Source organism: Saimiri boliviensis, chromosome 19, assembly GCF_048565385.1.
Source record: "Saimiri boliviensis isolate mSaiBol1 chromosome 19, mSaiBol1.pri, whole genome shotgun sequence".
In the NCBI taxonomy this organism is placed as follows: domain Eukaryota; kingdom Metazoa; phylum Chordata; class Mammalia; order Primates; family Cebidae; genus Saimiri; species Saimiri boliviensis.
Window position 1 is genome coordinate 37723457 of NC_133467.1, and position 70780 is coordinate 37794236.

The following is a 70780-nucleotide window of genomic DNA, read 5'->3' on the forward strand; positions in this document are numbered from 1 at the left end:
CTCCATGTAGCTCCCTGATTTGTCTCCCTGGGGACTAAAACTCCATATATTTCAGAAAAATGTTCCCCACCAAATGCTGGAATATTATTTTAGCCACAGTACAAGAAAAAGCCTTACCATGCTTTTTGATTTATCTCCCCTTATTTGATAGATTCGCTAACACAAATGTTTCCTCTACTGTATCTTCCCAGCCCTTTTGATCTTGTCGATAGCTCCTGGCACCGTCTTTTTTCCACTCCCGAAAGAGTAAGTGTGGAGATAATGCTTTATTGAACTATTGCTTCCACAAAGTTAAAAGCGTGACTCATATAAATATATAGCAGGCATATATCAAAGTTTGTTTCACTCATTAAGAAGGGAACCTCAGTGTAAACACTGAGGACAAGGGAAAACTTTTTAACCAACTCAAGAAACCCTGAAGCTATAAAAGCAAAGGAAGTCATATTTGAGTATATAAAAACTAAAAATATTTATATAGCAAAAGTTATTATAAACAGATTCAATTAAATCAGATGTATTAAATATTTTCATAAAGGCAGATCAAAGTATCAAGGATATATCAAGAGCTCTTGAAAATTGAAAAGAAAATTTAAAATCTTTTTACACATTTTGTAGAAATTGCCAATGTACATATTTTTAGAAGCTCGAAGTTACTACTGGTCAGGACTTGAAAATTCAGTTAGTAATGAGACTAGAAAAATAATGAAGAGCATTAAGATAAAGTGTCTCAGTGCAGAGGGTGATTTAAAATGCAGAGAGTACAGAATCTCAGGCTGGTTAAACAGTCTGGGTTTTGTCTTTGCAGCAGTAAGGGTCGGGAGGGAGCTGAACATCTATTGTTTATTTATTTATTTATTTATTTTATTTATTTCAGAGATAGAGTCATGCTCTGTCGCCCAGGCTGGAGTGTATGGCACAATCTTGGCTCACTGCAACCTCTGCCTCTCCGGTTCAAGTAATTCTCCTGCCACAGCCTTCTGACTAGCTGGCATTACAGGCATGTGCAACCATGTCCAGCTAACTTTTGTAATTTTAGTAGCGATGGGGTTTCACCATCCTGGCCAGGCTGGTCTTCAGCTCCTGACCTCATGATGAGCCACCTCAGCCTCCCAAAGTGCTAGGATTGAAGGTGTGAGCCCCTGCACCTGGCTAAGCTGAGTATCTTAATAAGAGACTCTTTCTCTGTCAGAATCTCTCTTCGCTGATCCGTCATCTTCATGTAGAAACTTGTCAGCCTGGACCTAAAAAGACCTAGTGCTTATTTCTCCTGCTGTGTTCCAGCTTTTCTCTCCTTCTCCTATTAATATTAAAGATCATCCAATCATCATGGTGCTTCTCCCACCTCACACCTGAGTGTGGCTGGGCAAGGAAGATAAGTATTGAAGAAGGAAAGGTCTATTCTTTCCTACAGCATCTTGTACCTTATGATATTTGTATTTTCTAAGTGTGACTACCATTTTTTCTGAATAAATATCTCCATCTCTCATCACTCACCTGCCCAGCATCTGGGCCAAGTGTCAGGACAGCATCCTGGGACTCAGATCTAACACTGAGAAGAAGAGAAGCCAGGAGATCAAGGCAGCAAGTCAAAAGGCTGATCTGAACCAGAGTTATGCTGCCTGGAAGAGAGTTCAGTGACCATGGGCTGTACTGTGAAGAAGAAAGAGTCTCAACATTCATTTTAAGCAATTTGTTCAACTATGACTTGTAACAACAGAGAAGTTTTGCTTCATAGAGATGTGTTCTTCTCAGGGAAGAATAAGTCTATAGAGGTTCCCAATCTTGCCAGCGTCTACACAAGCAGTTGGAACATGTGTCTGGGTTAGTGGGGTGAAAGGCAAAGCTACTATAGCTGGAGCTGACCCTCTAGAGCTCCATACACCCTGCAGTTAGGGAAATCAGCTCCTCGGAGCAGCTTTTCACGTATCACCTACTCATGTCCTGTCCTTGCCTCATGAGAATTTCTCTTAGGCCCTGAACTTTGGAAAACCTTAGAAATCTCAGAAGAGAAGAGAACAACCAAGACAATTTGTGAATCAGAAATCAGAGCTTTATTATCACACGAGGTAAAGGAGGAAAGGAAGCCATGCATTTGGGCTGCTCCACCGAGCACGAAGTTCTTCCAGGGAAGCCCCGTGAGTCTTTGTGGTCCCAGTCGACCCAGGAATGGAATGAGAGCCAGTGGAAAGAGTTAAGCATCAGGCTGTAGCAGGATCTTCACCATTCAGTCCCAAGAGCTCCTCTGTAGCCCAGGTCAGCAGCAGCCCCCAGAGCTGTGGCAGCAGCCAGAGCCCCCGGAGGGTTCACTCTCACAGCAGTCAGAGCTCTGGTGCCGGCGCCGGTGGAAGAGATGGGGCCTGTGGTGGCTCAGGCAGCAGCCACCACCCCCAGAGCTGCAGCAGCCCCCAGAGCTGGAGCCACAGCAGCCCCCAGAGCTGGGACCACAGCAGGAGGAGACTGGAGGTGGGCATGGGGCTGGGCACTGGGGTGGGCATTTGGGGGGACACTTAGGTGGACATTTTGGGGTGCACTTGGGAGGACACTTGGGAGGGGGCTGGCACTGCTGCTGGTTTTGCTGGCAAGACATGCTGGCAGGAGTCACGTCAACCTAAAAAGTCATAATGAGACTCTTTAAATATTTAAAGCCAGAGATCATATTATACCTCTTCTAAAATCAATGCAAGAAGAATGATATTTAGATCATGCAGTCACTCAGTAACCTGAAAAAAACAGCTTGAATCTTTCCTCCAGATTAAAGTACACAGATTAAAAAAAAATCAACAGAATGAGCTTCTTATTCTTCCTTTCAGGCGGAAGCTGAAATTGCTGTATCCTCACAAACCTGAATAGAGTATTCACTGCTCCCTGAAATACCTATTCCCTTAATAAAAGCCCTAAGGACAAGCTGGGTGTTGCAGGGCACACCCGGGGGTTCTCTGGAAAACATTTCGCAATGAAAACTCCAGATAAAAGGGCTGGGCTTGAAGTATTTGCAAATTTCCATGGTGTGAATATGCTCAACATGACAATTTTCAAGTTACCAGTGTGAAGTCACTGAACTCAAAATTGGAAAAGTTGAACACAGTTATCTATCCCCACCTACGTGAGCTCCAGTAAGCCTTAGAATCTCAGTAGATTCAAGGCAGACTGAATGCTATTCTTGCTCCCTATGGCAGAACACAAGCACACAAATCTCTTTCTCCAGACTATCTCCCTCTCCCTCCCTCTGTCTTGCTAATATCCCTCTTGTCTCCCATGTTCCCACTCACCCTGGTCGCACACAGGAGCACAGACACGTCCTGGGGAGTCAGAGCAGATGAGGTGCTGGAGCTGGATGTGTCTTTTATAGGACCCAGGCTTGGCTCTGGGAAGAGGATGAGGTGGCTCTTGCTCAACCAGACAAGTGCTGGGTCATTCCTGACATTCCCCTGCCTCCTAGATCCCGCAATCAAAGAGGCCTCAGGAGCTTCCAGGACTCCTCTCTGGGGCTGGGATCTAGAGAGGCTTTAGCCAGTCACAGCCTTTGCAAGGTGGGAGCCCTAAAGAGTTAACTTAGGGTACCCAAGAGACCCACACCTGGACAAGATTCTGTTTCCTGGGTCTTTTTTATGCATGTTCCCTGAGGAAACATCAGTTCTGAGCCACCGCTTTCCCAGACTCAGTGGAAATGTTCCGGTCTGATTCCCCATACCCTGAGCAGTTTCTGTTCCATGTCCTGCTGTGGATCCAGCCATCCCAGGGGCTTCCACAGCCTTGCCTCTTTCTAGGCGTCCCTCCCTTGCCTGGGCTCTCAGTCCTTCCTCGTGACCTCTCAGTTTCTGCGTTTCCTCAGACTCACTGTGACAAGCAGTTTCAGTGGATTAAATCTGAGTTCACTCTGTGGTCTAGAGCAAGGAGAGTGATTGAAAATAAAATCCCCTCTAAAATCTAAGTATTTCCTTTAATCGGAGAAATTGTACAGAATCTGCTACTGGAGTCATAAAACGTGCATATGCTAACTGCGTAATATCTAGAAGTTGCTGGAAGAATTTTCAACAACTGCTAGAGTATCACTATGATACTCACTACGAGTATCAATTCTCATATGTAATGGCCATTATAAACCAGATATAGCTATCTCACTGAGCTAAGTATATCTAATATAAAGTGAGAAGTAAGAAAGAGCTTAGTACGACGTTTTATGCCTGGTAGATCCTTAATAAATATGTGTTTAAAAGAAAAACTAATGCCATGTGTTGGGTACTTTCCCAGGTTTTACATAAAATTAATTAACGTATAGAGATTAAATAATTAATTAATGGAGGTTAATTAATTATCTATATGGAGAATTAATTTTACCCTCAGAGAGCTTAACTCAACCAGACAGGTGGATTATTTGGAAACTCTCTTTGGAAGTAGACATCATTTCTTGTAGCTCTTATGAAGAGTGATCTCCTCTCCTACCAGGAAATAGAGGGTCAGCCAGGGGTCTAGTTATTCAGACTTCTGATTTTGGGTTTTACTAGACAAGAGTTTTTCATTCATTTATTCATTTATTTTGAACAGTTATATTGAGGGTGATCCTTGAAAGCATTACACTAAGTGAAAGAACTTACTCACAAAAGACTGCATGTGGCATGACTCTATTTATGAGAAATGTGTAGAGTGGGCAAATCCGTGGAAATAGAAAGGGGATGAGGCTTTAGCCAGTTACAGCCTCTCCCAGGCTGGACCCTGAAGGGCTGACTCAGGGCATCTGAGGAACCAGAACCTGGACAAGATTCTGTTCCCTGCGTCTCCTTTTACGTTTATGCCCGTCCTCCGAGAAATATCAGCGGCTTCCTGTTACTTTATCGGGCTGGGAGAAATTGGGATATTACTGTCAATGGATACAGGTTTTCTTTCTGGAGTAATGAAAATGTTCTAAAATTGTAGTGGTGACTGCCCAACTCTGTGAATATACTAAAAACCTTTGAATTTTTAAAGTTTGTTTGAACTTTAAACAAATGAGCTACATAATATGTAAATTATGTCTCAATAAAGATGTCAAAATTAGAATTGAACAAGACAGATATTCACCCTTCTGATTAAAACAGAAACACAGACTGTGCCTTCACATTGCCTGATGCCCACTTGGTGGGGGAGGGAAGATGAAGAGAAAGCGTAGTTCTACATTGTCTGCTTCTAACTGTGAGATTCTATTCTCCTATTTATCCAGTCCTATTTTCAGACCTGATTCCTGCTCTCAGACAGCTTTTACCTCAAGGATAAAGTAAGTCAACAGTGTGACCAGAGCAGTGTATTCAAAAGGTGTTCCTTGAAAGCCTACAACATTCTTGGAGGATGTATGTCCAAACGTAGGGATATAGAGGTGAATAATAAGTAGCCCATGACCTCAAGGACTACAGAATTTAGTGATCTTTTAAAGAGGACTGCAGAAAAGCATGGGTACCAAAGAAGATGACGTTTGGGACCAGAACCTCCTGAGTCACGATTTCCCAATGTGCTTAGAACACATTAGTTCATTCCACTGTCTTCATGGTGATGTCACCCTCGGCTTCCTCATACTCTTTGACAAAGATATTTGTAAGTATTTGGTAAATGGGGAAGTAGGTGAGGCATACCTGTATGTGTGCTTGTGCGTGCGTGTGTGTGCACTGTGTGTGTGCATGTTGTATTTATATAAAAGTGCAGGTGAAATGAACATGCACATACGTGAGCATCTGGATTGAGTGGTTGAATAAGCAATGGAAGAACTAATGGGATTCGATCCCCTGGGAAACCAGAATTGGGAGATAAGCAGCTCTTTAACATGTCCCCTTTGTCTCTTTATATCTCCGAAAGCACTGGGAATTGGTTCACAAGTCAGTGAAGAAACAGCTGCCTACAGGGATTCTTGCTTCTCTCTCCACAGTCCTCACAGCAGCATGTGTGATCCCTCTGAGCCCGGAGACCCCGGGTCACATTGCCCATGTTCCCTCAGGGACCAGCCAAACACTCAATTGCCTCGTGAATGTTGGCAGGGTCACTGCATGATTGCAAGACCACATGAACGAGGACATAGGTGTCGAGAGAAGAATGGGCGGGGTGATTTCAGACACCCCGTCTGAAGTTCACTCATCTGCAAAGTCAGTCTCCCGCAGGCTGGCCTCTCCATGTAGCTCCCTGATTTGTCTCCCTGGGGACTAAAACTTCATATATTTCAGAAAAATGTTCCCCACCAAATGCTGAACTTTATTTTAGCCACAGCCCAAGAAAAAGCCTTACCATGTCCCTTGATTTATCTCTCCTTATTTAATAGATTCACTAATCCAAATTTCCCTGTGTTATATCTTTATAGCTCTTTCGATCTTGTAGATACTGCCCAGCACTGTCTGGTTTGTGCTTCGGTTTCACTCCCAAAAGAGTAAGTGTGGATAAGGATTTGTTGAACTATTATTTCCAAAAAGTTAAAAGTATATTTATGCCCTTTTAAATCTATTCTTGGTGTGCCGGCAGGCAGTTTATTAAATACATTAGTATTCAATTAGTACCTATGAAAAAGCCTTACCATGTCCCTTGATTCATCTCTCCTTACTTAATAGTTCAATATATAGCAGGCATATATCAAAGGTTTATTTCACTCTGGTTCAAAGAATTGGAGATACTAAAGTGTATACAGTCAGAGGAAAAAATTATGGAACAAGATTGCAAATTTACATACAAAACTGATTAAAGTCTTAAAAGGAAATAAAACCATTAGGTTACATTTTCTACAGAACACAAATAATTTGCAACTTATAAATCTTCTGTAAGTTAAATCTAGCTTTACGGAGTCTGGGCATTAATCAACATTAAAATACTAAGTGAAATCACTCCACCAATTTTTTTTTAAAAACCTAGAGAGTCTTATAAACTTGGGATTCCCTGGAGCAAGGAACTATTTCCAAAGGTTCTTTGCTGAGCAAATTAGGTAATCATTAAGCAGGTCTTATAAGTGTAAATGAGAGAAGGATATAATCAGGTGAATTAAAAGAACAGAACATCTCTAAAAAGAAAAAAAAAATTGAGGATTTCCTGGACTGTCCTCCCTTAGTAAACTGAAAAATCAGAGTTCATTAATTCACTTTCATAAACACTCAGCAAGTATTGTTGACTATGTGGCCAACTCTGGAAATACAACATGATTTGAAAGAAATGTAATCCCTGCCCACTGTGACTATGTTTCAGCATAGAGACAGATGCTTGACAAATAAAAATATATATATAATTAATGGCTGGGTATGGTGGCTCATGCCTATAATCCCAGCACTTTGGGAGGCCAAGTCGGGTGAATCACGAGGTCAAAAGATCGAGACCATCCTGGCCAACATGGTGAAACCCCGTCTCTACTGAAAATACAAAAATTATCTGGGCGTGGTGGAGGATGCCTGTAATCCCAGCTGCTCAGGAGGCTAAGACAGGAGAATCGCTTGAACCCTAAAGGCAGAGGTTGCTGTGAGCCAAAATCATGCCACTGTACTCCATCCTGGTGACAGAGCGAGATTATCTCAAAAAAAAAAAAAAAAAAAAAAAAAGAAAGAAAGAAAAGAAAAAAGAAAAAGAAGAAAATATGTAATTACTAGCTATATACGGTCCTCAACTTATGATGGTTCGACTTAGGATTTTTTAACTTTATTAATTCGGTGGAGACTATACTTGGAATTTTGAATTTTGTTATTTTTCAAGACTAGCAATACACCCTATGAATGATAGTCTGTCTTGATGCCTGGCACGCTGCTGCAGCTCCCAGTCAGCCATGGGGTTGGGATGGTAAACAGTCAATACTCTACGTTGTACACTGTTGCCAGATGATCTTGCTCAGCTGTTGGCTAATGTAAGCGTTCTGAGCATGTTTAAGGAAGGCTAGGCTAAGCTATGATGTTTGGTAGGTTAGTTGTACTAAGCGTGTTTTTGGATTACGATATTTTCAACTCACCATAGGTTTATCTGGACATAAACCTGTCAGAAGTCGAGGAGCATCTGTAGAAGCCATTCAGGTGGGTGGAACTATCCCATTGCAGGTTTTCAAATGTTGCTGGGAATTCCTATTGAGACCCAACCTTATTCTTCAAGGCCTTTCCTGACTGAGTATTCTGGAGGTCCAACAGAGGTGGGTACTAAGATCGCTTGATAGCTCTCCACCACATCCATCAGAAGAGTCTGTAAGCTGGAGAAACTGTAAGCGGGCTGTCTTTGAGACATTCCCACCCCAAGGCTGTAGGAGTAAAAAGGACGAGGAAGAACTACATAGGTATCCTCTCCAGATCACTGCACATTTGGAAACGGGCTTCTGTTTTGATGTGTGGATGTCAGGAGGGCTTAAAGAACTAAGAATCAGAGCAGGGGGTAATATGCTCTTCATCTGAACCCAGGGAAACCATGGCATTCCTTTGCATAAATCCTCTTTTACATAACAGCTAACTCAGCCACAGAGACTGAGCACACGATGATAGATTTATCTCATATTTTATTATAAGAACATTTGTGAAACAATGTCCAAATGCCTGTATTTTTTATATGCAAGGACATTTTTTTCATAGTCACCTAAAAGACAACTATTTAAAGAAATATTTTGAACGTATTAGAATATTTCCCTGATACACCATTATACCATTAATTTATTTATTTCAACAGTGTGTTCACATTTTAGTTTATTTATTTTCTCTTTATTTATTAAAACAAAGCATGTATGTATTTTTAAAAGTTAATCTCTTTATGTTGGGGGGGTTGATTTTTATTCTATTCATTCAAAGTAAGGAAACTCAGCAATGTATTCAGGAAAAGGAAGTGGAAATTGGTAAGTAGATGGAAATATAAATAAAATACTTAAAAACAGAAGCAAGGAAACTTGAAAATATTTATTGTGGCAAAGTAGCTTGTTCAGAGCAATCACATTCAAACCTCAGGAAACCAAGTTTTGAGCCCAGCCCCAAGTCACTCTGCCCGTTACTGCTTCTGAGCCACAGCTCATGTGTAGTAATGTTCCGAGGCAAGCGTTCTTGAAGGGATGAAAACGCGCTGATGAACGAGACTCATGAGACCGGCACACGTGCTTGGTGTTTCGGTTACTCAGGTGATGCTTAAAGTCCTGGAAGCAGCAGCCCCAAAGCAACAGCTGGAGCCCTGATGCCATCGTCAGCTGAGACCACAGCAGCTCCAGAGCTAGGGCCACAGCAGGAAGACATTTGAACAGGGCACCTTAGGAGGTCCCTTAGGGGGACACTTTGGGGGGCACTTGGTAGTGGGCACTTTAAGAGGAGGCTGGCACAGCTGCTGGGTTTGCTTGCAGGACATCTTGGTGGGAGTTCAGTCAACCTGAAAGCCAATACAGGTGTTTTAGACACTTGTTAAATCTTAGATCATTGTTTCCTCCTTTGGAATCTACCCTGGGGCTGCTGATACCTTGAACAAATCTAACCACAGACATACACACACACACACACACACACACACACACACACACACACACTCAAGCCAAAGCCTCCATCTTGTTAATTTCTCTGTCTCTAAGACATGGCACTGTTCTTGGTTACATAGATGATATCCAATAAATGTAGATTTCCCACTGAAATGGGAAAAAACAGGGATTATCCTTCCCTCTTGTGTACTTCTATGTTCCGCTGTCTAGAATAGCACCAGGTAATTAGTAAGTGCTTAATAAAAATCTGGTGATACAGGAATAACACGTGAATAAATAAATGAATGAGAAAAGAAAGGTAGCCAAGAAAGGAGGGAGGAAGAGAGTAAGGAAGGGAAGGAGGGAGGGAATTATATCTGAGGTAGAGGAAAGGATATCAGCTGGCATTTCAGGGTAATAGTGGGTATTGCCATTTTCTCTGTGTGCCCCTTTCATCGTCTCTAAGCATCTACAAATGGGTCTGTGAGATGTGAATAGCCTGGAATAATCCCTCCCCAACCAGCTGACTCAGTTGCCAGGAGCCAGACATTGGCAAGAATTCAGATTGGCTGATCACTCTAATTCCCATGGACTCTCATTCCCTGGCTGGATCTTCCTAGGCCGACATCTCTACTTCTATTCCCCTCCTCTCCCCCGTTCCCTTTTCCCCTGTGATTTCCAACAGCTACTTACCCTTTGAGTTGTGCTCTAAGTTCCAAAAGACCCGCTCACTCTGGTCAGACCCAGGTGCGGAGCAGGCAGTCCCGGGGGTGTCAAGGCAGATGAGAGCAAGGTCCTGACACATTTTATAGGCAGGCACTGGCCTGACTGGGCCCTAGCAAGCCACAGCTCACTAGGAGCAGCCAGTGGCTCCTCCCATACTGGGGCGCCTGCAGGATAATTCCTGACATTTTCCTCCCTGCCTCTTCAATCCATCCTTCCCAGGGAGATCCCGAGTTACTCTTCGGAAGCTGGAGAATGAAATCTCACCAAAGTATACTCTTTCCTAGGCTGGGACCCCATGAGGCAGCATGAGGATTCGACCCTTGAGACAAGAATCTGGTTTCTCAAGACTATGGTCCTGTTCCTTCTTGGAAATAAGAAATGTTTCCTCTCTTCCTAATTCAGTCTGTGATCCAGCTTCTTGTTCTCTCTCTTTCTCTTTTCAAAACATATATATACTTTTTAAAGAGAACTCTATTATTTTTCAAAATAAGGAATCTATTGCACTCACTGAATGTTGGTGTTCTCTGTGTTTATCAAAAGTCTTCTGTAAGAACTGGATATTTCCACTCTTTTCCTTCACAAAGTCATCCCAATTTTAATAAACTATGTTTTACTCTTACATTGTACTTAAACATTTGACATTTCAATGCCTCTCTGCTAGCAAGAAAGAGTATAAATATCTAAGATTTCTTAAAATATCAGGTACAATTGCTCTTGTAATATATAGACCTTTTTTCACTTTATAAGTCACATTTTCCTGCTAGTAAAATTGTTAGTAGTTCACAAAGTGAAATAAGTATATTATTATTTCAGAATATTCTTTTTGTCTATCAGTTCCTCGGCATTAACCTGTTAGAGATTTGTATCAGTTTGTGTCCATTCAGGAAAACAGAAACACTTCTTATTTTGACAGAAACAGTAAGGATTGGATTGAACAGGTATTAGAGGATTGAAAAGGCAAATGGAGAATTCTAGCATCACACAGAGCAGCTATTGCTACAGAAGGCTAGGGAATAAGGGGAAAGGGTGGGACTTCTTGAAACCTAGGAATTTAGAGGAGACACCTGCAAAGTGGGAACCCGGACTTCTAGGTAGGACACTGGCCAGTGGGGCCGGTGCTTCTGGGGGAAGGAGAAGAAGATAGGTCTGGAATTGTGGAAAAAACTGGGAACAGGAACCAACTGCTACTATGGATTAAAAAAAAAAAAAAAAAAAAAAAAAAAAAAAAAAATCTTCAGGGTGACGCTTACAGTCCGCTGTCTCTCCTGACTTTTGCGTTCCTCTTACGCCCCCTGGTGACAAAAGCTAATAGCGGCCTACCATCTAAGTAGAACCACAGTTGCAAAGCCCAGGCCAGCATCACAAAGTAGAGCCTCGAAAGAGACTGGAGGCAGACATGGGGCTGAGCACTGGGACAGACATTCGGGGCAACATTTAGAGGTAGGGCATTTTGGGAGACATTTGGGGATGGGTTGGCACTGCTGCTGGTTCTGCTCTCAGGACATCTCAACTGGAGTTAAAGCAACCTTAAAGTAAAATTAGAACCAAATACAATGCACCAAGCATAGAATAAGAATATTTTCTATTAAAACCATTGTCACTGTGTTAGTAATATGTAAAGCATACTTTCATTCCAGAGAAAAGCCCACCTACCCAATTAACTGCAACTGTATTGCAGTTAACATTTTTGTTCGTAAAATATATGCTAAGTACAAAGGTCTGTTTGTCAGCATTTTATCCAGATTCTTCTATCTATAAAATGAATTCACAACCAGAGAATTCAGTTCCGTCCTCTTTAGAAGCATGCAAGTGTATCTGTGGACTCTGGATGACTAGGGATAATCAGCAGTTTACTGGAGGTTTTCCCTTGCCTCTGACCACAAGGACCATGAATCCTAAGGTGATTCTTGCTCTGCCTAGAGGTTTCTTCTGTTATTCAACCCTGACCTTCTCATTTTCACTCTGTTCTTGTTTCTGCATCTCACTGTCACACTATTTTTCAGGTGTATCTTTTCTAGATAGAAACCTTTGTGGCCAGTGGCACCTGTGCCCGAGTTTTGCTCAGGCCCACTGGGCCTATTCTGCCAACTCTGCCTGGCAGGTTGCACTCAGCTCATGCTACCAGCCCAGATCCCATGCCTGCCAAGGGTGAGCCAGGTATGGGGCAGTGAGGAGTGCATGAGCTAGTGAGTGTGGGGGTACAGCCGCTGTGCACAGCCAGGCATGCTGGCTGTGGCAAGGTGGGCAGCTCCAGGTGCTGGCTCCCTGCTGCAGCTGGACCAGGTGTACTACAAGCAGCTTCCACTGCAGGCACCAAAGAATGTGATGGTACCTAGAATCTTGGAGATTCCAGGAAGTACAGAGCCCCAAAGAGAGTGTCACAGCCCTAGCGCAGGGAGCTCCTAAATCTGGGCTCCCCAAAAGGCTGCAGCTCTTCTGTCCTTCTTTGTTCTCTTTACCTCATTGCCCACAATATGATGAGCCGGGGGCATTGATGGGGAGATCCTGGTGTCCCAGGCCTGTTTGTGTTACAGCTCTTTCAGTCCCAGCATTTGGTGGGTCCTGAGTTCTTGTCCCATGTCAAGGAAGAATGAAGTATATGGACAACTGGTGGGTGAGCAAGGCAAAGAGGTACTTTGCTGAGGGTCAAATAGCTCTCAAGAGACTCTAAGGGGGTAGCTCCTTTCGGCAGGCAGGTCATCCTGATGAGTGTACAGTTCTCAACAGAGGGGAAAACCACACTGAGTAGCTCCTCTCCACAGGCAGGTCATCCTCTCCTCTGCCCAAGTCTGGCTGATTCTGGAGTTTTTATTATGGGCTTCAGAGGGGAGAAAGTGCATGCTGACTGCACGTTCATTGTCCATGGGAGGCTGTGGGTGGGCTTAAGAAAAGCACCATAAGTTCTCACTCCAGTCTGCAGAACTGGCAGCCTGGTCCCCAGTCTTCAGGCCATCCATGGCTTGGAGGTGGGGCTTCACCAGGGACCACCCCTTCTGCCCAGAAGCCTGTCTGCCTCATGCTGCCATTTACAGCACCCAGGCTGTCCTGCCGAGGGGCAACTTCAGGCCCACTCTGAGTCACCCTCAGCCCTTCATCAGCCTCCCTCCAGTGCTCATCAGCGCCCAAAGTCTGGAGGGTACCAAGACAGCAGGGGACGGGCATGTCAGCACTACCCTAAGCATGCACACCAGCTGAGTCATCACAGTGCCCGGGCTCAGCTACAACTTTGCTCCAAAAGCAGAGAAAGTGCCAAGAGCAGGGAGAGGCCAGGCAGTGGGAACGGGCACTTCCAAGCCTGTGGGGCAGGGGGGCTTCCCAGGTCCCAGAGAACAGAGGGATGCCTGGGTCGGCGGCCATGGTTGGGCAGCTGCAGCTGTGTCTGGGAGGGTGGGGGTCCTGCCCCTTTAACTCAGAAGGGGGTGTGGCTCCTGCCTGTTCCTGGCTCCTACCAGCTCTATGAAGCACACAGCCCTGGCCATTCTCCCCAACTGCAGCTAGGGTATTTGCAGAGGCTGCTTCAGACAGGCTGCTACTGCTGTCACCAACACATTTTGACAAAGATGCCAAAAGCAATCACAACAAAAGAAAAAATTGACAAATGGGGTCTAATTAAATTGAAGAGTTTCTGAACATAAAAGAAACTCCCAACAGAGTAAACAGCCAGCCTACAAAATGGGAAAACTTTTTGCTCCTCCCTCCACATTAGTCCTCCCGGCTCCACCAGTGCCCTATGCCACATGCCAGATGCCCTGATATTCCCTGAAGGCATTACCTGTCAAGCCATGGCCCCAGCTCCATTCTTTCACCCCTTCCTCAACCACATCTCATTCCCAAGGTCTCGTGAGCCAACACCCGAGGACAGGGGCTGAGTCCATCACCCGTCTAAAGTCATCACAAAGCAATGGGGATTGACACCCCGAGGCAGTGACCCCCGGCTTGCTGTGTTTGTGCACGCTTGTGCTGCGTCGCTTAGCGCATCAGGTCTGATTTAATTATCCAGTTGTCCATCTGGCCTTCTGAGAAGCTGTGAGCTAGTCAAGGGCAGAAATGTGTTCTGTTTGTCCCCATATTACCAGGGCCCACACAGGACGTACCCTGGCTTCAGAGCATGTGAACTGAATGAAGAAAAAAAAGTGGAACAGCAGCCAGAGGGGCCTGATCGGTGATCACTGGGCCGTCATCGAGATTGGCTGCTTCCCTTTTGCCATTTCGCAAAGTATGCGCCTAGGATATGCTGAAAGCCTGGTCCTTGGGAGTGTGTGGTGTTTCCCTCCCTTTGGGGAGCGAAGGAGGACACACATTTGGGCCGTACATCCCGGGAAGGTGCCCATTAACCCCACACTCTTCCTGCTGCCTCCATCCTAGACCCTCTCCTTCTTTCTCTCTTGATGGAAGCCTGGGTTTGTCTTCCCAGGTCTTCTAGCTCAGGTCCTGTCTCCAGCTAGACATCTATCTGACTTCATGGTAGCAAGAGAAAGCTGATTCACAAGAAGTCCATGGTCTGGTGAGCCCAGGACAGGAGCTCCTAGATTGTGAGGAGCAGCGTGAGTGGGTTGCTGGAGCAGGTGACAGCAATCAAACACCCCAGCCCAGGTCTCGGCTGTCACCATCTTTACAGGAACAGGATGGCATGTTTGACACAGGAAGCCCTGGTCCTCACTTGTGCACCCTCCACCCAGGCCTACATGTGTACTTAAAATACGTCATGCTCCATGCTTTGTGGTGGAAGGTGGAGTTCAATATGACTCGTCACCTGACCTCTAGAAATTAACTGTCCAACAGCACAGGCAGACAAGTAAATAGGGAGCCTCCTTCCATGAGATAAACGCAGCAGTGTAAGTGACTGCCCACAAAGTCCGTGGTTCTTTGCTTATCTACTTTTTTTCTGTCATGTTCCCTTAGGAAAATCAAGCACCAGATGTTATCAGCACTTGCCTATGGGGTGGTGACTGAGCTAAAGATGCTGGACATTCAGAATGGGTTTTGTGTAAAACAGATAGAAGCATAAAGTCAGGGGAGGTGAGAGCCCCTAAAAGAGCCCCACTGGGACCCAGGAGGCAACACAGGCTGCTGGGCAGGAGAGGAGGGGAGGCAAATGAGTACCAGATTGAGGGGCAAATATGGAGGAGGAAAGTACAACAGTTGGAGTGCCAAGAAGCACAATGAGCGCATTCCAAAAAGCATGACCTTCCACCAGAATCCAGGGAATGTGTGCTCTTTATCTGAAGACCATGAGAACACTGAGTGAGGAGTCATCCATCTGTTGGACTCAAAATGGAGTTCGGCAAACACACATGATAATGGACGGGCTTGAAAGCGATGACTTTGCTGTATGTGTTGCTGCTTATGAGGTTGATGGTAGCACTAGGTGGACCTCATATTATGCAGCTGACCTAATAGTGTCTGTATTTTGGGTACGGAGAATTGATGCAAACTAAATACTATTTTCCTTGTTAATTTCATTTGAATTTTAGATAAGTTTCTCATGCAATTAATCTTTAATATTAAAATAAATACCTTTTCTAGATATTTTTCCAAGATAAATCAGTCAGGTTCTAACCAAAGTTTATTCATATTTAAATTAAATTATAATTGTCAAAGAAGATTAAATTGAGTTCACTATCGGGTTTATAATTTTTGTCTTCTCATTCTGCCTGACAGTTCACCCTAGTGGACTGACATAGTGATATGGGAGCATCAAATAGTGATGCCCGTGGGAACATAAATGCCATAGGAAAGAGGGTGGTTCTGACTGTGGATTGGGGAGAGGGTAGGTTCAGGTGTTGATATCCTCAGCAGATTTTCCTGCCTCCAGCACATGACCCCTGTCTCTGGCTTGGAAATGATTTCAGAATCATCCCCTGAAGTATTTTACTCATGATGTTAAGGGTCCCTTCAGTAGCCTATGTCCTGAAAAGAGGCATTTAAAAGAGATGGACCGAGCACTTTCTCATGGTAGCCAGACTGTGGGGCTGAACACAGCTGAGTGGCTACTTTTGCTTCTTAGGAGTAGAATCTGTAGTCACTGGGATACAACAATAGATGTGTAAGTTCTGAAGTTTCAGAATACCCCAGAACTTTAGTGGGGGCCCATCCTGTTCCTATGGAATGCAGCAGATGCCAGCACGTGGGTTTCTCCACAGCCCCACCCTGATGCCTGCCTTGGAAGGCTCCGTACTCATCCTGGTTATGGTGCCCATCAACCTTTCCTCCCCTCCGTGAGGGGCTCCCAATTCCTGGCCCCTTTGTTCTTCATCGGGGCAGAAGCTACACAGGACTGAGGCTGAGCAGGTGTCCTGTGGTGACAGAGGGTTGGCTGGGAGACCAAAGCCCAGCTGCTTTCCCAGAGCATGAGGTCAGCTCACTGGGGTCACCCCTACCAGGGGTAACGCACTTAAATCTCTGGCTAAGTTCCTGCAAGGTCAGGTGACAGGAGAGCCTGGCCTGGATGGATAAATTCTGGATAATTTCATAACAAGTGAGACACCAGTGGCAATGGGAATGAGAAGCTGTATTTTCTGGCAGGGTTAGGTACAGGAACTGCCAATCCTTGGCAGGGGCAGGGATGAAGGAACTGAAATGTCTGAAATCCCGGACATTAGAAAGGAAGCACCTTCTGGGGACAGCTTGGATACACGACAGGAGCATCCCCAGCTCAGCTCGTGGAGGCCAGAGCAAGTTATCTGGGAAAGCACTCATCAGGATGGGGCTTTTCCTGGGCCCTTGGGATTCTTGTTTCTTCCGAAGATCACTTATCTTATCATCAGGATCCACATCAGCAGCAGCCTCCAGAGCCATGGCCACAGGAGGAGCCCCCACCTTGCTGACCACTGCCCCTGCCACAGGAGTTGGATCGCTGGCGCCGGCATCGATGGGACCTGTGGCACCTGTGGTGGCTCAGGCAGCAGCCGCCCTCAGAGCTGGGGCCACCGCAGCCCCCAGGGCTTGGAGCACAGCAGGAGGAGACTGGAGGCAGACACTGTGCTGGGCTCTTTGGGGGGCACTTGGGTGAGGGGCACTTGGGTGGGGGCTGGCTCTGCTGCTGGTTCTGCTGGCAGGACATCTTGGCAGGAATTTTACCTGGAATGAAATAATAGAAACATTTGAGCACAGAATCCTCAGACCATCTCCTTATTTTGGGGTTTGTCACACACTGACCCCCCCTTGATGAAGCCACTTTCTAAGCCAAGATCTGTGGGAGAGAAATAGGAATGTGGTAGAGGGAACCCTACACATGCATTTGGATAAAGCATCCTCAAGAATGTAAAATAGATCTATGTGCATTCCTGACAACACGTTCCAAACAAGAATACGAAGGAATCCTAAGGTCCTGTGGCTTTTGCAGCTCACAGGCCCCTGACAGATGCCTTAGAGGCTCCTTATTCACCATCACCTCCACCTCTGCTGCCCACTGTAGGCCTCTGTTTGATGGTTTCATTTGAGGTCTGGGATTGTCTTCCCCAAACACTCCCAGCTGAGGGTCTGCCCCCTGCTGGCCACTCACCAGATACGGAGGAAGTAAGAGAAAAAGGCTGCTCGCGAGGATGCTGTGGAGAAGTCCGGGGTAGGAGCCCTTTTATCCTATGTGGTGTTCATGATGAAGAACCTGAGTATGCTGCTGCTTTTGCAACCGAGGTGACAGCACCAGACACTTCCCAGTTGCTACTTCCTCAGCATGTGCCTAAAAGTGTAATAAGATGATCTTCTTTGCCTTCCTGGGCACATGCCTGAAAGTTTAATAAGATGGAACCAGGATGTCTTGGTGATGGCAGAAGTACTTCCCACTCTGGTCTACCCAGAACCTCCTGCTTGCCTCTGCTCAGCGATTCACAGGCATCTTTCGTTTTACTTCTTCCAACAGCAGTAGTATGGAGATGTATAGGGCATGTTTCTTCCACTGAGTACCTTGCAGTCTAAATGGACGGACTATCACTCAGAAAAGTAAGTACATTTGATCTGACAAAACAAGCACCATCACCGAAGTGTTTAAAAAGACTTCAAGCCTAAGACCACAGCCTTTGTAAGTCAGTCCTCCATTGCACTGATGGTCCCAAAGGGTGACGGGGTTCAGGTGTTCTCCCAGAATGACAGCTGGGCACGCTAATCATTTTTTGTAGTAAGAGCCCTCCAAGTCTACTCTTTTAGAAATGTTCAAGGATGCCATACGTTGTTATAGTCATCATGCTGCACAGTAGATCTCCTGAACTTATTACTCCTGTCTCATTACAATTTTGTATCCTTTGTCCAACATATCCCTGGTTCTTCCCCATTCCCCAACCCAATCCCTGATAATGATCATTTCTACTTCTATGCACTTGACTTTTTAAGATTCCACATGTAAGTGAAATCATGGAACATTTGTCTTTATATATCGGGCCTATTTTACTTAGCATTATGTCTTTCAGGTTTATCCATGTTGTCACAAATCAGAAACTTCCCTTTTTATATAAGACTGAATTATCGTAAGGGGTCTTGACAGTTGCTCTACATTCTGGCCAGCAGAGGCACACTACCAGAGAGGCTTGCAATGCTCAGCCAGAAGCACAGTTGTTGAGTCTCCCAGGCTTGAATCTCTGGTCAGCTTCCACACTCAGCCCCAGTGCTCTCCTTGAAACTTCTCCAGGCCAGGAGATCTGGGTAGAATGGGAATTACCTGCAAAGAGAACATCTAGCCCCACTCATTCCCAGCTGCCAACCTTTCACCCAGTCAAGCCCTACCCATTGGGCTTCTCTACCCTTCCCAAGGCCAGAAAACAGTGGCATGGTGGCAATTAACCGCAGAAGGAGCATCTGTTCCACCCAGGCCCAGCATCCAAGTGGCTAATATATCAAGCCATGGTGCTCTGCTTTAGGTCATCCTAAGACTAGAGGCAAACCCATGCCCAGGAGTATCTATGGAGCATAGACTCTGGTTCTGTCACCCTGCATGGTTATGTAGCAATCTCAGACACCTTGGTCCACCTTGACACCCAGAACATGGCCTCACCCAGCTACAGATTCAAAACTGTAGTCCTGGCCAGCCACGGAAGATAAGCAACAATACTGCTCAATCAAAGGCAAGTTCAGCCAGCAGCTCTTACTATAGAGTCCAGCCAATGCTCTCACCAGACCATGGAACACAGCCAGAAATTCTACTCAACTCCAGAGCACAGTTGATCGTTCAGCCCAGCTAGACAGTATGACCGCAAGGTCTTCCTGCTCAAGGTCACCACAAACTAGCTTAATTAGAAGCCCAGGTTTGATCAGACAGAGAAGGTATACCATTGCCAAAGAACACAGACAAAGGTGGAAGAGATGCCAATTTCCTCAAATGCTTGGGCATCAATGCAAGGACACAAAAATTATGAAAAATCTGAAAAAAATACACCACCATCATAAAGAAATTAGTGAAGCTCCAGTAATGGACCCTGAAGAAGTAAAGGTTTATAAAATGACTGCTGAAGAATTCAGAATAATTATCTTAAACTCAGTGAAACCCCATCTCTACTAAAATACAAAAAATTAGCTCGACATGGCGGCCTGTGCCTGTAGTCCCAGCTACCTGGGAAGCAGAGGAAGGAGAATTGCTTGAACCCGGGAGGTAGAGGTTACAGTGAGCCAAGATTATGTCACTGCACTCCAGCCTGGCGCCTGATGACAGAGCAAGACTCTCTCTCAAAATAAATAAATAAATAAATAAATAAATGGTTTGGGGGAAAACTAGATATTCACATGCATATTCATATGGACTCTTATCTCACCCCATATACAAAAATCCTCTTGGTCTTCAATATAAGATCCCATTCCCTTCTGGGTTTCTGGGTTTATTTGCATTTTCAGCTTAACTGCTGCACTGAGGGCAGCCACTAGCTCATCTAGTGATTGTCCCATTACAGGAGCAATGTGCTTTTCTATGTCAAACTGGATAGTGAGGCTGAAAAGGAACCAAGAGAGTAAAAAAAATACAGTTTTGCCAGTGGTGTCAGACTTAAAGACTGGAGAACAGGGATGGGGCAGTCTGAGTGACAGGGTGCTCCCAGGGAGTCCCAGACACCTTGTTGGATCTACCTTGACCTCTGATCTGCAAGCCTCACTGGAGTAATCACTCCATGACTTTTCTCCTCGAGCCCAAAGTTTGATATGAGCCTCTCTCCTTCTGACATGCCATCATCAGTCTTACATGCTGGAATTGACTCTCACCATCCTTTATTTGAGAAACACAAGCCGAATATCCGCTAGGGCCAGTGAGTGGCTTGCTCAGTTTGGGTTTCAGCAGTCAATAAGGGACACATTCAGTTTCTTCAGGGGTCTTACAATCCAGCAGAGAAGGTAGACAGTATACAAATATGGTATTTATATGTGTGATCACTGGGCCCAAAGGCAAAATGCAGGCATTGTAGTGTGGGTGAGAGAAACTGTCTTAGCCTTGGAGTTCAAACCTAGCTGCAGAAGTGAATAACTACTTTTCCATGTACAGCCATTGTCCAGAAGTAAGTATAGAGTCCATATTTAATTCCAAAGATGTACAACTCTGAATTGCTGAAAGACTTTGAGTATAACACATGCTCCCCTGTCAGTGTGACTCAAACATTTCAGAACTTGTCTGCAGGAGGGTCACCCTTTTCTCATGAATTGAAAGCTGACTTGTATCTGGCTTTTTCCTAGCCCCAACACTGAGTCCCCGTCTGAGTTCCTGTCTCCATACCCTGATTTGGAGACATGCTCTTTCTCCTTGGGCTAGAACACCTTAATCTCACACCTCCCTTATGAAATCTCCACCCACTTGTTCTTCTCAGAAACAGTCCACAGCCCAGTTACTTCTCTCAGAGCATGGAGCAGCTCCAGATGTTCTTTCTGCACTGTGAGAATTTCTTAGTATCCCTGACATCCTGAGGACCTGGGATAATAAAGAAGAATTTTACGTGACTGGCTCGAGAGAAGGATGTTATAACAAGTATGTTAACTCTGGGCCAGGAAGTGCTTTATCTGAGGTCTAGTTCCAAGGTGAATCTTCTGAGGAGGCGTACTAGTAGTAAATGAGTAAACAAACAACCGACCAAGGAGCAACTCTTCTCCTCTGCAATATATGACTGATGCTGTGAAAAGCAACTGAGTCATTCTTGGGGAGGATGAGATGAGCAAGCCAAAAATGGCAACTTGGGAAGATGTCCAAGTTGTCGTGACGTTTATGTCATTTAATTTTCTTACTATGGGATTTCAGAAGCACAAAATTGGATTAACAAATATCCTCTGTTCATATTATATGCTTATAATTCATCCATGCTTGGCCTTCTTAATTAATTTGTCTATCTGCTAGTCTATCTATTATTTAAATAATAAACACAGAAAAAATTCATCATCCAAGAGAAAATGGTAACTTTCATCGTAAGTTACATGCATCTGTGTAATTCACCCTTCACCCATGTCCCCGCCTGTCTCATCTAATATAACCATGATACTAAATCTTGTATTCATCATTCTTTGCTTCTCTTTTTGTATATTTCATTACTTTTTATTTCTAAAAAGTGTTATTTTAATTTTTTTTCTATTTTAAGTTTCATTTCTTGAGGTATTATATACCAAAAAATCATCCATTTAATTATCCAATTCTATGAGCTTTGACTAACATATATGGTCCTGTAAACCCCACTACAACTAAGATATACAACAGTTCTATCACCCCAAAATATTCCCTCATGTGCTTATTAAATCAACCCCTTTCCCATACCAACCCTTGGCAACCACTGACCTATTTTCAGTTCTGATAATTTTGCCAATTCCAGAATGTCATATAATTTCAATCATATAATATGTAGTATGTAAAGTCTGAGTTCTTTTGCACAGAATAATGCATTTGAGATTCATTCCTGTTGTTTTATGAATCAGTAATTAATTCCTTTTTTATTGCTAAGTAGCCTTCCATTGCATAGACATACCATTTTTAAAACTCTATTCATCAGTTGAAGAGCATTTGGGGTTCTTCAATTTCAGGCCAGTTATGAATAAAGCTATAAATATTCCTATAGGTTTTTCTGTGAACATACAACTTTATTTCTCTTGACTACATATCTAAAGATAGGATTTCTGGGGCAAATAGTAAGTTGTACGTTTAGTTTTTGGGGGAGACTGCCAATCCATGTAATTCTGCATTTCTCTCCGCAATGACTTGCACTTCTCATTGTTCTATATCCCCCCTATTAATTGATATTGTCATTTATTTTTCATTTGAGCCATTCCGATGTATATACAGTGGTATCTCCCTTCGCTTTTACACTGCATTTCTCTAATGACTGATTATGTTGAGTATCTTTTCATGTGCTTACCTGCCACTCATGTATCTTCTTTGTTGAAATGTCTTTTCAAGTATTTCGGCCATATTGTCCATTTTATTACTTATTTTAGAGAATTTAAAAAATATTCTTGACACAAGTCTTAGTCAGATATGTGTTTTACAATATTGTCTCCAAGTGAGTGAATTTTCTTTGCATTTTCTTAGCAGTGCCTTTTGAAAAGCAGAAGCTTCTAATTTTGATGAAGTCCAATATTTATTTTGAATTGTAAATTTAAAATAAAAAGACATGCCTTTTTGGCATATCTGAAAAATTTTGTATAACTCAAAGTCACAGAGTTTTTTTAATGTTTTATTGTAGACATTTTATACTTTAATTTTTTAAATCACCATCTATTAATTTTTATATCTAGTATTAGGTATGATTTATTTTACATATGAACGTCCAATTGTTTCAGCATCATTTGTTGAAATGACTATTACTTACCCATTCATGACTCAAGAAAGGAATATGTCATACTCATTCCCAGGAAATTGTAAGGGACAGACTGTGCTCCACAGCATGTGAGTTGAAAGGAAGAAGAAGGGAGGAGGAAGGAAGCAGTGGCAGGCTCCCAGCTGAGAGGTATGTGGACACCAATCCTGCTTCCAGGTTCAATGGCATTGGTTGAATGTTATGGAAGAACCCAAGCTAGAAACCTAGTCTTGGGCGTGTGCCTAACTGTCACCTCCCCTAGTTGTGAAAGCCGCAGCATGCCCAGGCTGTGCATCACACACCCTGCACAGGATAAAAGCACTCCTGCCCTGGGTTCCACATCTGCAGTCTCCTCGGGAACAGCCTTCTCCTGCCTTCTCTGCACCCGGTAAGTGTCCAGCAGGGGACAGGGCTGGATCTGGGATGTTAGAACAGAAAGCTAAGGCCATAACAGAAGAGATGGAAACAGAGAGGTTTGAAACAAAGACCCAGAGACAGGGCTGGGAGAGGGCAGCTCGGGGGGCCAGGGGCCAGGAGGAAGACTCTGTAGGACCTGACAGCAATTCCATGACTTGCAAAGGCCATAGAGCTCACGATTCCCTCCCATCCTCTTTCTACTCAGACTGGCACATTTCTTGTAACATCCATTCTCCAGAAGTCTTCTTCCCAAAAGGGTGCATCTCCTAGGGGTTCTTTGGAGAAATAGAAACATGGATGCCCACTTAGACTGACAGCAATCTGTCCCACGTGGAGAGCAGAGTGAGAGGCATCTGGCCTGTCCCGGGAACCCACATCAGCCTCCCTCACACGCCTGCAGCTCTGGCCTCAGCGGGAGCTGATCTTAGAGACCTTGGTCCGTAGATTCTGAACTAACACGTGGCTTTGTTTTGTCCAGGAAGACTCAACTCCTGCCAAGATGTCCTGCCAGCAGAACCAGCAGCAGTGCCAGCCCCCACCCAAGTGCCCCTCACCCAAGTGCCCCCCAAAGAGCCCAGCACAGTGTCTGCCTCCAGCTTCCTCTGGCTGTGCCCCAATCTCCGGGGGCTGTGGCTCCAGCTCCGAGGGCGGCTGCTGCTTGAGCCACCACAGGCGCCACCACCGATGCCGGCGCCAGCGCTCCAACTCCTGTGACAGGGGCAGTGGTCAGCAAGGCGGGGGCTCCGGCTGTGGCCACAGTTCTGGGGGCTGCTGCTGATCCAGATCCTGAGGCCGAGACAAGCGATTTTGGAGGAAACAAGAATCCCAGGGGACGAGGAACAGCCCCATGCTGATGCACGCTTTACGGGCTGAGCTGGGGGTTTCCTGTGGAGGATCCGAGCTCTCCCCAGAAAGCACTTCCTGTTTTATGTCCAAAATGTCACCTATTCCCTTACCGCTGTACCTGTGGAGGACCGGCAGTGCTTGTGCCTGACATTGTCAAAAAATAAAGCTTTTTGTCCTCATTACCACCAGCGTCTCCCTTGGCATTTCACCCTGCCTCTCCGTAGGTGGGTCTGAAAGTGTGCCCTCCCACCTGCCCCTGAGATCCCACACCTCCACAGAGAAGGGGCAGAATTCTAGCTCTAGGCCTGGAAAATTCAGGAGTCTGTCGAGTCTTTTTATGCTGGAATTCTGAGGCAGTTGAGGAGGCGGGATGGGATGAGGGGATTGTACTGAGGCCTCTAACTCTCAGAAAAGAATGTGCCTCTCACAGTGGACACCCCAGGCTCCTCGGAGGAGCTACTAGCTGTTTCTGACAGCCCGATTACAAAGCAGTGAATATGTAGCGGGCAATTGACAAAAAAAAAAAAAAAATAGGCAGAATTAGTATTTCTTCTGAAGGGGTAAATTTGACTCTTTAATGGACATTTTTGGTTGCCAAAACATAGAGGTAGGAAGAGAATTTCCGGCATCTAGCAGGTAAAGGCCAGGGGTGCAGCTGAGCCTCCTACCAAGAATAGGACAGCCCCGCAATGGAGAATTATCTGGCCCCAAAAGCCAATAATGCCAAGGGTGAAAAGCTTTGGACTAAAATTAAAAGATGGTTAAAGAAGCCAGGTGCAGTGGCTCACACCTATAATCCCAGCACTTTAGGAGGCCAATGCGGGTGGATCATGAGGTCAGGAGTTCAAGACCAGCCTGACCAACATGGTGAAACCCCATCTCTACCAAAAATACAAAAATTAGCTGGGTGTGGTGGCAGGTGCCTTTAATCCTAGCTACTTGGGAGGCTGAGGCAGAGAACTGTTTGAATCACGGAGGCAGAGGTTGCAGTGAGCTGAGATTGAAACACTGCACTCCAGCCTGGGTGACAGTGCAAAACTCCATCAAAAAAAAAAGAGTAAAGAAAAAGATGGTCTTGGCCGAACATGGTGGCTCACACCTGTAATCCCAGTACTTCGGGAGCCCAAGGCTGCTGGATTACCTGAGGTCATGGTGAAACCCCATCTCTCCTACAAATACAAAAAAAAATAGCTGGGTGTAGGGGTGGATACCTGTAATCCCAGCTACTCGGGAGGCTAAGGCAGAAGAATCTCTTGAATCTGGAAGGTGAAGGTTGCAGGAAGCCATGGTTGTGCCACTGAACTCCAGCCTGGGCAACAAGAATAAAACCCTGTCTCAAAAAAAAAACTCCATCTCAAAAGAGGAAGAAGAAAAAGGAGGAGGAGGAAGAAGAAAAGGAGGAGGAGGGGGGAGGAGGAAGGGGAGGAGGCTGAGGAGGAGGAGGAAAAAGATGGTCTCAGGAAGAACAGATAACTTCACATACACAAGTAAATTCCCAGACAGAGAAGGTAGAGTGGGTAGAATTAAGTAAAGCTAAAGAAGTTCTGGGTCAGGGGAGAAATGGAGCTGAGAGCTTAGGGAAAGCAGTAATGTGGAGGATGTGGATTGACACCATTAAGAAAAAGAAAGAGAGAAAATGAGAAGTATTGCTAGGCTTATAAATTAGTATAATTGTAAGATCAAAAACGTATTTGCTTATTAGGTGTTAGAAAACCCTTAAGTGACTACTATGAACTCATTTAATTTTCTCACTCCATAAACCAGTGCTCTTAATAACCGTATTTTGCAAACAGGAAAATTGTTAGTCCAACAGTTCTGCACAAGACCCAGGTCACACAGCCAGTAAGTCCATGATCCTGGCTGATGCCACTTGTCCCTTCCTGGAGACTTCTCAAGAGATCTTTAGAAGCAATTAGTCTTTTTCTACTTTACTTTTTTTTTGCCTGTTTAACTTCATTTTTTTGTTTTGATATTTTAAAATCTGCAGAGCTAAGAGCCCAACTATGTGAATCATAACTTTAATAAAACTTTTGTAAAAATTTTTCTCTGTCAGGTTTTGGATGTGTGATACTTGACTACCCTCTAGGTTGAATTAGCTCTTTAGAGATAAAGCTCACTCTGTCTGCCAGATTGTTGAAATATTAATGTAGAGAAAAAGTTCATTAAAGCCATTCAGGTGGTTCTTAGAATAAGCCAAAGGAACATCATAGGACATGAATTAAATGACAAATTGAAAATGTGGGAGAAATCAGTGTGGAGCTGGGCACAACCAACCAAAAACAAATAATATACAGAGTACATTCGGAGTCTATTGAATCAAAAATATTCTTTTGAAAATATTCTTTGAAAATTACTTTGAAAATATCAATCTGGCTATTTATTTTACTCTAAAATCTAAGAACTCAGGATTTCTAAAATCTCTGGAATTTAAAAAAGAAAAGGGCTCTTAAAGGGGTTTGATGTAAGAAATTCTCTAACCAGTTCTGATCCCTCTCCAGCTCATCAGAGTTGCTGAAGGTAGGAACCACAGCTCTCCTGTTTGACTTATCACCACGAGCTGCTTGTTACTCAAAACTGGAGACAGTCTTGGGTAGTGCTCCACCATGGGACAGAAACAGTGTCAAGTCATGATTCAAATATGTCCCAAAAACTATTGAGAATGCATAAGGTCAGCTGGGAGGTTGGAGTTGCTACCGTGTGTGTGAGGCCTTGCCCAATGGACCCCACAACAAGGAACCCACAAATCTAGCCAGAATCACTCCAGACACTGAGGACCACTGTTTGGAATGGGGCTAGAATTCATGAGACGCATTCCTAACTGCATATCAGCTGCAAGAGAAAGGACTCAACCCAGACTTTGAAGAAATAAAGTATATCACCTGTCGAAGTCTATGGAAAGAGGATTGGAAGCTCAAAGCACCTATCAAGGTCAAGCTCCTGATGTCAAACTGTCTGCCAATCCTTACACACACTGTGAGTCCACTCAAGGAGGGAGAAGAAAGAGGAGCTGGACCAACTTACGAAGTCTGAACCTGCAATACCAGGACAAGGACAGATGTTATGCAGTTTGTGATGTTTCCCCTAAAAGTGGATCCCAACAGGTCAACTTATAAAGACCACCTTGGCCAAGTCTAGGATTCAAAATTAATAATTAATAATTCGTTATTTAAAAAGTGTTTATTCAACATCTACTGTATGCAGACACCACTATAGGTACTGGAGATACATTAGAGAAAATGAAAGAATAAGATGTTTTCAGGGAATTTCCATTCTGGTGGGTCCATTCAAGGCAGTCCTCTAATTTTCTTGTAAAACAGCAAAGTAAGGTATCAACATCCCTCTATCCGGCTGGTTTCCCATATTCTTGGATTGAAGGGGCAGCAGCGTAGCTTTTTTTTTTTTTTTTTTTTTTTTTGAGACGGAGTTTCGCTCTCGTTACCCAGGCTGGAGTGCAATGGCGCGATCTCGGCTCACCGCAACCTCCGCCTCCTGGGTTCAGGCAATTCTCCTGCCTCAGCCTCCTGAGTAGTTGGGATTACAGGCACGTGCCACCATGCCCAGCCAATTTTTTGTATTTTTAGTAGAGATGGGGTTTCACCATGTTGACCAGGATGGTCTCGATCTCTTGACCGTGGGATCCACCCGCCTCGGCCTCCCAAAGTGCTGGGATTACAGGCCACCGCGCCCGGCCCGCTTTTTTTTTTTTAAGACAGAGTTTCGCTTTTGTTACCCAGGCTGGAGTGCAATCTTGGCTCACCACAACCTCCGCCTCCCAGGTTCAAGCAATTCCCCTGCCTCAGCCTCCCGAGTAGCTGGGACTATAGGCACATGCCACCATGTCCAGTTAATTTTTGCATTTTTAGTAGAGACAGGGTTTCACCATGTTGACCAAGATGGTCTCGATCTCTTGACCTCGTGATCCACCCGCCTCAGCCTCCCGCAGTGCTGGGATTATAGGCGTGAGCCACCGCGCCCGGCCAGCAGTGTAGCTGTAATACACACAATTGAAGACACTAGCCTGAGAAGAACATTGATGATTAAATATACTGGCTTTGCTGCTACAAAAAGCTCATGTAGTAACATCTTCTTACTTTTATACTACAGGCAGCAATCAAGTAACAATAAAGGATGAGTTGCTAGTGGTGATGGAAAAAATGTTAGTGCACAAGGAGGCCTATGTTCTCAGACCCTTGCCAGTGGAAAAAATAATGTTTGCACCAGAGGTATGAAGGTACTCTCATTTTCTTCCTATTAGACCTTATCTCAAAGTTGGCAGCCACAACTATAGGCTTTTCTGTAGCAGGATAAACAGCCACATTTATAATAATAATGTTTCTCAAAAGCCATGTTTTTTTTTTTTAACTTTCATTTGAAGTTCAGGGGTACATATGCAGTTTTGTTATACAGGTAAACGTGTGTCACGAGGATTTGTTGTACATATTAGTTTGTCACCCAGGTATTAAGCCTAGTACCCATTAGTCATTTTCCCTGTAAACCCAGCACTTTGGGAGGACGAGGCGGGCAGATCACGAGTTCAAGAGATCGAAACCATGTTGAAACCCGTCTCTACTAAAAAATACAAAAATTAGCTGGGTGTGGTGGCGCACGCCTGTAATCCCAGCTACTCAGGAGGCTGAGGCAGGAGAATCGCTTGAACCCAGGAGGAGGAGGTTGCAGTGAGCCAAGATTGCGCCAGTGCACTCCAGCCTGGTGCCTGGCGACACAGTGAGACTCTATCTCCAAAAAAAAAATAATAAAATAAAATAAAATAAAATAAATAAAAATAAAAATTGTCTTATTCTTAATTGTGCTTATATTTCATAATAAAATGAATCTTTGGTGTTATAATAAGATGCAATAGATTCTACAAGGCTGATTCAAATGTGGTTTTTACAGGCATTAGTCACACATCAATTGCATTATGTCAGGTATACGTAATAACACTACCATATGTATCTGTAATTATTCACCTTCAATTAATTATAATTTACCTCTCAGCTAAATTCTCCTTGGCTATCCCAGCCTGGATGAATCACCTTCTTCTCTGACCCATGCCTGCAACTCAGAAACTTACAAAGTGAGTGGCTTACTGACACATTGTGTGTCAGATGTAGGTTAGTTTCTTATCTCCATCTCTGGTTGCAGCTCTAATATCCGTGGTCCACTGTGCTTTCATTCCCTTGTAGCTTCTTCTCTCTTCAAACACCTTTACCTTATGACAACTATCACCTGAAGAAATAAGAAAACAAAGCCAGAAATATCTAACTCCCCAACCTGTGTTCTTAAGGAACATATATTCTGGCTGCTTCTATCTACCACATTCTATCCTCAGACAGGAATTTTGTCCCTCACTCTTTCCTCTGCAGGGACACCTAGATAGTATTTCAAATTTTTATGAAGAAATCGAGTATTGGTAAAGTTAATTACATGGATAAATATAAAAGATGGTATAAATGTATTTTCTGCTTTTAAGTCTCTTTTTCTCCAATCTGATTTGAAAGACAACTGCATAAAAATACTTACAGAGCTGCACTGATGGCTTTCTAATGTAAAGATATGATTTATATGACAATAACAGCATACAGAAGTGGGGAGGGAACAAACCAACATAGGAGCAAAGTCTTGCATACTATTGAAATTAAGTTGGTTTTGAACTGTGTTATATCACTATAAGTTAAGATGTTCATAACAACTCCCAAGGAAACTGCTAAGAAAATAACTAAAAAAGTAGAGCAAAATATACAACATGAAAATTAAAAGTGTACACTAGAAAATGCCTGTTCAACAAATAAAGCCATAGTGAAGAAAAAGAGGAACAAAGAAAGATATAAAATATATAGAAAATAAATAGCAAATGGTAGATATAATTTCTACCTTAGTAGTAATTATATTAATTGTAAATAGATTAAATACTCCAATCAAAATGTGAAGACTGACAAAATGGATAAAATAGTATGAACTAACTGTATGCTGTCTATAAGACACCCACTTTAGGCTCAAAAACAAGATAGATCCAAAGTAAAAAGGTAGAAAAACATATACCATGCAATGGTAATCAAGAGGTCTGGAGTGGCTATACTAATATTGAATAAAAGACTTTAAAATGAAATTAGTAGTAGAGACAAAGTGGACATTTTATAATGATAGAAGGATCCATCCATTAAAGAAATAATTATTATACATACATATAAACCTAACAGTGGAGTCCCAAATTACATGTAGCAAGGACTAACAAAACTGAAGGTAGAAATAGTCAACTCATAAACAATTTAACAATAATAGTTGAAGTTTTCATACTCCACTTTTATTAATGGAAGAACAACTAGGAAGAGAATCAACAAAAAACCTGAAGACTTTGACAATGCTATAAACCAATTAGATCTAACAGACATCTTGATGAGCATTCCAACCACAATAGCAGAATACACATTTTTCTCAATTGCACATGGAACATTCTGCAGAGTAGACCACGTCGTAAAAGTAGTGTCATTAAATTTTAAAACACTGAAATCATACACAGTATCATTCGTAACCACAGTAGAATGAAACCAGCAAAGAGTGACAGAAAGAAAATAGAAAATGTAGGAATGTCTTAATCAACCAATGAGTCCAGGAAGAAATCACAAAGGAAATTAGAAAATATTTTGAGATGACTGAATATAAAAATAAAACATACCAGAAATTATGGGATACAGCAAACAAAATGCTCAGAGGGAAATAAATGGCTGCAAACGCCTACATTAAGGAAGAAAAAAAAAATCTCAAATCAATAACCTAACTTTCTGCCTTAAAACACTGAACAAAAGAGGAAACTAAACAAAGTAGGAGGAAGGAAAGAATGAAGATTAAGTTCGTAGCTGCATTATTCACAATAACCAAAAACTGCAGATAACTCAAATGTCCATCACTTGATGAATGAATAAATAAAATGTGATATATTCATGAAGTGAAATATTACTCAACCGTAAAGAGGAATGGAGTTCTGATACATACTACAACATGGATAAATCTTAAACAATAGATTATGTGAAAGAACTAATGCAAAAGGTCATGTATTAAATGATTTTATTTATATGAAGTGTGCAGAGTAGGCAAGTCTATACAGGCAAAAAATCGATTAGTGGTTGCCAGAGGGGCAATGTGGAATGAGGAGTGACTACTAATGGGTGGTGATACAAAATAATTGCTATATGAAAGGTAGGATTGCAACCCCCAGTGGACCTGAATGAGATGAAGGTAATCAGGCCTCAGACCTTCCTGGTTCCCTCTTGTCAGGCATCTTTGTGAGCACACAGGAAGGTGATGAATGGATAGTCCCAAGGGTGTGCCTGGCTGTCACCTCCCCTAGTTGTGAAAGTCGCAGCACGCCCAGGCTGTGCATCACACACCCTGCACAGGATAAAAGCACTCCTGCCCTGGGTTCCACATCTGCAGTCTCCTCGGGAACAGCCTTCTCTGGCCTCCTCTGCACCCGGTAAGTGTCCAGCAGGGGGCAGGGCTGGATCTGGGATGTTAGAACAGAAACCTAAGGCCATAGCAGAAGAGATGGAAACAGAGAGGTTTGAAACAAAGACCCAGAGACAAGGCTGGGAGAGGGCAGCACGGGGGGACAGGGGCCAGGAGGAAGACTCTGTAGGACCTGACAGCAATTCCATGAATTGCAAAGGCCACAGAGCTCACGATTCCCTCCCATCCTCTTTCTACTCAGACTGGCACATTTCTTGTAACATCCATTCTCCAGAAGTCTTCTTCCCAAAAGGGTGCATCTCCTAGGGGTTCTTTGGAGAAACGGAAACATGGATGCCCACTTAGACTGACAGCAATCTGTCCCACGTGGAGAGCAGAGTGAGAGGCATCTGGCCTGTCCCGGGAACCCACATCAGCCTCCCTCACACGCCTGCAGCTCTGGCCTCAGCGGGAGCTGATCTTAGAGACCTTGGTCCGTAGATTCTGAACTAACACGTGGCTTTGTTTTGTCCAGGAAGACTCAACTCCTGCCAAGATGTCCTGCCAGCAGAACCAGCAGCAGTGCCAGCCCCCACCCAAGTGCCCCTCACCCAAGTGTCCCCCAAAGAGCCCAGCACAGTGTCTGCCTCCAGCTTCCTCTGGCTGTGCCCCAATCTCCGGGGGCTGTGGCTCCAGCTCCGAGGGCGGCTGCTGCTTGAGCCACCACAGGCGCCACCACCGATGCCGGCGCCAGCGCTCCAACTCCTGTGACAGGGGCAGTGGTCAGCAAGGCGGGGGCTCCGGCTGTGGCCACAGTTCTGGGGGCTGCTGCTGATCCAGATCCTGAGGCCGAGATAAGCGATTTTGGAGGAAACAGGAATCCCAGGGGACGAGGAGCTGCCCCATGCTGATGCACGCTTTCCCAGATACCGTCTTCTGACTTTCAAGGCTGAGCTAAGGGTTTTCCTGTGGAGGACCTGAGCTCTCCCCTGACGGCACTTCCTATTTTATGTCTAGGATGTCACATGTTTCCCTATCCCTGTACCTGCCAATGATTGACAGTGCTTGTGTCTGACTTCATCAAAAAATAAAGCTTCTTGTCTTCTTTACCACTGGCATCTCACTGGGCATTACATTGTCTCTCTCCTCAGCTCCTTGGTCAGTACAACCCAGCTGAGGAGCCAATCCTTAGCTCTGCACCAGGAAAACGTAGTGGATCTGACCCCGCTGCACTAATGGAAGGGAAGGGGAGAGTTTTATGTTGTAGTGAGGGGGAGAGAACGATACAGGTTGTGTTGGTTTGAGGCCCTGAAATTCAACCTCGAGCTCAAAGAGGGCATCAGTGCTAAATGGACTTTTGCTGTGAAATCCAAGAGGACATTAATATTACTGGGGAATTTCCAGTGTATGAAAGAAGACCACTAGTTTGTTCTGCTGGACTGTTTCTGGGGTGCTAACTAAGAAATAAGAAATCAAAAGGCAGAGACACAGAAACTAGGCAGAGGAGAAGCAGAATGAAAAGATGGAGGAAGGAGCTGGAGGCCTGGGAAGAAGTATAACTCAGTGACCGAAAATCCAGAGAGAGAGACAGAAGCTGAAGGTGTTGCTTAAATAGATGAGGTGATGGAACAGAGATGTGGCTGGGAATTTAGTCGACGAGATGATTGGAATGTGCAAAATGAGAATTTTAGGAAAAAGAAAAAGGCGGATAATGAGTAGTATTGCTGGAATTATTAATAGATACACCCAAAGAAGTAAGTATGTGTTAATTTTGTAACTATATGACCTTGACATCAGCACATAGAAGTTACGACCTCAATGGGGTCACATGTCTTGGCCTAAATTGTGAGACTGAGATGCTCCTGGGGTTGAAGGATTTTTTTTTTTATGTGAACCAAGAGTAGCATCTCATTTTGACTTCCAGAAAGCCAGAGAAGTGTCACATTAAGCTAAAGTCAAATTGCAAATATTAAGAGAAGTCGACATGAGGGCTAAGTAGAGCAGGTGGGGGGTGCATTAAAAATAAAGGTGGAAAATCTTATAAGTTCATTGAACTAAAAAAAGATTTTGGCAAATCCTGTAAATTAATTCTTTTTTTTTTTTTTTTTTTTTTTTTTTTTTTGAGATGGAGTTTCGCTCTTGTTACCCAGGCTGGAGTGCAATGGCACGATCTCGGCTCACCGCAACCTCCGCCTCCTGGGTTCAGGCAATTCTCCTACCTCAGCCTCCTGAGTAGCTGGGATTACAGGCACGCTCCACCATGCCCAGCTAATTTTTTGTATTTTGAGTAGAGACGGGGTTTCACCATGTTGACCAGGATGGTCTCAATCTCTTGACCTTGGGATCCACCCGCCTCGGCCTCCCAAAGTGCTAGGATTACAGGCGTGAGCCACCGCACCAGGCCCGGAGAGAAGTTTAATATCACATATTCAGAAATACATCAAAGGGTATTAACAAAAAAAACAAAAACCAAAAACCTTTGTTGAAATTGAAATTGAAATTGAAACAGGAGGCACAGATTTGGGTCATTGGTTTAAGTTCGGTTTGAAATCACTGGAGAGCTCTCAGCCAGGAACAGTGAAAGGGGTGAAAGGCCCGGACCCCAGGGAAGAGTGTGCCGTGCCTGATGTTGCCTACAAAGCTCCACACCGGGAATGTGAGCAATACTCACATGCAGACCCAGCATCTCTGTGCAGACCTGGAAGCAGCATGCCACAGGCTGGACATAACTGGAGAATCAGAGCCTGCCACCTGACAGGGGCTGCAGAACAAGCTTGCTGGCCCAGAGCACCTCATTCCACTACACTGAAGAGTGAGGGGTTCTGGCTATGGCTGAATCTAATCTGAGTGGGGAGAAAACAGAGCAGAGCCAACAAATAAAACAACTTGCTGGCCAACCAGTGAGATCCTGGGAATCTAGAAGTATAAAACGATCTCTCAGAAATGGAGCCCAGTAAGGGAGTTTCCAGCAGTGGAGAAAAACAGATGCCCCAAACCTCATCTGGGCAATACCAAGTCCTGAGCCCTGGACCCATTTATTCACTTGACACATTTTAATTGAGCACTGATTATGTGCTTAACTGTAGGCACTAGGGACACAACAGGGAATCAGAGAGACAAAGTTCCTTCTCTTGGGAATTCACATTCAAAACTGGTCCAAAGGAGACAGTTCCCAATTTTGCATGCATCACAGAGTGAAACACAGTGGTCCTCTCCTCAGTTGGCCTCTCAGCCTCTAGAGGTGAGTGGACACTGGTGTTTATTTAATAAACACAGAGAAGACACTCAGCCTAGGCAAAATATTGAGGCACAGAGATAGGGACTTTGGTGGTGACAAAAAGAAAGGACATTAAATATTTGCCAGTTTCCACATCAAAAGACAACAGCTGGAAAGAAGAGGGGACAAATCGTGAATACCAAGGGGACAAAGTCATTGCACAAGCAGGCCTCTCTCCTCATGCCCTTCCCCGTTTCCCTCCCTCTCTCCACAGCCCCATGAATAAACCTCTTCTCACAGGTGCTCTTTTCATCCCGTGAATACTACCTATTTCATCCTCTAACGGAGATTTCATCACTTATAAGCCTCCCTGTAACAGGATAATCAGACACAAAATTTTCATCAGTGTTTATAAAAGACAATAGCACTTTGTGATCATTTTAATTAGTATTTTTGATTTAAAAGATTTGTCCCATTTTTAAATGTGGTGTTTCAGAAGCAATGCATCTCTAATGTGATCATCAAATGCAATGTAAAAATACTACATAGTTTATGTAATTGCAGTTTGCAAAATCCTGTTCAGTCAACTGTCCATTCAGTGTTCACAAGCTTCCCCATTGCTGGCCTCATCATCCCCACTCCATGAAGTATTATTCACAGCTAGGCTAACTTCCCTTTTCCAGCCCAGCTAAGGTGGATCCCTCCCTCCCTGAAACTACTCTGGAGCTCTTAGATACCACAGTCACTAAGATACTGATGCAATGGCCCTCAGATGCACTTTAATTTGTAAACTATGTCCTCACAGCCTCTATAGACTTCCTGTCTCTTTCTCTGATTTGGCCCCTCACGTCTTTGGTCCATTGGGCCTCTATCACTTTATAGCTCCCTACCACCATACCAGTTGCTATCTGGGGAAGCGGGATTCAAACTCAGGAATGTCTGAGGCCAAAATGAATGTTCTGAACAAGCCAATTGACCTACACTCCACTTTGTCTTAGATCCCCCAGGGTGCCCCTCATCTCCAGCATTGTCTCTTCCTCCTGGTGAGGACACATGGGTTCTATTGGCCCCTGTCAGTATCACCATCTAGGCTGGCTGCCCACAGACAGATCAAGTATTTATACCTCTGCTTCCGCTACTTGTACAAATGATATTGTCAAAGGCCAGTGATCTCATCTCACCTCTCATCCCCAAATGACAGCATGTGGCAACATCTGTCATTTTCTCCATCAGAGTCACTCCAAGGAAAAGGGGTTTGACACCCAAAGGATCTGACCTTGAGCCCAAGGACATTCCACACCCCTGTATTCCTGTATACTTGCCACATGGGATCATTCTTATTTTCTTATTTGTCTGTGCCACACTGCACTGTGAGCTACTCAAGAACAGAGAACAAACCTTATTCATTTCTAACTCTCCCATGTATAGCAAAATGCCTGGTGTGCCGTATCAGTGCAACACATCTCATTTGAATAGTTGAATAAATGGATAAATGAATGAATGAATGAATGAGTGAATGAATGAAAAATCAAAACGACAGGCTTGTAGGAAGGTTGAGTCACAGAACTTTCAAGAGTCCAGTGACTTCCCTCACAAGAAAACTCTTAGCATCTGCCCTAGAAGATAAAGAGGGCCAAGTAATAGAGATCACAGCTGTTTAGCTCAACGTATTCCAAAGAAAGAAAGAAGGAATGACAGGATAGGGGAGAAGACAGGGAAAGGGGAAGGGAAGGGGAAGGAATAAAGAGGGAGGGGGCAGGGAGGGAAGGAGAAAGGCAGGAAGGAAGAAGGGAAGGAATGAGCGAAGGAAGGACAAAAAGGCCGACAGAAAACTTAGAGGACAGGTATCTGGACAGCTTGGGGCGTCCTGGATCCTCTCCATCCGTAAGCCTCTCTTCCCATTCCCCTTTTACTCCCAACCACCACAACACCGAGGGCTTCACATCTCCCTGTGGTACCTGTGTCTCTACCGAAGATACTGTTGAGAACCCAGATTGTCTCGGCTGCTGGCCATGGTCATGCTAATGGTTTGGGGATGGGAAGATGCTAAACTGAAAAGAAGCTGTCTTCTGCAGGGAGTGAAGAAGATCTTTTTGTTATTTTGATTGTCATTTACATGTCTTTTATACAGGCTGATTAAAATGCACCTCAAAGAGCCAAACCTGAGCCACCGTACCGCCTGTTCCCATCATTCCCATGAACATTACTGAGTCATGAAATTATACAGATTTATCCAGCCAGGCCCAGTTCTCCTGTCACCAGACCTCACAGGACCTTAGAAAGCTGGAGATCTAGGGGTGGCACTCCTGATTGAGATGATCCTCAGAGAGCTGACCTCTGCTCTGGGCAAGTGGCAGGGATGTGGTCTTCCAGCCAAGCCGCTGTCATCACAGGACACCAGCTCAGGCTCAAACCTGTGGAGCTCTTGCTTTGATAACAAATGGAGGGGCCAAAAAGTGGGAGTTCCACATGGAGAGGAAGAAAGGTTGATGGGCACCATCACCAAGACAAGTATGGAGCCTCCCAAGCCAGGCACCAGAGGTGGGGCTGTGGAGAGGCCCGTAAACGGACATCTGTTGCATTCCATGAGACAGAAGGAGGGACCCCCCACTACAGTTCTGGGGTGTTTTGAAACTTTAGAACTTAATCCCCTATTGTTGTATCCCAAAGACTAGACATTTTACTCCTAAGAAGCAAAAGTGGCCACAAAGCTATGTTGAGTTTCACAGCCTGGGTACCACGTAAAAGTACTTGGTCCATCTTTCTTAAGTGCCTTTTTGCAGCCAGAGTCTACTGAAGAAACCCTAAACAATATGAGTAAAATGACCACTCAGGAGTAATTCTGGGGATGATTCTGAAATATACCTCCTAGCCAGAGTCAGGGACCATGTGCTGGAGGCAGGAAAAGGCTGCTGAGGATATCAAAATCTGTACCCACTCTTCCCATCCACACTCAGAGTCACCCTCCTTCCTACAGCCCAGTGCATTTATGCTTCTACGGGCATCACTATGTACTTAAGGAGGCAAACTCTTAGGCAGAATAAGAAGAGAAAAACTATACCTGGCCGGGCATGGTGGCTCACACCTGTAATCCCAGCACTTTGGGAGGCCGAGGCGGGCAGATCACGAGGTCAAGAGATCAAGACCTTCCTGGCCAACATGGTGAAACCCCGTCTCTACTAAAAATACAAAAATTAGCTGGGCATGGTGGCGTATGCCTGTAGTCCCAGCTACTCAGGAGGCTGAGGCAGGAGAATTGCCTGAACCCAGGAGGTGGAGGTTGCAGTGAACCGAGATCTCACTACTGCACTCCAGCCTGGCACCTGGCAACAGAGCAAGACTCTGTCTTCAAAAAAAAAAAAAAAATTACACCCACTGACAATGAACATAATTTAATTTTCTTTGAAAATTATAATTTTAATATGGATAAAGTTTGGATATAATCTTGATTGTGATTTATCTTGAAAAATATCTAGCAATGTGTATATATTTTAATATTAGAGATTAATTGAATGACAAATTCATTTAAAATTAAAATGAAATTAACAGGGAACTAGCATTCAGTTTGCATCAATTCTCCATACCCAAAATATAGACACCATCGTGTCAGTTGAATTACATGACATGCACCCAGCACTACCATCTACCTCATAAGCAGCAACACATACAGCACAGTCATCTTCATCTGGCCCATCCATTATCATGCGTCTTTGCAGAACTTCATTTCGAGTCCAAGCAGATGGATGACTCCTCCCTCAGTGTTTTCACGGTCTTCAAATAAAGAGTACACATTCCCTGGATTTTGATGGAAGGTCAAGCCTTTTCATAATGTGTTAATTTTGACTCTTGTTACCCCACCTGTTGTACTTTCCTTCTCTACATTGGCCCTTCAATCGGGTTGGCTCATTTGGCTCCTCTCCCCTCCTGCCAGGGGGCTCTTTCAGGGACCCTCATCTCCCCTGACTTTACACTTCCCTCTGTTTTACACACAGCTCACACTGAATGGCCAGTGTCCTTAGCTCAGTCACCACCCCAACAGCAAGTCACTACCTCAACAACACCACATCTGGGTGTTTGGTTTTCCTGAGGGAACATTCTGGAAAAAAGTAGATGGACAAAGACCTGCAGACTTACATTATAGCAATTTTCTCATGGAATTAGGCTCCCTATTTACTTGTTTGCCTGTGCACTTAGACAGTTAATTTTTATAGGTCAGGTGACTTGTATTGAACTGTACCTTTCACCACAAAGCACAGGGCGCAGCCTCTGTTAAGAACACATGTAGGGCTGTGTGGAGGATGCACAAGTGAGGACTAGGTTCTCTGTGGTCAAACATGCCACCGTTTTCCTGGAAGGTGGATAAGTCCCGGAGCTGGGCTGGGGTGCTTAGTGCTGTCACCTGCCCCAGCAACCCACTCATGCTGCCCCTCACAATCTAAGAGCTCCCGTCCTGGGCTCACCAGACCATGGACTTCTTCTGAATCAGCTTTCTCTTGTTGCCATGAAATCAGATAGATGTCTAACTAGAGACAGGAACTGAGCTGGAAAACCTAGGAAGACAAGCTCAGGCTTCCATCAGGAGAGAAGGAGAAAGAGGGTCTGGAATGGAGACAGCAGGAAGAGTGTGGGGTTAATGGGCACCTTCCCAGGATGTTTCAGGTGTCCCATGTCTGTGAAGATCATGGGTCTTCAGCACACTCTCATCTTCTTCCTGCATATGTTCTGAGAGATGCTCTGATCTCACCACACATCATGTGGCAATACAGCTGCTTCTTGTAAGTGGAGGGGCTCCGTCATTGGGGCTGTGTGAGTGGGTATTGGTTGTGTGTGGTGGTGTGGGTTGGTTAGGTCGGCCCAACTTCAGGCCATGAGGGAAGTAGTCAGCTGCCAGCAGAGTTGTAATGGGGTAGGTAGTTCCCCGGTTCCCAGGATCCTATGTGGCCCCCAGGACAGTGTGTATGAGTCCTAAAGGGGTTGGATTAGGGTCAGGTTAGACCAGAGTTCAGATGCTGGCTGTGATGGGAAGGGCTGGGCTGGTCCCTAGGTCAAACTCTTAGGCAGTGGCAGACAGAATGCTTAGGTGGTGAGAGTCATAGGAAGTATTATAGGCCTATAAGGGTTCCATTTTTAGGAGGGCTCTGGGCTGTAGCAAGACGGCAAGCTGGTCTTCCTTCCCAGATGGTATCTGCTGTTGTCTCAATATCCTATTCTATCTCTTTGATTCTTTTTCTGGATTAAACAATAGTCTCAGTGGTTAGACCACCAAATCTACTACTACAGCAGAACTTCAGTTGCTGTCTTCCTTTCTTGAAGAGACCTCTAACATCTACAATTTCACATCATGAATCCTCCCCTTTCCATTGATATCTGTTGTGGGAGAGGAACCAGCTCCCTGCCTACACAAGATAAGGGCAAAACCATAGTACTGTCTTCTAGGACAATAACTCACCTATCTAAAAAATTCTTATCAAAATTCAGCATTCCAAATATATAGCTGGATCAGAGACATAGAGTTTCTTAACAAGTCTTGCAGAGATTTTCAGCAGCTTACCCTAGGGTAACTTTAGTATAAAGGGATGAGAGGCATTTATTATTTTTATCTTTCAACTCCAGCTAACACCCTGATACAAGAAGAAAATTTGAGTCCAACATCCTTTTACACACTGGATCCAACCAGAGCTTTCTCAGGAGACTAGAGAGGTATAAATATCTCAAAATACTACTTAATATGAGGGGAAGATTCAAATCCGTGTAAGAAACTTAGGCATGTTGAAGGTATGTGTCACTTTCTGGCTACCACTTCCCATTTTCCTTAAGAATGACTCAGCTGCTTGCCATGGAATGTGACTGTCACAGCCATGGCAGGGACAGAATGGAGAAGGAAAGGTGAGTTGTGAGCAAAGGGAGAAGAATTCTGTTTGTTGACTCACCCTTGATTGCTGATGTGGAATGTCCAAAATGCAATCCAAGGGGGTAAATCTGAGGTCCGGCAGTACCTGTTCCTATAGTACTGATTGGAATGACCAAGTCATGAAATTCTCCCCGGTTTCATCCATTGGTATTTCCCACTGATGGTAAAGTATTGAAATGAGAGTAAAGCGGAAATCATAAGCTAAACCTAAGCCAGGATACTCCTAAAATAAAACTAAAAAATCTAAGAGACATCATAGTGTTCCATTTCTATATATGTACCCCCTCAGGTTCCAGCTGCTGCCAGGACCACTCCTTCATCTAATCCATGTGGCACCTTTGAATGAATTAAGAGTGGACACAGACTTGTGCTTACACACAGGTGGGCCAGCAACATTCAAGCTGGATTTCAGTCCCCACTTTACCCATAGGCCAGATACTTTTATGTAGTGACCAACCTACTCCACAATACGGGTTTGGAGGCTGCTGCTGGTGGTGGCCCTGAGGCTTGCTGAAGAGCAATACTGGAAGAAACAAAGGGTGTTAGACTGTCCCAGTCTAACGTGCCCACCAACTTCCTGTCCTCCACTGTGGAAGCTGAGACCTAGGGTATTCTGTGAAGGGACCTAAATGGCCCCAAGAAACTTCATTCTGCTTGTCTGCAGGGTTCCCCATCCCTCACATTCAGCCAACCTGCAAGCCCTAAGGAGTCAGTGAGTCAGCCTCCAGGATCAAACATCTGCTCCGTCCTCTTGGTCCCCAGGGTCCATAGTCTTGCTGGGGTCCTTCTCATCACTTCTTAGATAAAGCCAGTAGCTTGACTTTCCTGTTGGCCGTAATGATAGATAATGCTTCCAGAAGCTCAAGTCAAATCACTCATCAAAAACCTACAATGAGACTTATATCCAAAAGGTAGGCAATAACAAATGCTGACAAAGACGTAGAGAAGAGGGAATCCTCGTACACTCTTCATGGGAATTTAAGTTAGCACAACCACTATGGAGAACAGTTTGCAAGTTCCTCATAAAACTGAAAACAGAGCTACTATATGATGCAGCAATCCCACTGCTGGGTATATACCCCAAAAAAAGAAAATCAGTATACTGAAGAGATATCTGCATTCCGATGTTTGTTGTAGCACTGTTCACAATAGCCAGAATTTGGAAACAACCTGTGTTCATCAACAGATGAATGAAAAAATAAAATGTGGCGCATATACACACTGAAATACTGCTCAGCCATAAAAAAGAATGAGATCTTGTCACTTGCAATAACGTGGATGGAACTGGAAATCACTATGTTGAGTGAAACAGAAAGACAACCTTGTATGTTCCCACTTATTTGTAGGATCTAAACGTCAAAACAATTGAACTCCTGGAGACAGAGAGTAGATACTAGTGGCTGGGAAGGGTAGTGGGGGGATGGAAGGTGAGGTGAGGTTAATGGGTACAAAAAAAAATGGTCAGAAAGAATGAATATGACTTCCTATTGATAGCACAACAGGGTCACTATAGTCAATAATAATCTAATTGTACATTTTTAACTAACTGAAGGAGTATAGATGGTTTGTAACACAAAGGATAAATGCTTGAGGTGATGGATTCCCCCATTTTTCATGATGTGATTATTATGTGTTGCATGCCTGTATCAAAATATCTCATGTATCCCACAAATATATGTACTTACTATGTACCCACAAAAATTAAAAAATAAGAGTAAAATCGTTCAATGAGACTTCAATAAATGAAAACAGCCTCAGCATGTTTCATAAACAGAAAAGAGAACCGTATCAAGAACACGGCGGGGAACAGAAGAGCGAGGTGGAAGAGGGAGGCAGGCACCGCTCCTGCGTCTGGCTGCATGTGCCCGGCGTGAAACTGCCCCTTGACCTGGGGAACGTCTATCCATCCGGCTGGACACAGATGTCAACGCCTCCTCTTTCTCGCAGGTGCTCCACACCTTCTTTCCCCATCCTCATCACCCAGGTTGGGATCAGCTCCCACTGCCTCACCTGTCATTGTCAGCTCATTTACCTGTTCCTCCTCTAGAAAGCAGCCTGAGGCTTGCCTTGAATGATGTTTCTTTCTCTTCGCCACCGTATGTCTGTACAGACCCTGCATTGCCCACCCCAACTCTCACTTGCACTTAGGACACTGAGCTGCTTGCTCCAATAGGACCAGAGCAGCATGGGTGGGCTTGGTGAGCCCCAAGCCACCCAAGTGGACCCACACTGACCCCAAAGCACAGAGTAGGGGCTGCTCAGCGGCACAGCATGCAAGAGAAAAAAAGGCAGACCTGGGTCAAAAATCGTAATAAAAATCGGGAGTGTAGATGAAGATAAAGAAAGGACAGAGCCACAATGCCACTGCAACCACATGCGCCAGCCTCAAGGGCACCCTTCGGAGACACCGAAAGTGACCAGAGCCATCTAGCAGCCATCTCCAGCCGGTGTTCCTCAGCTCCTTCCTGGGGTAGCTTCCAAATCAGTGGGGAGCTGCACCAGTTGACTGTGGAATTTGCAGCTCCAGGGGGAAAAATCATTCTAACAAAGTTTTGAAAGGAAGCGGAAAACAAGGTAAATGCATTTATAGCGTGCATTCAACATTAATATTAATTCTTATTATCCGTGCTGCATAATCCCCATACAATACATAAGTAAAGGTCCTAACATCTTAAGAAATAGCTAATTATTCTCCAAATTTTGAAGAATTGGAAAGGACAAAAGCAATTTAGAAAAGAACTGTAAATGATCCGTAATCATAAAAACACGTTCAAGTTCTTTACTAAACAACAAAAATAAAATTCTCACCTGTTGAATCAGCTCATTTTGTGATTACCAGCTTCTTGGCATTGAGGTGTAACAAGTAAATGCATGAAAAGCAGCGGTAGTGACCCATCCGCCAGTGCGTCCAAAAACCTTAAAAAGAACTCATTCAACTTGATGGAGTCTAACTAATTCTAAGACAATGCCTCTAGTCAAATCATCAGAAATACAGTATTTTTCTTTAAAAATGTGTGTTATTCTTCACAAAGATGAAAACAGTAGACATTGGGACAACTAGATGGAGGACCCAGGGTGAAAAACTATCAGATATGCTCACTATCTGGGGATGGGACCATTCATACACCCAACCCTGGCAAAATGCAATTTACCCGTGAAACAAACCTGCACATGTACTCCCTAAACCTAAAATAAAAGTCAGGGAAAAAAGCGTGTCATTCTTTAGCAGAGCAATGAAGTAGAATTGCCTCAATACTCAACACAAAGACAAGGGTTAATAAAAGCATTGTGCATTCCTAAAATGGGTAAAATACTGTTCAGTCATTACAGCCACTTTTAAAAGTGAACAAACTGTCATCATGTGATGTGAAAAAGCAGCATTTACAGAACGTAAAGTGTATCTCCTTTGTGTGTACACACACACCTGTTTCAAGGCTTTCAAAAATTTAGAGAATGTACATTACCGTAATTATCAGAAAATAATTTTATTTTTGAAAGAAAGCAATTCAGAAGGATGAGATTTCCTAACAATCAGGGATCCTGATGTTATCTAGCACAGAGAAAGAAAGGGCTTCAAGCTTCAGCCCTGGACATGTCTCTGATTTTAAAACTTTTTTTTTTTTTTTTTTTTTTCAGAAAGGTTGTCCCTGCTCTTTCCTGGTCACCTCAAGTCAGTGACTGCCTCTCCTGATCACTGATGTGCGTGAAAAGGACAACATTTTACCCAGAAAAAAGAGGCCGAGGGCTGTCGCTCAGGTGCGCAGTCTCTCTGGGTGCTGCCCCAAACGTGCGAGGAGGACTTGTGGGCTCCCCAAACCCCTGGCAGCTCCGCCTGGAGGCGCCTGCTCTGCTGAGAACAAATTAAGGCTGCCCTGCCTGCCCTAACCTCAAAGTTGATTTTTCTGGTCTCACCCACGTGCAGCAATACTTTTACCACCTCCTACTGGCATTTTACCACTTTCACTGTTGTTACTGGTGTTTTTGTTGTTCATTTGCTTCTTTGTGAAGTGTCCTCATAGTCTAGGGTAAATACCGGAGGTTAATTCTTTCATGCCAGGGAAATCAAGGAGGCAAACACCCAAGAAGTGAGTTTAAGAGTGGAGGTTTAATAGGTGAAAGAAAGAGTAAAGAAAATAGCTCTCCTGCAGAGAGAAGAATGTGGCGGGGGGTGGCCCAAGTGGGTCTTCAGATTTCCTGGTGAAATGCACAGTGTTTTATAGACAAGCTGGAGGAGGCAGTGTCTGATTAACATAGGACCTGAGAGATCGGTTGAACCAGGTGTGCTGTTTGCATAGAGTGTGAAGAAGTGGGCCATCCCACCCAATTATTTTATTATGCAGATGGGGTCTCCACCTGGCTGGACCACGTTGCCTGCCTTTTTACTGCCCACATAGTGACAAAGAAAAGAGATGAGGGATCTTCTATGTTGAACATGCCTGGCCCCCGGTTGACCTTTTTTTTTCTATCATCATGCCTGCATCTACCTATGTAAGCTCCCAGCTTGCTTATTTATGTCTGCAGCTGAGTTTTACAGGCTAATCTTTGCTAGAAAAAAAATCATTTGGGGACTGCTTTTTGTTAAAAAGGGAAGCCTTACCAATGACTCTCTTATTCTCACTAACTGTCTAAATAATTTCTTTTTAGCTCCCGTATCATTTGTTTGTTTTTCAAGTAACTGAATTCTAATGTATCCATGTGAACTACCTATGACATTGACATGCTCTGCTTTTGAACAAACAGACAAAAATCCAAAAGTTCTGGGAAAGCTCCCTTGGATCTTTGCTAAGCAGAAATTTGATGCTGGGAAAGTCACAATCTGACTTTAGGGCTCCCTTCTCATCCTGCTTCACGCCCCTTTCTCAGAAAACAAAACAAACAAACAAAACCAAAACGAGAACAAAACTTCTTTTGCCTCTAGGTGTCTCAGGGAATAGAGTGAAGCAGGGAAGAGGCTGGGGAGGGTCTGATGACCTCATGCTAGAACATGTCTGTGTAGACTGGTGCCATCTCTGCTCCTGCTGCCTCAAGGTCTCCCCAGCCAGCCAGGTGACCCGACGGGAGTAGGAGCAGAGAGGACTTGGAAGAAACCCTTTAGGAATAAACAATACCCTACACCGTAGGATTTTAACTCTGTCTTACTTGTGCATTCGCCCAGTTAGGAATTTTCTTTAGGAAAGTTGTCGTTTCTATTTTCTGCCTAGTTGTCAATAAAATTTAAAATTACACTGAATTAGATAGAAAAAAATATTTAAACCTACAGCCATTTTAAACTTGTGGGACATTTCGTGAATTTTAATGGTACCTCTATTCCACATCATCGTAGCTGGTGTTAGCAGAAAATCACAGCGTTTAGGGATAATTTGTTTTCCCAACAAACATGAGAGCTTCCTTATTCACACATTTTTGCCTAGACACCAAGCACTGCCTGGAGTCCCAAAATAGTTCCCATATGTATTTTACAAAATTCTGGAATAGAAGGTAGTATCACTGAAGCACCGAGAGTCTGCTTAATTTGGACATAACCTGAGGAAGAACAGACAGCTGCCTCTCCTTGAAATTTCCCGACGCACCTGTAGAGGGCAGTATGGGGCAGAGGAAGGAGCCCAGGATTTGGATTCCTGGGGTTTGAACAGGACGCTGCTACTTTATGATGTACGTAAGCATCATCTCTCTTGCCTACATAGAAGTGTTAAAAATACAAGATAATGCCTTTAAGAAAATGTAGACTAACCATAAACACTAATACAAATGATTACTTATGGAAGAGAAGAGAGGAAGAAGGGAGACGAAGATGTAAGCTAGACTTTGTTGAATATATCTTGTTTGATAGTTTTGACTTTGGATTAATGTAAATGTTACATACATAATTAAAAACAAAATTATTAAATAAAAATCTACTAACAGTGAAAACAAACCAAAATAAGTTCAAATGAATATCAAGTTGGTGGCATAACTATACTGAGAAAAGAATTACTGCAAGTAATTCTAAAACACATTTTTACTCCACATTTCTATTCCAGAAAAAATGAGTCTCAAAGAAAATGTACATAGCATTGAATAATCATTGATGATAATAACGTTGGCATTATCACTTGGAAAATAACATATTGTAGGATAAAACAAAGAAAAGACAAAGTTTTCAGCATAAGAAAAAATGCAAGTATAGTTGCAAAGAGGTTAAGTGCTTATTTTAAGATGTTAAATTTGAATTTGTTATTATTAGTTTATTTTTTTAATGTGTTTTCTAACTGCTCACAGAAAAGATCTAGCAGCACTAAAAACATAGTCACCTTTTGTCTCCATGGTGCCTATAGTAAGGTCTCTAAATACCATTTACCACTTAAAAACAAACAAAGGCAGGGAACCATTGGAAAAATACTTGGGTCTATATCTGAGGCAGATAATATACAGAGTTAGCCTAAGATATCTTATTGTGCCAGAAAGCAAGGAAAGTATGGTAGAATCTGGGGGTTGTGTCAAAAAAATACAGGAGGCAATTTCAAAGGACTCCCAGTGGCTAAAATATGAGAGAAATAATCACTGCAATTGATTAAAACACATCAAGGAAAAAGAGAAATTCGGGATTCCACCAAGACGGCGGAGTAGGAAGAGCTCCGGAGTGCAGCTCCCAGCGGGAGAGATGCAGAAGTCAAGTGATCTCCACATTTCCAACCGAGGTATCAGGTTCATTTCAACAGGACTAGTTGGACAGTGGGTGTAGCCTAAGGAGGGCAAACCATGGCAGGGAGGGGCACCGCCTCACCTGGGGAAGTGCAACTGACTGGAGGATCGGGCACTTCCACCCCCCACCCCCCCCCCCGCACTCCAGTTCAGATACTGAGCTGCTCCCAGGCCCTCTGCAACCCACAGACCAGGAGATCTCCAGCGGGCTAAAAGTTGCCGTGAGTTACCAACACGGATCTGAGTGGCAGCTCCAACAGACTCCGCAGGTTGTCGGCACAGATCTAGGTGAATATTTTGACTAGCACTGAGAGTGCCTGCAGGACAAAGCTACCCACAACCCGGAAAAAGGGGGATTGAAAGAAGGGAGACAGGTGAAACAGCTGGGTGGGTCCCACCCCCCGAAAAGACCAGCAAACTGAAGCCCTCAACTTGAGAGTTTCACAGCCAGCACATCAGTTCAAGCTCGACCTGGGACAATCGAGCTCAGTGGGGAGAAGGGCTTCCACATTGCTGAGGTTGGTCTAAACCTACTTGTGTAAACAAAAGACAGAGGAAGTATACACAGCAACTGGACTGATTCCATGACAGCCCAGCAGCGACCCTACAGGCAGACAAGGGACAGACTGCCTCCTCAAGTGGCTCCCTAACCAAAAAGATGCCTCATACAGGAGAGCTCTGACTGTCACCTGGTGGGTAGCCTTCTGGGATGAAGCTACCAGAGGAAAGATCAGGCAGCAACACTTGCTGATCTGCAACCCCACAGGTGATCCCCAGGCAAGCAAGGTCTAGAGTGGACCTCCAGCAATCCTAAAGCAGAGGGACCTGACTCTTAGAAGGGAAACTAAAAAACAAAAAGAAATAGCTTCAACGTCAACAGAAAGGACGTATACTCAGAGACCCCATCCAAAAGTTACCAACTTCAAAAGTAGATAAATCCACAAAGATGGGAGGAAACCAGCACAAACAGTATGAAATCATCAAATAAAAGAATGCCTCTCCTCCTCCAAAGAGATCACAACTCCTCACAGGAAGGGAACAAAACTGGATGGTGAATGAGTTTGGCGAATTGAAAGAAGCAGCTTCAGAAGGTGGGTAATAGCAGACTTCTCTACTAAATGAACATGTTCTAACCCAATGCAAAGAAACTAAGAACCTTGAAAAAAAGATTAGATGACAAGAGAGATCCAAGATGGCTGATCACTAGCAGCTCGGGATTGTAGCTCCCACTGAAAGCGCAAAGAACAAGAGGACGCCACACCTTCACATGAATTCTTGTTGCTCAGGTACCAGGAGATTCCCAGCGGAGGGGCCCCACGGGTCGCCAGCGCGACTCTTGTGACTGGCGAGGCGGTTTTGCCGGCGCCTCGGAGCGTCGGTTCTTGGTGCAGAGTCAGAAAAGCACCATCAATCTTAACGCCGCTGATTTGGTCGGCGCAGTGGGTTGCTCAGATTTCGGCGCTGAAAATCAATAAGTTGGACGTCCACTCAGAAACCCAATTACAAAGACGGTAATTACAAAGACCACAGATGGATAAATCTACAACGAAGGGAAGAAAACAGTCAAAAAAGGCTGAGAATACCCAAGATCAAAACGCCTCTTCCTCAGCAGGGGATCCCAGTTCCTCATCAGCAACGGAACAAGGCTTGATGGAGAACGAGTGGGTTCCAATTACAGGAGCAGGCTTCAAAACGTGGATAATAAGAAACTTCTGTGAATTAAAAGAACTTGTTCTAACACAATCTAAAGAAACTAAGAACTTTGAAAAAAGGTTTGACGAAATGTTAACAAGAATACAAAATTTAGAGAGGAAAATAAGTGAATTGATGGAGCTGAAAAACACAATACGAGAACTACGTGAAGTATGCACAAGTTTTAACAGCCTAATCGATCAAGCAGAAGAAAGGATATCAGAGGTCGAAGACCAACTCAATGAAATAAAACTAGAAGACAAGATTAGAGAAAAAAAGGATAAAAAGGAATGAGCAAAGTCTCCAAGAAATATGGGACTATGTGAAAAGACCTAATCTACGCTTGATAGGTGTACCTGAATGTGACGAAGAGAATGAATCCAAGCTGGAAAATAAGCTTCAGGATATTATTCAGGAAAATTTTCCCAACTTAGTAAGGCAGGATAATATTCAACTCCAGAGAACACCACAGAGATATTCCTCAAGAAGAGCAACTCCAAGGCACATAATCGTCAGATTCACCAGGGTTGAAATGAAGGAGAAAATACTAAGGGCAGCCAGAGAGAAAGGTCAGGTTACCCACAAAGGGAAGCCTATCAGACTTACAGCAGATCTCTCAGCAGAAACCCTACAAGCCAGAAGAGAGTGGGGACCAATATTCAACATCCTTAAAGAAAATAACTTTCAATCAAGAATTTCACATCCAGCCAAACTAAGCTTCATAAGTGAAGGAAAAATAAAGTTTTTTGTGAACAAGCAAGCACTCAGAGAATTCATCACCACCAGGCCTGCTTTACAAGAGCTTCTGAAGGAACCACTACACATAGAAAGGAACAAATAGTATCAGCCTTTCTAAAAAATACCAAAAAGTAAAGAACATCAGTATAATGAAGAATTTACATCAACTAATGGGCAAAATAGCCAGCTAATATTAAATGACAGTATTAAACTCACATATATCATTATTAATTCTAAATTTAAATTGACTAAATTCCCCAATTCAAAGACAGACAGGCAATTTGGACAAAAAACTAAAACTGTATGCTGCATCCAGACCCATCTCACATTCAAGGATACACAAAGACTTAAAACAAGGGATGGAGAGAGACTTACCAACCAACCAGAGAGCAAAAATAAATAAATAAAAAGCAGAAGTTACAATTTTTGCCTCTGATAAAATAGTATTTAAAGCAACAAAGATCAAAAGAAGTAAAGAAGGACATTATATAATGATAAAAAAATCAATGCAACAACAAGAGTTAAAGGTCCTAAATATATACGCACCCAATACAGGAATACCCAGACATACAAGACTTATAAAGAGACTTAGACTCCCACATAATAATAGTGGGAGACTTCAACATTAATATTAGACAGATCAATGAGACAGAAAATTAACAATGATATCCAGGACTTGAACTCAGATCTGGAACAAGAAAACGCAATTAACATTTATAGAACTCTCCACTTTACACAAAATATACACTCTTATCAGTATCACATCATATCAACTTAGAAGTTTAAACGAAATGTTGGTTGGCTCCTTGTTTGTTACTCTCTTCCCTCATTTTCTTTCATGTCTCCATTATTAAGGATAATTATAGGCATACCCATATTTAGACTGCATTCTAGCCCGGGCAACAAAGCAATACCCCCACTCTCTCTCCCTCTTCCTCTTTCTCTTTCTTCCTCTTCTTTATTCTTTTTCTTATTATTCTTTAAAAAAAAAAAGAAAAAAAAATTATGAGGGAGGTTATGGCAGAGTATCTCACAAAAAAAAAAAAGATTAGATGAAATGTTAACTATAATAACCAGCTTAGAGAAGAACATAAATGACTTGATGGAGCTGAAAAACACAGCACAAAAACTTCACAGGGCATACACAAGTTTCAATAGCTGAATCGATCAAGCGGAAGAAAGGAGATTAAAACTGGACCCCTTTCTTATACCATATACAAAAGTCAATTCAAGATGGATTAAAGACTTAAGTGTAAAACCCTGAACTATAAAAACCCTGGGCGACAACCTCAGAATAGCATTCTGGATGTAGAAACAGGCAAAGATTTCATGATGCCAAAAGCAATTGCAACAAAAGTAAAATTTGATAGATGGGATCTAATTAAACTAAAGAGCTTCTGCACAGCAAAAGAAACTATCAACAGAGTAAACAGACAACTTACAGAATGGGATAAAACATTTGCAAACAATGCATCTGACAAAGGTGTAATATCCAGCATCTATAAGGAACTTAAATAAATTACAAGAAAAAAACAAATACCCCATTAAAAAGTGGGCAAAGGACATGAACAGACATTTTTCAAAAGAAGACATACATATGGCTGACAAGCATATGAAAAAAGTTCAATACCACTGGTCATTGGAGAAATGCAAAACCACAATGGATACCAACTCACACCAGTCAGAATGGCTATCATTAAAAAGACAAAACCATAATAGAGGCTGGAAAGGCTGCAGAGAAAAGGGAACACTTATACACTCTTAGTGGGCATGTAAATTAGTTCAACCATTGTGGAAAATAGTGTGAAGATTACTCAAAGTCCTAAAATCAGAACAGGCATTTGACTCAGCAATCCCATTACTGGGTATGTACCTGGAAGAATATATGAAATTCTGTGATAAAGACACATGCACACATGTTCACTGCAGCACTATTCACAATAGCAAAGACATGGAATCAACATAAATGCCCTTCAATGATAGATTGGATAAAGAAAATGTGGTATATATACACCATGGAATACTATGCAGCCATAAAAAGAATGAGATTATGTCTTTTGCAGAAACATGGACGGAGCTAGTGGCCATTATCCTCAGCAAACTAATGCAGGAGCAGAAAACTAAATTCCACGTGTTCTCAATTATAAGTGGGAGCTAAACGACAAGAACTCATGGACACAAAGAAGGGACTAACAGACATTGGGGCCTACTTGAGGATGGAGGGTGGGAGGAAGGAGAGAAGCAGAAAAAGTAACTATTAGGCACTAGGCTTAGTACCGGGTGACAAAATCATCTGCACAACAAACCTCCATGACATGCGTTTACTTATATAACAAACTTGCGCATGTACCTCTGAACATAAAAGTTAAGCAAACAAAAAAAGAAATGGTAATGGCATTGAAGATATGCAAGAAAGAAAAATGTCTGTGTCTATTAGAGACGTGCACTCTGGCATTAGTGGATGGGGGGAAGTGTTTTTTGTGGGCTTTGCTTTGAAATAGTCCAGAAAAAAAGATTAGGGGGCCAGAGAACAAATGAAACAATATGAAAAGAACGTTGATTTCTTTTTCATCTGGGTGCTCAGTAATTGAGGGCTCATGGTCCCATCCTCCCTTTTAGTGCATATTTGAACATTTACGTAATAAAAAATTTAAAAAAATAATGAATGCATTAAGTTAGCATGTGAAACGTCTTTGTAAAGTATGAAGTCCTATGCATGTGAGGGACAATATTTTTACGAGACAAATAGAAAAGAAATGGTGCTGAGGTGGTCCAGAGGGCAGGACGAGGGCCCAAGAGTGGGAGCAAGCTGAAAGACAGTGTTGGTAAGCATTGCAAGCTGCAGCCCTTCTCCACCACAGTGGGCAGATAGCTTAGTACAAAATGCAGCAATTCCACTTGTACAGGTTCATCTAAGGTTTATCCTACGGATATGTGACACAACGTATCTCCTCTCCTAAATTACAGACTGAATCTTGCCACTCTCTATCTCAAAAACCCATCTTACTTTTTTCATAGCAATTATCACTGTTTGTGACTATCTGATATTTGTGGTCTGATAATTTGTTTATTTCCAATCTCCATCTCCCCTTTCAGAAGTTAACACTGAAGACAGCAACTTTGTTTCCCATGCTGAATGGTTCAGGCAGAGTTAAGGTGTCTAACAAATACTTGCTGAATGAATAAACGCATTACAGCATATTTAATTATAGTAAAGGATTGGAAGCAAGACAATGCCCAACAATAAGGAGTTGCTTGAATAAACAGCAAAGTGTCCATAAAATAGAAAAATATTAAGACATAAAAAGTATGCTATGGATGAATGTGTACTGTCATGAAAAGATGCTATGATGCATAACTGGGTGAAAAGTTCAGATGGAAAAATAGCATTCAAAACCAGAACACGATTTTGTTAAAAGAAATACAAGTTTGCATAAAGATCTGGAGGAATGCACAATTAGGTGTGACAATGATTAAATTGCTTTATTTGCTGTTTATTTATATTTTTCTGCAATTCAGTTTTATATGCCCTGGGTTTAAACAGAGCAGTGCTCCTTACTCAACAATGGAGGTCATCATAATCTTTCCTGAATATATAAAAGTGTTATGTCCTGAGCATTTTAGAATTATTCAGTAATAAAGGCAAAGTATACTTTAAAATAAAAAACCTAATGCAAATATTTTAAACTAAATTTTTCTAGAAGCACAATAGAGTTATTGAAAAAAATTAAATTTTTCAAAATGAGATAAATGATTATGTGAGGCAGTGAGCCAACATTCCATATCCAGCTGTGTTTAGCACTAACCAGGTTACTACAGAGGGACATTTTTCTGCATTTATGAGTGATCTGACTACATAGTCTCTAATAACTTTTTCAATTATATATATCTTGTGAATGTTGGACTCTTTACCCCTAAAAGTTTTTTAGAATGTATTTTGACCAAAGCAGTAATACATCAATCATCTCCACTTTATTATTGATTGTAATATTAGTTATGGAATGGAAATAATGTCAAAAATGAGCCCAGGCATTTTTTTTTTTTTGTATGTTTCTAGACTGGGTGGAGTGCAGGGTTAATATGCTGCTTTATACTGAAATGCACCACACCTTGATGTAATTTTCTGATGAGTACAAAGCTCAAAGCAAGGATTAAATTATATAGTTTGTACTGTCAACAGTCAATCGTCAGTTGTGTTGAGCAACTTCCATATACAAACCACAGTGCCAACTAGGCGGAGAAATAGTAAGATGCATGGAACAGACACTGTCCAGCAGTTGTATGACAAGATTTGCCATGTTTAGCAATGGACTAAGGATCAACAACCTGCTCCTGGATTTTGGCTTTTTTAAAGGTTCTCTCACATCAAACACCACCGGTTTCCTTCACAACAGTCTCCAGGGCATACTTGCCCCTAAGAATAGCAGAAATTGTTTTCCTGGGCACAGCTAAGATCATCTGGAACTTTCTAAAAACTCACACTGATTCCGGCAGTATTGCTTGTTAGAAAACTTTTAAATCTTTATACTATTACCATCTGATGTGTTAGGTAAAATATAATAAATATCTTTTTAATGTATCTAAACTTGCATGAAAGTTAAAAAAAATCTCAGGTTCCATAATTGAAGGAAGAATTGAGAATCAAAACCAAAATAGAAGGCCCATAAGTTGATGTGGCAGCTGTCTGAGATTAGAAAATGGTATTTCCTAAGGGTTTAAAATCTACAATGACAAAGAGAAAGAGACAAGATTAGGAGCAATAAAGGAGACGTCCTCACTGGAAAAGGTGGCCTAGAGAAGCAATACCACAAGACAAAATGAAGCTTGTCTGCCTTAGCTTAGGTTTAAGGAGAGGGAGCGAATAAGCCCTTAAAATGTATAGCCCAGGTTCTGAATGCCTCATGTCTATTTGCCACTCTTTCCAAAGGACACCGCACATAGGATCTGAGAATACCTAAACTAGATAATTACATAAAATCGGTTCCAGGCAGATGACAGTTTACCTGAGATACCTGGCAGAAACAAATTCAAAATCAATCTAGAGGGATTTGCCTTCTACATAACCCCCATAGGATGCCCACACATAAAGTCTCACTGAAGATGAACCCCTGTGGCTTGTTTTCTTGTATATTTTCTAATTTTGAATTATGATTTCATCTTCAGGGAGAATCGATAAATACTATTTTCTCTTTCCCACTAAACTACCGGAGAAGAATTATTTGTTTGTGTCACAAAGTGCCTAGAATATAGTAAGTACTCAATAAAAGTTTGCAGTAATGAATGAATAGAAAATTACTTTGGGTAGAGGGAAATGGTTAATGTCTGACTTCCAAGTACATATAATTATATTTTATACCATAGAAAAATGGCCATTGAACTTAATTGCAAATTAAGTTTCCAAACATGCAGAGCTGATATAGCTACATTATTGGCAATGGAACCAACAAATCCTTAAGAATGAGATATATCATGAAATAAGATGGCTTAAAAGCCCTTACTTTTGCCCTGATGCAATTTTTATGAGAAGAAGAGATACTTGCTTTTCTAGGGTTGACTATCACTCGTCCTGAGCCGAGATGATCTGTTTCAGATTTATCACAGCCAAATCAGTCTGATCTGCTGGAGTGTCATCCATGTAAGGGAGGATATTTTTACGCAATGTGAATGCCAGTTTTCCTCTTCAACCCATTCTACCTAGTTAAGATGAAACTGCTATCCCTCCAGATGGAATCTCCTACGATAACTGTTCAATGGTCTCAAGATACCAAAGATGGATCATGCACTAGGAAGGAAGAAGGAAGATCCTGACTGGATGACATTCTTTAGCCTCTCCATTCTTTCAGTGTCTGGTTCCCTTCTGGATTCCTAGAACATAAGACTTTAAAGGAACCTTCCATGAATTGTTTAGGCCAAATCTCTGAGTAATTTCTCTCAATTCATTATCTTTTCTGCCTTGGCTTGGAATTCAACTTCCTCCTTTCTGCTTTGTTTCTCCCTCACCTCAATTCTTGGGCCTTCTGTCTTGCTATTTTTATTCATTCACTTACTCAACACACATTCATGGAGTGCCTTTACTGTCTAGCTCTCTGTTGTTTGCACTGAGGTTGCTGCAATGAACAAGACAGACTAAGTTTGTTTTCTCAAAACCTTCACTGCAGAGATAGGACTACATTCATTCCCAAAGATTTGACTCCCAGCTGCGTATGGCTTATTACCATTTATCTTAATTGTGTTTATCTCGATGTTCAGGGTTTCTGAGTCTGAAGTTCAAGCCCCACATCACTGCCTCATGGTCATGTCATGCCAGCAGGTCAAACCCAACACTTCTTAGACCAAACTTACCTCTTCCTCCTCACACCAGTTATTTCTCCTGACTTCTCTATTTTGTCAATGCTGTCATCATTTCCTAGGCAACAGACACAAAACCTCAGAGACACCCCAATTGCTTCCTCTTTCTCAACCCCAATATGTCACCTGATTCTGTCCCTCTTCCTTCCAGACAAATGCTTTTTACACCTGTCATTTCCTTTTCTTAATGACTGCCATGTGCCAGGTTCAGATCTTCATTTCATGCCTGGGCCATTGTACCTGCTCCCAGAGGTAACCTCTCCATTAACTTCCTCTTCTGGAGCATCCTAATCATTGCTGCCTGATTAATCTAAGGGTCATGTCAGAAAGTACTCTAGATGTTATGTAAACCACCATTTATCTCTCTAACGTACTTCTTTCAAAGCCATTTTCCTACCACCACACTCCACAAATATGATATGGTTGAAACTCCTTGATTTGGCACTCCAAACCACCCATGATCTGGCCTCCTGTCTCCTTCTCTGAGGACGGGTCCTCAGGGTCTTTTGACACCAACAGCGCTCCCTTCAATCTTTTTCTCCTCCCCCTGTTCAAGCTTGAGACTACTCCCACCCTTCCCAGAAAAGCAGACTATAGCACAATGTTCAGAACATTGACTTCGGAGGCAAATACATCCAGTCCAAAATCTTGTTCTTTCCATTACAAGCTTGGAAATCCTAAGATGGCTACCTAACAGCTTTATCTTCCAGTTTTCTTAACAAAATATGGGGAAAACTTGCCTTGTGGGAGAGTTTTAAGGACCCAGTGAAATAGTGCCAAGCTCATAGCATATGATCAATCTCACTAGCAAATCTTTCTGCCAGGAAGCTGGAATTCCAGTTTACTTTCCTAGTAGTGAAACTCTCTCGTGGAGCCAACGTAACTGAAAACACACCTCAAACACCTGCAGCCCTAGGCTGCCATGGATGCAGAAACCCTGTAACCATGGGCTTCTCTGCTCTGTGCCATAGCTCACATTTCTTCTGCTCAGATAAGATGTCTTCAGAGAGGCCTTGCCTAGCACTATCTAAAATCCCCATATACCTCTAGTTAATGTGTATGTCCTTATCTTCTTTGTTTTCATCACAACCCTTTTCACAGTGTGACATAATCTGACTTCCTTGCTTACTTTCCTGTCTGTCTTCACTCCAGAAAGTGAGGTCCATGCCAGTAGGGTCTTGGTCTTATTTCTGATTCTGTCCCAGAATCATAAACAGTGTCTGATTGAGTTGAACAAATACATGAATGAATGAATCTCTGCCTCTCTGATGTGTTTCCATCCTTCACACCCACCCCAGATTCTTCTTCCCCTGAAGTCTTATAAATAATCCAGTCCACAGGAACTTGCCCTCATTGAAAGTTCTATGACAGTGTCTTATCTAAATTCAGTTGACTCCCTAGAGTAGCTGCCTACGCTATGTTCTGCTTGTGGCATTTTTTTGCATTTCAGATCTGAGTTATCATTTACATCTTGTATGATTATTTGCCACTGTTCCTGAATCAGACTATAAACTCCTTATGGTCCAGAAATGCTTTTGTGTATCTCTCTGGAATTCTTTAGCACAGTGCCTTACACATTATGCATTAATAAACAATCATTTATTTATAGACCCTTAATATGTATCTGCCATGATACTAGGAATGCAATGGTGAATACAGGACTCTCCCTAAATAATCAATTGGGTGCCATTATTCAATTATCTCAGTGAATATTCAGAAGTGGCTCTTGGCTTTCTTAGAGGGCATTAGAAGGCCTGGTCCAGACAGAGACTGCACATATCAGCTGGATAGCCTCAGGTGGGTTGTTTAAACACTAGGAGTCCTTCTGTGATCATGTTAAACATGTGAAACAGAGATGGTGATACTTATTTTATAGAATTATGAAAGATAATATATGTGAAAATGCCTCATAAACACTAAATGCTACATAAATATCAATTGTTATTATTACCTTTATAATAATATAATTTAAGCTGAAGTTGGAACCATCATGAATAAAACATATTTAACAATAATGTCCATTTATTCCAGAGATAATAAGAAACCTAATTCTGCCCGTCACATGTGCCAGATGATGACTTTTGAGTAGGTCTTCACGTTGCCAAATTTCATACAGGTTCAGCACCCACTACCGTCACCTCACAGAGAGTGCCTGGGCCACACATACAGCTTTACCTACTGCTGGAAATCAGAAAAGCTTGCAGGACCATGAGCAAAGAGCTCTAGACCATCCAAAGTCGCTTTCTGGGTTTCTAAAATAAAACTATTCTTAAAATACTCCAATGTCTCTCTTCAAAGTCTTTGTGGGCCGGCCCACTGGGTTTTAGCAGCAGCTGGGCCTGGAGGTACTGCCATCCTCAGGGCCAGCCATTTGACATGAAACTCACATGCCTGGTGTACAGGGCCTGTGCTCCTATTTGGACTCACGTGTCTGTTCATGAGTCACCACCTCTCTTTCCCAGAGCTCAGGCTTCAGCTTCCTCCTTCAAGTTGAGCCCTTGCTCTCAGATGAGCTTTGCAGTGTGTCTGTTCTGATTCAGGCAGTTCTTCCATCCTGCCCGCTGCCCACCAATCCTGGGGCTTGCTATTTCAGCACACATCACTGGTGTGGAGCGGCAGGTCCATGGGTGATATCATCTGTTTGTAAACAGCCTCCGCAAATCACCTCCCACTGGAAATCACAGAATCTCAGACATGGAAGGAAGGGCCACTCCCAGGCAGAGCAGGACTGCCCTCCAGAGCCTCCCTGGAAGGGAGTCATTTGGCCTCAACTTCAAACATCCTGGATGAATCAGTAGAGCATTTTCGACCTCACCTTTGAGCAGACACCCTCAGCCGCCAGCTGCCGGGTAGATACCATGACAGAGCTCCCCACTCATTGGGTCACCAAGGGAGCAGCAGCCAAGAGGCTGAGCTGCAATTTTCTGAGAACCTGGGTGTGTCCAGAGGCCCAAGTGTCCCTTCCCTGGTGGTGGTGATTTCTAAGACAGTAGAGCATGACTCTTTGAGTGTGAGGGCATGGTTTTGGAGTCACACACATTCCGGTTTGAGTCTCTTCTCCCTCACTCACCATCTGGGGGCTATGGACATTCACTACCTTTGTGATTCCAGCCAAATCACTAGAACTGTCTAAACCCATTTCCTCACATATAGAAAGTGGCGAAGTGAAGGTCTATATTTTCAGATTACTGAGAGGATTCAGCGAGATAATATATGTAAAATGTCTTGCCTTGTGCCTGAAATAAAGTTAGCTCCAAATAAATGGTAGCTAGTGTTACTATTATTATCACCATTATTACCTCTTCCTTCTAAACCCAGCAGACATCATGCAGAGGATATTGGTCTCCTGTTTTCTCGTGCCTGAAATGAGTAGATAACACCTGTGTCCACAGGGATAGGTTTCTGACCTATGCAAGCTGACCCCTCCACTGCCACTGCCACAGCCACCATCTCTAGAGAATGAGAGCCCCACGTTTCCCAGCACACATGTTGCACCACAGAGACTCCCAGAAACCCATGGCTCTTGGTCCTGCTTCAGCTGTACAAATGAGAACTGGAGAGGAGAGCTTCCAGTTTCCTAGAAGGCTCCTCTTAGGAAATATTTTCTCCCCAGCAAGCAAAGCAGTGGGTCAATGATCTTTCATGGCAAAAATTAAAAAATAAAATAAGAGAACTGGCTAGATTCCAAAGCCCCCAAGAGTTGCCAAAACAAACTTGTACCACACCGCTGCCTGGACCTGACGGTCAGGTGGACAAGCACCTCAGTGGTAAGGCTTGGGAAGCCCTGGTAAGGACCAAGCAGAGCAACGAGGCCCTGGAATCAGATGTCCTGTCTTCATCCTGTACTGGCTGGGTGACTTTGAGCAAGTTGCTTAACCTCAGTTTCTCTTCTGTAAGATGGGTATAACAGCATTATACTAGCAAGTCATTATGAGAATCATATGATGGCACACAAAGTCCTTAGAATACTCAAGGACTTTGTCACATAAAGTCCTTAAAAAACTCGAAACAGTCGATATGTGATCGCTGCTACCGTAATTAACCATCAGGAAGTCACCTTTTGGTTTCAGGCATGAATTACAGTTTTCTGCCTTTCACAAACATTTCAAGCCTTTCAAACTGCGGGGAGAAACGAATGAAGAACGAAGAGGAAAAGGTGTACTCAGGAGGTAGAAGCTTTATTATGACATCTTCAAAGGACAATTGAACCAGTAGACATTTACTGAGCACCTGCTGTATGCAAACCCGTGCAGACAGGAAGGTCCAGTGTCCCACCCACGGTTCTCGAATCCCCAGGGAGAAAAATCACATGAGGGTCAAGGGTGTCTTGCGTGGCTGAGAACAGAGTGAGTCTCTGAACACCAAAAGTGCGATTCGCTTTACGGGGCCCAACTCCGAGGCCCCGCCCCGCGTGGGCCCGCTCGGGGCTGGGCGGGTTTCTCCAGCGCCGCGCTGGGCGCTGCGGGCCTCTCAGCAGCCGGAGCAGCAGCCGGAGCCCTGGTTGGAGCGCTGGGACCTCTGGCTGCCGCCCCCGCAGCAGCAGCAGCCGCGCTGCCGGCGGCGCCTCCTCGGGAAGCAGCAGCAGCCGGTGGAGCCGGAGCCGCAGCAGCCGCCGCTGGAGCCGGAGCCGCAGCAGCCGCCGCCGCAGCAGGAGGAGGAGGAGGCGGGCGCCGGGGTGGGCGCCGGGGCGGGGCACGGAGCCGGGCCCTGGGACGACCCCTTGGAAAAGCCTTTGGCGGAAGCGGCGCTCTGCTGAGACGACATCGCGGAGCTCCTCACGACGAACCTGGAAGAAAGACAGCCTTTCAAAGGCGAGCCGGCTTTTCCTTCCACCGGGGGATATCTCTGTCTGGTCAGATTCGGCTTGGTGTAAAAGTCAGCCTGGCCTGGGGCAAGGACGGGGGTGGAGGGAGCACCCAGAAAGAGCGTATGCAAAAAATACAGATCCAAGCGGGTGCTTCCAGGGAGTTAGACACGCTCAGAGCAGGGCACGGTCTATGCAAAATAATCGATACTTTTCCACTTTCTCTGACTAGAAGACGACCGCTCAAGCTCTCCACGGTGGGAAATAGCATCCTGCCGCAGCTTATCTGTGTGATCCAGGCCAACATCTCCACTTGGCTTTTTTCGCCTCTCTCATTTGACTTTGCTACCGACCTTCGATGATGTCTTCCTAGTTGCTAGCATTGTATAAACACCCCGCCAGTTAGAAAGCACCCAAGTTCAACACGCATCCCCACCTGCTGGTTCTAAAGAAGCCACCTGCCAGAAGCATGTCCTGATCATCCTCTCTTGCCTATGCGTCTCACGCCCCACACACACGGAAAAAGAAGAGTTGTGCTAATAGACATAAACCCATCCAGGGAGCCAGAAGACCTGGTATCTAGTCGCAGCTCTTCTACGGACCTGCTGTGTACCCTTGCAAAAGCCGTGTCCTGTATTGCCTTTACGTCCTTATTATTGCCTTGAGAGGTTGGATCACTTGAAGCTTAGGTGCCTTGCAGCGCACCCATTCCATATCTGACTGCTTGCTGCCTTTGTTCTGCTTTCCCCTCCCCTGGGCCCTCAACTCACCCCATCCTCTCCCCAAGACCCTGCTAGGAGACTTACCAGACCTTGGCTCCACTGGAAGACTCACTACGTTCTCCAACTGGAATGAGCCCCTGCTAGGCAATGGATTGAGCAGTGTCCAGCCAGAACCTTTTATATAAAAGAGGGTCAGGTTGGGGCCCTTGGGAGGGGCCCATTTCCCAACAGATATGCTCAGCTGACACTCACATCCCAGAGACATTCATCACTCAGGTAGCACTGTAGGTGGTGCACGTGTGCATCTAAGTCACTTCGCAGAGGTGCCAGGATTGCTATGGCATGTTTACTTTCCAAACAGGGCACCGTTCGTAGCTAGGAGGCTGTGTGTATGCTAACAGAAGGCGTGGGGGCTCAAATGAAGGGAAGTCTGGAACCCCTTCTGCTCTCGTCTGCAATGCACACACACACACACACACACACACACACACACACACACACACGGCTCCACTTGCCCACACATCCGTTCCTGTGTGGTCATCTACTTGGTAGGTGGTAGTTCACCTATTTGTTATCCGATTCTCATCTCTCTGGTTCTTGGTCCTTGGCTCCCGAGGCAGACCACAAGCTATGTGATAAGCCTGCTGGATTTCATCCATACCCTTCAAGATACAGTGAGTGAAGATGATAACAGAGATGCATATGTAGGAATCCCAGGGGTGATTTCTCTCTGTCACTGGAGACGGGAAGAAAATCATAGGCAAAGTTAAGGAACCATAAAGCTAGAAAAGTTGTGAGTGTAGTCAGGTTACCATATCCCCATAACGCAGCACGGTATGACTGAGAGAAAAATGCGTGCAGGACAGTGGCCCAATTGCAAAAAAGGCAAGTCAGCCTGTGGGACGTCTGCTTCTTTTCCCACCCCCCAACCACCGATCTCCCTTCGAAGATAGGTTCTCCCAAGGGACACTGCACACTGCAAAAGAAAAGAAAGAAGATGAGAAAGGAAGAAGAAAAGAGGGAGGGAAAGAAGGAAAATGAGAGAAAGTTCTTTCCAAAGGTCCAAAGTGTGCATGATTTATCACTGTTTACAGTGTTTTTAGAATAACTGATTTTTAAAAATTGAAGGACACTCTGGCAGGCAACTTCAGAACTGCTTCTTAATCAAAGCAATCACCCACAACTATGAATGTGAACTCTACTCAAAAGTCCAAGACTAAGAATTCAAGAATTAAGGGTGAGAGACAGGTTTAGGGGTGAGTGAACAGGGAGTGGCACCAAGGAATTAGCAAGGAAAGATAAGTCACAAAAGATACCAGTTTCATCTAACGTGGATTTAGAGCCTGATTAACAGGTTCCCAGTACCTAGGGCACCTGTTGGTGAGTATAGGTGAGACATTCCAAAAAGTGAAGTCAATATTAAAACAGAGAAGGAAGTAATGAAATAACAAGACAGAGGCAGGATCTCCTCTGTGGAAATGGGTAAAGTTTTTTATTTATTTATTTATTTATTTATTTATTTATTTATTTATTTATTTATTTATTTTGAGACGGAGTTTCGCTCTTGTTACCCAGGCTGGAGTGCAATGGTGCAATCTCGGCTCACCGCAACCTCCGCCTCCTGGGTTCAGGCAATTCTCCTGCCTCAGCCTCCCAAGTAGCTGGGACTACAGGCGTGTGCCACCATGCCCAGCTAATTTTTGTATTTTTAGCAGAGACGGGGTTTCACCATGTTGAGCAGGATGGTCTCGATCTCTTGACCTTGTGATCCACCCACCTCAGCTTCCAAAGTGCTGGGATTATAGGCATGAGCCACCACGCCCCACCAAATTTAAAAAAAAAAAAAAAAGTGAAGAATGTTTGGTAGAATCAGTATAAGGAGATGAGTGATCCGGGCAAGTGCCTGCTCATTCTGTGGACATGCTATGATCTCGTAAACTAACTTACTTTATGTATCGTTGTTAACTCTTATCAAAGGAGGCATCAATTGTTTATCTTGTATATAAAAGGCTAATTTGGAATTAACTTTTCAAGTTATCTTTTCTAGGTACTTTATGAGTATATCCTGAAGGAACCAGCCCATTCCTAAAGAAATGTTACTTGGAAAACCAACACAGTGACAAAACCCCCATACTCTTACCACCTCTCACTACACACACACACACACACACACACACACACACACACACACACACCCCGCAACCATGTAGAGACAGTCTTTGCAGAGGAGGGTGTTCTTTACTCAGACTCAAATCCAGGATTTCAGCACGCAGGGAAAACGCGCTCAGACGTTTCATACCTGCCTCCTAAACTCACTCCTCCAGAAACTATCTTGCCCACCCAGCTCTCCCTCTAGCCAACGGACGGAAACACCTGGACTTAAAATAATCAGAAAAGTAGGGAGTGGCCACGTATTGGAGCCCAGGATGAGCACTTCAGGCAATCTTATTCCCCATGAATAGGGGCTAAGCAATGTTTCAAACCGTGACCCATGCTTGAAGGAAACGCTCTCAGAATGTGACCCTTCTGAGTCCAGCCGTTCTCTTCAGACTCATTCCTGGTCATCCTCATACGGTCTTGTGTCTGGCGTAATGGTCTCAGACTTGACTCTTTCCTTCCAGCTTAAAGTTCCAGAATCCAGAGCATAGAAAGGACTATTTTTTTCCAGAGGCCTAAGTAACTTCACTACCAAAATGCACTTCTTTAAACAAGTGTGTAGAATGTTCACTTGCACCCAAGAGAAGAGAAGGGAAGACGGCTTGGTGCAGCAGGTAGGGGGTGGGAGAGACAAAACAATGTCATCAGGAGGCAGTGATGCCAGGAATCAAAAGCTTTATTGTTACAGAGAAAACAGCTTCGGAACTGAATTTCAACACCTCGTTTGCCAAAGAACTATATCTGAGAGGGAAAACCAGGCCAGAGAATAGCACGGGCTAGACCTCAACCCCACAGTGGAGTGAACACGGGCAGGATAAAGGAGGGAACTCAAAGCATTTCAGATGACCTTCCGTGGGAAACGAGAGAAGAGAAGCCTCGGGCTGACTCAGATCCTCGGCAGCTGGGCTCTGCCAGTGCTGTCCCTCCATGCTCCTCATGGCCCAGGTCAGCAGCAACCCCCAGAGCTGTGGCAGCAGCCGGAGCCTCCAGAGCTATGGCAGCAGCTGGAACCCCCAGACTGCTGGCCACTGCCACTGCCACTGCCACAGCAGCTGGAGCTCTGAGGTCTGCGTCGGAGGGACCGGCGGGGTCTGTGGTGGCTCAGGCAGCAGCCACCGCCCCCAGAGCTGCAGCAGCCACCGCCCCCAGAGCTGCAGCAGCCCCCAGAGCTGGAGCCACAAGAAGAAGGGACTGGAGGTGGGCACGGGGCTGGGCACTGGGGAGGGCATTTTGGGGGGCACTTGGGTGGGCATTTAGGGGTACATTTGGGAGGAGGCTGGCACTGCTGCTGGCTCTGCTGGCAGGACATCTCTGTAGGAGCTGAATAAAGCTGAAAAACAATACAAGCCCAAGGTCACTTCCTTGACTTGAAAATTGAACTATAATTTCAATAGATTTTATCTCTAAGATGACCAGATTTTTATTTTTATTTATTTATTTATTTATTTATTTATTTTTTGAGACTCGCTCTGTTGCCCAGGCTGGAGTGCAGTGATGTGATCTCAGCTCACTGCAACCTCTGCCTCCCGGATTCAAGCGATTCTCCTGCCTCAGCCTCCTTAGTAGCTGGGACTATTCCCAGCTACACACCACCATGCCCAGCTAATTTTTGTACTTTGAGTTTAGACAGGGTTTCACCATGTTGGTCAGGCTGGTCTTGAACTCCTGACCTCATGATCCGCCTGCCTCGGCCTCCCAAAGTGCTGGGATTACAGGTACACGCATAAGCCATGGCACCCGGCCTAAGATGACCAGATTTTTAAAACCCAGTCTCCCAAGACCAGTAACAAGAACTATACAAATGATTTCCACCTAGTAACTCCATCTTTTCAAATGAATTCATTGGAACTTCAGAAAGACATCAGGCCCTCATTCCCTTCACCTACCTTCCACCATCCCCTTCCAGAAGAACCCTCCCTTCCAAAATCCTGTTTTCCCCTTGTCTTTCTTCCAGAATGGCCTCAGCCTCCACACAGGGGCTCCTTCTGCCCAAAACACCAGCACCAAGAGCCCATCCTGGTTCTGAGAAGTACTCTACCTGGGTCAGGTACTGCAGCAGATCACTCAGGAGACAGGTAGACTGAGGCGCTGTCAGAAGCCTCTGCCTTTTATACTCAGTTCCTGACGTAGCATCAGGAGGTGCCGACCGTGTGCGGGATGCTAGAAGCATCTTTCATAAAGGCATGGGTGACTCCCTCCCCTCACATCCCAGGGACCCAGTTCCTCCCTCCATAAGCATCTCAAGTATTAACCCACAGGAAGATCCTCTGAGAACTGCAGGCCTCTGGAATGGTGAGGGAGCTGTGCGGATTGTACATGGCACCTATCTATCTCACAGGCAGCTCTGCTATGCCTTCTCTTTTCTGAGCTGGGCCAGTACGACTCTATACCTCTGGGATGAACATAAGGTCTGTTTTCTCTTTGGTATAGAAACTGAAGAAGTAAATTCCCAAGATGGAAATTAAATGGCCCTTTTTAGAATAAGAATAGAGATCCAAAATAAAATTGTAGACCCAAGCACATGATCTAACAAGATTTTTTTTTTCATTCCTAGATGATGCCATAACCAGAACTATGAATGTGATGTTATTTTAGGCAGATCTGATGCAGATAGTGTGGGTGGTTGGGCTTCTCTCCTTGCCTGAATTTAATGCACCGGAAGAGCTCACAAACAGCAATAACACTGCCTTTAAAAGGGCAGAAGTCGGCCGGGCGCGGTGGCTCAAGCCTGTAATCCCAGCACTTTGGGAGGCCGAGGTGGGTGGATCACAAGGTCAAGAGATCGAGACCAACCTGGTCAACATGGTGAAACCCCGTCTCTACTAAAAATACAAAAAAAAATTAGCTGGGCATGGTGGCGCGTGCCTATAATTCCAGCTACTCAGGAGGCTGAGGCAGGAGAATTGCCTGAACCCAGGAGGCGGAGGTTGCGGTGAGCCGAGATCGCGCCATTGCACTCCAGCCTGGGTAACAAAAGCAAAACTCCGTCTCAAAAAAAAAAAAAAAAAAAAAAGGGCAGAAGTCTAGGAATGGCTTATTTACTTGTGTTAAGGAAGGTGCCCTTGGCCAGCTCGAGGTGAGGTGGCAGAGACAGGTGTATACTGAGGGTGGAGCAAAAGCTCTCGACTCATCTGGAGGTTTCCGGGCGTGGGGCACCAGTTCTGGTCATCCCTATGAGAAGAGCATCTAACCTGGGAAGGATGGGAGAGGTGAAGAGGAGGAGCGTATAGGTTTTAAAAGCCCGTGGTGGAATCCAAAGCTTATTTTCTCAGCAAACAATGTTCTAAGGGAGTCGGGTCCCCAGGATAGTTACCAAAATTTATTCAGCTGGAAAGGGTGGCCAAATATGGCATATTCACAATGAAAACTGCAGTGAGAGAAAATAGGACTGGGAGAAAAAGGCAGTACCTTCGATCCATGCTTGTTGAAATGGGCTGCAGTGAGAAATGTCAGCACACTTGTAACACAGACCCTGGAGAGAGAGATCGGTTCCCACCCTTGCGCTCTTCACCTGTGCAACCTCGCGCAAGTTACTTAACCATCACCGGAAAAGGAGGCTGGAAACATTCCTAACCCACTGAATGAAGAAATACAGACAAAGTTCTTAGCACAGCTCCTAGAACCGTACGTTTTAAAAAGAAAAAAAAACCATCACTATGGATATCCTTACTTCCATGAGAAAATGTATTCTACATTTCAAATTGCTGACCTGCCGTTTTGAAACCAGAACTATTTTTTTATGATACCAGACCTTAGACTTGATGTTTTCTAACAGCAAAATGATAAGAGTATTTACTTGTCACTAGGGAATGAGATTATAAAGAAAGCATACTCATTATTTTAAAACGCCACAAAAAATGGAAGAATTTTTAAATCGCCTATAATTCTCTCTCTAAAATACTGTTAATATTTTGCTATTTTCCTTCCAGTCATTGTTTTTATATGTATAGTTTTTCTGGGCAGGGGGTAGTTTAGTTTTGTCTGTATTTTTCATCATCTTTCTCATAGTACTTAGAAGAGTTTATTTTACTAACTTTTCACCTAACATTTTAATATCAAGATTTCCCCTGGTATTCATTGTTTGGAAGCATTATTTTTGGTAGCCATAAGAACATTTCATGAAGGGCACAGAATCTATAAGTGGTTGGGAGTGTGCGTTCTAGAGCTAGTCTCTGAGTTTGAATCCCAGCTCCCCATTTACCAGTGGTGTGACCTTGAACAAGTGATACGGGCTCTCTACCTCACTTCCTCTCCTGTCAAATGGTGAAGGAAGTGGTGTTTATCTCATGGGTCCATTTGCAGATTAAATGAGTTAACACACATTAAACTCTTGTCATAGTCTCTGGCATACAGTAAGCATTCAATAAATGTTAAAAATGAAAACTGGTGCTGTGTCATTTCTAAATTCCAGCACTCAGGGCAGGCCTAGGTAAAGACCACAGGGTTGGGAGGCAGGTGGGCTCCTGTGGCTACTGAATCTCTATGCATCAGATCTGTCTCTGCCCTCCTGGTGGAGAAGCATGAGCAAGAAGGTAGAACACAGGCTCTGAATTTCTGGAAAGGGAAGTCCAGTAGAAGTTAAAGGAATGACCCATTTAAAACATGAGTTCGGGGAATTCTAAAAGGAGCAGTGTCCATCCCCCCTTACTTATCATTGTTTGGGCACATGACCACCCATCTGACCACATGGTAAGTTCTTTAGTGCAGGAATCCCTAAGGGGTCTAACTGAGTGTATTGGAGGCTGTAGGTGCTCAGTTTTCATTTCCCTGTTCAGTTGAATTTACCGTTAAGCAAGCAAGATGGATGCCTAAAACAAATTCAAACACAGATTTTCATAAACAAATTCTAGACATTTCACGGGATGATAGAATAGATGTGGAGAGGGCCTTCGCCATCATTCAGAGCTGGGGGTTCTCAACCCCAGTAAAATCCAGGCTTTGACATTCTTCAGAAGTCCATCAAGTGGTTCTGCTGCATCACTGGGATTGAGAACTGATGATTTAGATCATGCCCCTTGTTTTACAGAAAAGTAATCTGAGACCCAGAGATGGAAGGAAGCTTTCCCTGGATCACATGGAGAGTTGGGGACAGAGCTGGAATATAAGCCCTGCCTTCTGCCCTATCTCTATCATAGCACTCTGCCTCTTGAATCGTATTTTATTTTTTATTGTGATTTTTTTCTAGCAAGATTCATTTTATATAATTGGCTTGTAAAACATGGCTATTGAAGTGAAAATAGTAATAAGTATGGTGAATCACAGCCTGATCCACACATCTGACAAAAATGGAAGTGAACATAAATAACCAGGGATTGAGTACCTGTGTTGGAAAGGCAGTATCTGTCACAGCCAGGGACAGGACAGCTGGCAGACCCCCAATGACCCTCCCCAGGGTGGCACTATCTGGATGACTGTTCCCAGAAATCCAACGCTTAGCCTTAGCATGGCTAAGCTTCTTAGTCCATGCCCAAGATCCTTAGCCCATGCTCCTGAGCTGATCAATCCTGTGGACACTGATTCACTGCACCTAACTCACCAAAGAATATGATGACATCAGTTTACAAAGAGAAACCTGAGTATCAATGTTGTCAGATACACTGTCTTCCTGTAGGAAAACTCCTGGAAGATGATGTCATAATCTGCTGGCACTTGGTGAGCATGAGATTGCATAACAACCTCAGGTTTTGATGGTGAGCAAAACTAGACATGCCCATCAGGTCATCTGAACACCTCCAGCCCTGGACAGATTTGGGAGCCCTGCAAACCTTCATCCCTGACTGCCCTTTGTTTCTCTGTACTGTACTGTGGCCTGGGAACTGCCTCCATGAGGGGCTTTGCACAGTGATGCTCTCACCCACTACAGGCTGATTCTGGAGTTTAACACTGGAAAGGGAATTTTTCTAGTTGTCTTATTTCCCCTGCTCACTGTTGCCCTGATGTAAAGCCTGAATAGTGTCTATACACTATAAAGCCCACCCTCCCGTGCGTAGATGTCCACATTCCAATCCCCAGAACCTGTGACTAGATCACCATACACAGCAAAAGGAACTTTGAAGATGGGATTAAGTCAAGGACCTTGAAGCAGGGAAGTTTTCCTGGATTATGCAGGTGGGCTCACTGTAACCACAAAGGTCCTTATAAGAGGGAGGCAAGAGAGTCAATGTCAGAGAGGGGAGATATGTCAGCAGAAGCAGATGTTGGAGTGAGGCATTTTGAAAATGAATGAAGGGGCCAGAAGCCAAGGAATGTGAGCAGCCTCTAGCAGGTGGGAAAGGCAAGGAAATGAATTTTCCCCTTGAGCCTCCAGAAGAAGTACAACCCTGTCAACAGCCTGATATTAGCCAAGTGAGACCTATGTCGATCTGACCTGCGGAACTACAAGGTAATACCTGTGTGTTGTTTAAGCTACTAAATTTGCAGTAATTTGTTACAGTAGTAACAGAAACCAACCAAGAGGATCCTCGATGCCTCTGAGGCTCATAGGACAACATTGGGCCAAGGGAAGCTCAGTGAGAAGGTGACAGAGAAAACTCTCACAGACAAAGTGCTGTCTGGCTTGTTCCAGCTCTAGCGCTTGCTAGCTATGTGACCCCTCAGAGCTGTTTCCTCAGCCACCAAATAAAGATAATAACAGTGCTCATGGCCGTGCCTGTTGCATGAGAACTCCATGGAATAATGCCGGCAAAGCCCTTTGCCCTAAACCTGGCATGTAAGAAGCGCTGAGTAATTTTTAGCCTTTCTTATTCTGGTCATTATTAGTCTCGTCCTCACCACCATCAGTGAAAACAGAGATATCATGATGGTTGCCAGGGCATTCCTGGGGTCTTCCGCTGGATTTAAAGCTCCCGGCTACTTATTTCCTGAACTGGAGCTTGAAAAATTCCAGAGTAGGCTGGACAACTGGCTGTCACTTTGGGCTGCTTTGAATTTTTAAG

The 70780-nt window shown here is 43.9% G+C and overlaps 6 protein-coding genes across 6 annotated transcripts; 2 read left to right on the plus strand and 4 right to left on the minus strand.

Moving 5' to 3' along the window:
• Positions 1–2028: 2028 nt before the first annotated feature.
• LOC120360159 (late cornified envelope protein 2D) lies at positions 2029–3307 on the minus strand. The gene is made up of 2 exons (XM_039460075.2): positions 3270–3307; positions 2029–2608 (listed from the first exon to the last, which is right to left on the minus strand). Exon 2 carries the CDS (start codon positions 2585–2587, stop codon positions 2255–2257), a length of 333 nt encoding a protein of 110 aa, XP_039316009.1. The 5' UTR covers positions 2588–2608; positions 3270–3307; the 3' UTR covers positions 2029–2254.
• A 13521-nt stretch (positions 3308–16828) lies between these two features.
• On the minus strand, positions 16829–17677 carry LOC101029974 (late cornified envelope protein 3B). The gene is made up of 2 exons (XM_003941911.4): positions 17628–17677; positions 16829–17203 (listed from the first exon to the last, which is right to left on the minus strand). The coding sequence occupies exon 2, from the start codon at positions 17184–17186 to the stop codon at positions 16899–16901; it is 288 nt and encodes a 95-aa protein (XP_003941960.1). The 5' UTR covers positions 17187–17203; positions 17628–17677; the 3' UTR covers positions 16829–16898.
• Positions 17678–23224: 5547 nt separating this feature from the next.
• On the plus strand, positions 23225–24297 carry LOC101030284 (late cornified envelope protein 3D). The gene is made up of 2 exons (XM_003941912.3): positions 23225–23254; positions 23762–24297. The coding sequence occupies exon 2, from the start codon at positions 23783–23785 to the stop codon at positions 24059–24061; it is 279 nt and encodes a 92-aa protein (XP_003941961.1). The 5' UTR covers positions 23225–23254; positions 23762–23782; the 3' UTR covers positions 24062–24297.
• Positions 24298–31555: 7258 nt separating this feature from the next.
• Positions 31556–32687, plus strand: LOC101030597 (late cornified envelope protein 3D). The gene is made up of 2 exons (XM_003941913.3): positions 31556–31603; positions 32111–32687. The coding sequence occupies exon 2, from the start codon at positions 32132–32134 to the stop codon at positions 32408–32410; it is 279 nt and encodes a 92-aa protein (XP_003941962.1). The 5' UTR covers positions 31556–31603; positions 32111–32131; the 3' UTR covers positions 32411–32687.
• Positions 32688–60321: 27634 nt separating this feature from the next.
• CRCT1 (cysteine rich C-terminal 1) lies at positions 60322–61842 on the minus strand. The gene is made up of 2 exons (XM_039460100.2): positions 61773–61842; positions 60322–60948 (listed from the first exon to the last, which is right to left on the minus strand). The coding sequence occupies exon 2, from the start codon at positions 60924–60926 to the stop codon at positions 60633–60635; it is 294 nt and encodes a 97-aa protein (XP_039316034.1). The 5' UTR covers positions 60927–60948; positions 61773–61842; the 3' UTR covers positions 60322–60632.
• A 2661-nt stretch (positions 61843–64503) lies between these two features.
• Positions 64504–65941, minus strand: LOC120360169 (late cornified envelope protein 5A). The gene is made up of 2 exons (XM_074389695.1): positions 65884–65941; positions 64504–65175 (listed from the first exon to the last, which is right to left on the minus strand). Exon 2 carries the CDS (start codon positions 65152–65154, stop codon positions 64792–64794), a length of 363 nt encoding a protein of 120 aa, XP_074245796.1. The 5' UTR covers positions 65155–65175; positions 65884–65941; the 3' UTR covers positions 64504–64791.
• Between the last annotated feature and the right edge of the window lie 4839 nt (positions 65942–70780).

Excerpts from the sequence above, each read along its gene's own strand:
- LOC120360169 (XM_074389695.1), bottom strand. The coding sequence starts at position 65,154 with ATGTCCTGCCAGCAGAGCCAGCAGCAGTGCCAGCCTCCTCCCAAATGT.
- LOC101029974 (XM_003941911.4), bottom strand. The coding sequence starts at position 17,186 with ATGTCCTGCCAGCAGAACCAGCAGCAGAGCCAGCCCCCACCCAAGTGC.
- LOC120360159 (XM_039460075.2), bottom strand. The coding sequence starts at position 2,587 with ATGTCTTGCCAGCAAAACCAGCAGCAGTGCCAGCCCCCTCCCAAGTGT.
- CRCT1 (XM_039460100.2), bottom strand. The coding sequence starts at position 60,926 with ATGTCGTCTCAGCAGAGCGCCGCTTCCGCCAAAGGCTTTTCCAAGGGG.
- LOC101030597 (XM_003941913.3), top strand. The coding sequence starts at position 32,132 with ATGTCCTGCCAGCAGAACCAGCAGCAGTGCCAGCCCCCACCCAAGTGC.
- LOC101030284 (XM_003941912.3), top strand. The coding sequence starts at position 23,783 with ATGTCCTGCCAGCAGAACCAGCAGCAGTGCCAGCCCCCACCCAAGTGC.